Raw genomic sequence first — 72089 nt, 5'->3', positions numbered from 1 at the left:
TTGGTGGGGAGATATAATACTAAAAAATATCAAAAAGGTAGCCAGAACCCAGTTGGGAATTTGGAGAGTGGTAGCTGAAATAAACTAAAGTTCACCAGGTTGGAAAAGCCTAGTCTAGGGGTAAGGAGATGCAGGTTCAATTGTCCATTTGCTATATCTCTTTAAGAAAAAATTATCCTATACATAGGTCAGAAACTTGTAAAAGCCTCTCCCTATTACTGACTTCCCTCTAACTCTGGGGAATGCCTCATACATGAAATTTAAAGGAATTTTGGATTGGCCCAGCTGATGCAGGAACCTTGCTTCTTGATAAAGTTAAGTCATTACTATTTAAAACTCATAAATTACAAATTGCTTTTAGTTTCCTCCTTTCTGCCTGGCTTGTGACTTAAATTATAAGAAAATTCTGCTGGACAGGACTCGACTGCATTAGAAATATCTGTAATGATTGCCCTGATGTTCAAGAAGCATTAGAATCTTCTGTCATCTATCTTTAGTTCATTAAGCTACTCAACTAGAAACTATATTTATAAATAACTCACTGCAACAATACTCATTATGAATAAGAACATCAATCCTAGTGAAAAGGTACCTTCAAAACGTTCAAAGCAGTTTGGATATACTACATTGATGTATACTACTCCTCAGTTTACTTAGATGCCTCACAAAATTTTGCAGTTTGGAGTCAGGACTGAGCATGAGATGGAAACTGCATTGGCCACTCTCATGGATGATCTGTGGTGGGACTTGGATGGAGAGAGTATCCTTGTCCTACTAGACCTTTTGTCAGCCTTCATTATAGCTGACTACATAATATTAGATCATGTACAAAGGCTAGGAGTTGAAGGCTACATCACAGTAGTTCTGCTCCTCCCTGAGCAGGCAACTTCAAATGGGATTTGCTGGATTATAGATTCCTGGACAACCCAGGGTTCAGTTTTCCCCCCGTCCTGTTTAACACCTACATGAAGCTGCTGGAAGAGGTGTCATCAATATGGGAATAATATCCAGCTCTACATTTACACCATAGGTTAAAAGGGAGATGGAATAGAACTTCTCCTCTGGTACCTAGAGACTTTGCAGGTCAGATGAGAAGAAACAGGTCAGTTTCAACCCTAATATGATGGAGTGTCTGTTAATTCAGGAACCCACTCATGCTAGGATGACTCCAGCTTTAACAATTGATAGGACTGCTGTCCCAAAGAGAGAGGTCTCTCAGTCTGGAAGTCCTTTTGAACTCATGGCTTCTCCTTGAAGGACAAGGGGGAGCTATGACAGCCTTTGTCCAGCTGCAACTAGTATGTCAGGTTCGGTCAGCATGGGGCTTCGGGGAAGCTCGCAGCCAGACCACGCGAACTCCACCGGTGGCAGCTAGCGAGGGAAAGAGGAATTGAAAGCGCCGCTAATTAATGGGCCACCTGCGCCCAGCCAAACAGGAAAACCGCAGCGGAAGTTTTAACTCTACACTGATAACGGCGCGAGCCAACAATGAACGGGGCCGCAGGCAGCGAAACAAGATCGCCGCGCAATGCAGAACCCTCGGGCTTGCACGTAACGGGGGGGACCAACCCAAGCCGGGGGGGGACTCAATCAAGGACAATGGACCCTGACCGAACCTGCCATCATGGACAATTAAGAGGGATTATTGGGGGGCCGATAATCCGCAGCGGTAACGCGATTGCGGGGCGAAAAAAGCGCAGGAAGGGGGGAAATATAATGAGTGATGCATTGTACCAAGCCAGTCCTGGCTTTGCTTGTGACTGCTACGTTACGCATGAGTAAACCTCTTTTGTGAACCACACGTGTCACGGGAGTTTCTCTGTCAAACGGGGCAAACCTTACATAAAGCCAGGACTCACCGTTAGCGCTACCCGGTGCCACCGAGGAGCGTTTCCCTTTCTCATACAGGCATGACCAGTGACAAGGAATCCGTGGGTCAGCTGGAGCACGAGGAACCCGGACTCGAGGAGGGATGGTCAGAGCCACCCGGGAGTGACGGGGCAGCGGCCAGGGCCGGGGACCCTCCAACGGAGAGGTGGTTGATGTGCGTGAACCAAGGGCCAGACAGCTCAGGGGTCACGATGACCCGGGGTTCAGGGGCCCGGAACCGCGAGAGGGACGAAAAGTTCGCCCGACTAGAGGAAAGGATTGAGCGGCGCCTAGACGCCGTGGAGGCGATGCTCCAGACCTTGCTACAGAGGGCGGGGCCATCGGCGGTGAGCGATGGCACGAGCAACGGGTGGCAGCCCGGCACCCCAGCACCCCAGCTGGCATCACCCACGATGCCCCGGTCGGTGGACCGATGGGCGGCGGACACCCTGAGACTTCGAGGCATCACTGGGAAGTTCTCAGGGGATCCTGGACAGCTGCCGCACTTCTTGACGCATGTCAGGAGTTTCATGCAGAGGGGTGGTCACCTATTCGCTAGGGACGAGGATAGAGTATCCTACATGGCCGAGCTGTTAGACGGCCAAGCGGCTAGCTGGGTGATCGGACTGTACAACGCCAACGCGGCAGAACTGCGGAGTTTCCCGGACTTCATGCAGGCGCTCCGGGACAGATTCGAGGACACATTGAGCGCCAAGCGGGCTGAGGATGACATCCTGCAGTTCAGACAGTGGGACAAGTCGGTGTCGGAGTACGCCCTGGAGTTCCGGAAGTTAGTAGAGAAGCTCACAGACTGGCTGGAGTCCCTGAGGGTGAAGTATTTTAACAGGGGGCTCAATCCAGAGATCCTGGAGCAGGCACTGGGGCGGGATGACCCGTCCACAGTGAAAGATTGGATCTGGCTGGCCGGAACGGCGGAATCGGCGTGGTGGCAGATTCAACAAAGCGCGAGGCAACGGGACCAGACGAGGGACCGGCCGAGGGAGAGACCCCCAGAGGAAAGGTGGAGCTGTCGGCGGCAGTCCACCGGGGGGCGAGAGGCAACCAAAACCCCGAACCTGTGCTTCCAGTGCGGAGGCAGAGGCCACCGAGCGGCGCAGTGCCCGACCGAGTGGGAAGGAGCCTCACCACGGCCCGAAGTCAAGCCCCCGCGTCCTACCGGAAAAAGGGCCGGCGACCGACCGCGGAAGAATGCAGTGGCGGCGGTGACCGAAAGAGGAAGGATGGGGTGGTCGACCCCAGAGACGGCGTCCTCCGGAGAGGATTCGGAGCCGGCGGGAAACGAGGCGCGCTCGCACTGAACGGCGTCCCAGTGCGAGCAGGGGAACCGAGGCGCGCGGACCCAATCGGGGATGAGGACTGCCCTCCGTTCCGGGTGAGGATACACATCCGGGGGGTGAGATCCGGAGGGGAGGCACAGCTGCGGGCGCTGCTGGATTCAGGCTGCACCCACTGCTTGATGCACCCAGCTGTGGTCTCGGGACTCGGCCTACAGCTGAGGCGCCTCCGGGAACCCATTGCATTCAGCCAGCTAGACGGCTCGCTGGCGGGGGTGGGGGACCAGCTCAGTATTACACCGAGCCGGTCCAGATGACGATCGGGAGTCACCGGGAAGAACTAAGATTTGTGGTGGTCCCAGTGGCCGACTACGCGGTGGTACTCAGCTTGGCGTGGCTGCGGCGATGGAACCCATGGGTCGATTGGACGGCGGAGGCGGTGCGATTCGGGGCCGAGGGGCAGGCGGAGCGCGAGAGCAGGCGAGACCGGTCCGTGGCGACGGACACGACCGCAACCACAGACGGGCAAGTGGAGGATCCGAGGCACGGGGAGACGAGGCGAGAGCAGACGAAGCTCGAGACCCGGGCGGCGACAGCAGCAACAGCAGCGCCGGAGACCCGAAGATTCGCAACGAGGCGTGGGAAGGCAGCGTCGACTAGCGGGACAACTGCAAAACGAGGGCCAGAATCCGGGGAACCCACGATGAGCGGCGGAATCCCAAGGCAATATCGAGACCTGACGGCGGCGTTCGGGGAGAAGGAGTCCGACCAGCTCCCTCCACACCGACCCAGTGACTGTGCCATTGAGCTAGAGCCAGGGGCAAAGCTGCCCAAACCGAAAATGTACTCCCTGTCAATGAGGGAGATGGGGGCTCTGTGGGAGTCCATAGACAAGAACCTAGCGCGGGGATTCATCCAACCCGCGAAGTCACCATTAGCGGCCCCGGTACTATTCTGGGAGAAGAAGGATGGCTCGCTCCGGATGTGCGTGGACTACCGGGGGCTGAACGCAATCAGCACCGAATACAAATACCCCCTCCCCCTGATGAAGGACCTAATGCGAGGACCTAATGTCGCACCTATCCAAGGGGAGGGTGTTCACAAAACTGGACTCGCGCGAAGCTTACTTTAGGGTCAGGATCCGCGCAAAAGATGAGTGGAAGACGGCGTTCAACACGCCACTCGGAAGCTACCAATTTTCCGTGATGCCGTTCGGGTTAAAAGGGGCCCCGGGGGTGTTTATGCAGCTAATAAATGAGGTGCTGCACGACCTACTCTACCGGGGCGTCCTGGTCTACCTGGACGACATCCTCATCTACACCGAAACCCTGGCGGAGCACGTGAGCCTGGCACGCACGGTGCTCCAGAGACTGCTGAAGGCGCAGCTGTACGCGAAGCTATCAAAATGCGAGTTTCATCGGGAGCAGCTGGACTACCTCAGCTACCAGATATCCAGTCGGGGAATTGAGATGGACCCGGCAAAAGTAAAAGATGTTCTGGGCTAGGAAGCGCCGCGAACCCGGAGGCAACTTCAAAGCTTCTTGGGGTTTGCGAACTTCTACAGACAGTTCATCCCGAACTTCGCCCAAATCGCCCTTCCCCTGAGAGACTTACTAAAAACCAAGGGCAGCGGAAAGCCCCCCAAGCCCAGCATGGCACTTGCGTGGACTGCGGAATGCCAGGGGGCATTTGAGGAGCTAAAACGGCGGTTCACAGCGGAGCCGATCCTGCGCCATCCCGACCCAGATCGGCGGTTTATCATACAAGTAGATGCGTCAGACGTGGCAACGGGGGCGGTCCTGCTCCAGCCCAGCCCGGAGGAGGCCATCCACCCATGCGCCTACGTCTCCCGCAAATTCACGGAGACAGAGAGAAGGTGGATGGTGTGGGAGAAAGAGGCGTACGCCGTCAAGTGGGCGCTAGCCACGTGGAGGCATCTATTGGAGGGGGGAGCTGAACCATTTGAGGTGTGGACGGACCACAAGAACCTCGAGGCCCTGAAGGCCCTGCGTAAGCTATCACCCTAACAGGCGCGGTGGTCCCAATACTTCGGGAGGTTCAGGTTCACCCTAAAACACATCCCCGGGAAGCGCAACTTCCTAGCAGACGGGTTGTCTCGCATGCCCCAGCACGCCAGCCTACGAGAGGAGATCGTGGGCTCCATCATCCCTGCCAGCAGGCTGGCTGCAAAGGCGGTGACCCGGAGCCAGACCAAGGGGGAACGACGGGATGCGGGCCTGAGGTAAAGCAAGGGTTTGCGGAGGCGGTGGAGCGGGACGCTTGGCTCAAGCAAAACCGAGAAGTGCTAACCAGCCAAGAGGGTTTGTGGTGGCACGAAGGGAAGTTGTACGTGCCCGAGGGGTGCCAACGAGGGGTCATGGAAAGAGCCCACGACAGCCGGAATGCGGGGCATTACGGCTTCGTGAAGACGCTCCACTTAATTCGGCAGCAGTTCTGGTGGCCAACGCTCCGGAAGGACGTGGAGGCATACTCGGGGGGTTGCCCGGTGTGCGCGACGGCGAAAGGGGCCAAAGGCAAGCCTAGGGGGTTACTCCAGTCGGTAGTGGACCCCGACGGCCCATGGCAAGAGATCGCCATGGACTTCATAGTAGAGCTCCCGGAGAGTAAGGGGAAGACCGCCATTTGGGTGGTTACGGACTTATTCTCCAAACAAGCGCACTTTGTAGCGTGCCGGCGAGTCCCCAAGGCAGAGAGGTTGGCGAGGCTGTTCGTGCAGCATGTTTACCGGCTGCACGGCGCGCCCCGACGGGTCGTCAGCGATCGGGGCGGCAACTTCATCGCGCAGTTCTGGAGGGAGTTCCTGAAGTGGGTGGGGACGAAGCAAGCCCTTTCCTCCGCGGCGTACCCGCAGACGGACGGAGCCACAGAACGCCTGAACGGGGGGCTCGAACAGTACCTGCGCTGCTACGTGGGACACCAACAGGACGATTGGGTGGAGCTACTGCCATTCGCAGAAGTAGCATACAATAACGCCGTCCACAAAAGTACCGGCTTTTCTCCATTCAAAGTAGCCACCGGGAGAGACTTCATCCCCATGCCGGAGTTGCCTCAGCCGGAATCCCAAATCAACTCCCTGGACGCCTGGTTCACCCAAATCTACGCCACCCAGTGAGCGGCGCACGCGGCATTGCAAAGAGCCAAAGCCGACTACAAAAAACACGCGGACCGCAAGAGACTCCCCGAGGGGCAGTGGAAAGTGGGGGACCAGGTGTATTTGTCAACCAAAAACCTAAAGACACACCAGACATCGAAGAAACTCAGCCCGAGGTTTGTGGGGCCGTTCCCCATTGCAGAGGTCATCAATCCAGTAACCATCAGGCTGACACTCCCGAAAAGCCTCGGGAAGATCCACCCGGTATTCCACTGCAGCCTGCTAAAGCTGCACCAGCTGGGGAACGCCTGGCACAAGGCAGAGGGGGTGCCACCACCCATCATGGTCGGTGGGGAGCAGCATTTCGAGATCAACCAGATACTGGACGCCAGGAGGCACAAGGGGCAGGTCCAGCTCCTAGTGCAATGGAAACATTTTCCCAAGTCCCACAGCGAATGGGTAAGCAAAACCCACATAAGAGCACCGGACCTAGTGCGGGACTTTTATAACAAATACCCCGGGAAACCGAAATAAAGTCGGGGGGGGATTTGTTTTCAGGGGGGCGGTATGTCAGGTTCGGTCAGCACGGGGCTTCGGGGAAGCTCGCAGCCAGACCATGCGAACTCCACCGGCAGCAGCTAGCAAGGGAAAGAGGAACTGAAAGCGCCGCTAATTAATGGGCCACCTGCGCCCAGCCAAACAGGAAAACCACAGCGGAAGTTTTAACTCTACACTGATAACGGTGCGAGCCAACAATGAACGGGGCCGCAGGCAGCGAAACAAGATCGCCGCGCAACACAGAACCCTCGGGCTTGCATGTAACGGGGGGGGACCAACCCAAGCCGGGGGGGGACTGTCAATCAAGGACAATGGACCCTGACCGAACCTGCCATCGTGGACAATTAAGAGGGATTATTGGGGGGCCGATAATCCGCAGCGGTAACGCAATCGCGGGGCGAAAAAAGCGCAGGAAGGGGGGAATATAACGAGTGATGCATTGTACCAAGCCAGTCCTGGCTTTGCTTGTGACTGCTATGTTACGCATGAGTAAACCTCTTTTGTGAACCACACGTGTCACGGGAGTTTCTCTGTCAAACGGGGCAAACCTTACATAGTACACCAATTGCAGCTTTATCTAATATAGGATTCATGGAAGATGGTCATTTATGTACTTGTCAACCATTGGCTGAATTATTATAATTTACTTTAGGTGGGTTTGCCCTTGAATTCTAAATGGAAACTTCAGCTGATGCAGAACGCAGTAGCCCGTGTGCTTCCTGGCTAATCACAATACTGCTATATTACACTGTTGCTATAGTTCTGCTTTGGCTGCTAGTTTGTTTGCAGGTACAAATGACTACCTTCAAAGCCTTGTATGGCTCAGGGTCTGGCTATCTAAGAATTTGTTTTCCTCATCTGGATTCTGCTGAATATTCCTTCTTATCAGGAGGTGTCGTATAATTTTGGGCATTTTCTGCTGAAGCTCCTCTCCCGTGGCTCTCACTCTTATGGCTTTGCGAACAATATGGAACCATTACTGCTGTGGGTTTGTTTATTTGGGGTTTTTTTTTTTGGTATTGTTTTGTTTCTGAAATATCATTTGTTATTCCTGTTGCTATTATTTCATAATTGTTTTAACTATAGTATCTATATGCCTCCTAGGAGTCTGTTTGCATTAAGGTGGCAGATTAATTGCATAAGTAAACAGATAAAATTACAAGTGTCTGTGAAAATGTGGTTCTTCAGATAAACAGCAGACACAGTATCTCAGTAATATTGTTAGGCTATTTTATAAAATAGGTTTTCCATTCAGTGGTCCAAACCTAATCAATCAAGAAGGAAAAAAATGAATTTACTTGTGAGCAGAAACAAGCTCATATAAAATATGTTTATAAAACATACAAAGTTCAATATGGAAAATTGTAATTCTGAATAGCAACAGCAACAAAGGGACTATGAATATTGAGGTTGTAATCCTAGACATGTTTGCAAGGGTGGAATTAACTCCAAGTATGTATCTGTGCGCATGCCTGTGCATATGGACTATAAATGTATAATGGATAAATTATTTCACTTATTTTCACTTATTTTGGATTTGGAAATAAGTTTCACTTATTTGGATTCACTTTTTACTCACCACTCTCCTTTACGTACACACTTACCTATCGTACGCTAATGACTTAGTATCTACACTTCTTCCCTCTAACTTAAGATGATCTACCTTTGAAATGTTTTCCCATCAGATCTTTATCTGAGGCTTGCTCCTATGTTTTTTCAGTAACAATGAAAACTATTTATTTCCATCAGATTTTCTTTTGGAACAGCTTTTTTGAATTTGTTAAGTTCTTCCTTGAATTTGTTAAGTTATTTGGTTTCCTTATCATTCCACTCTTATTTATTGTTTATGTGTGATTCTATTGCCCATTTTGTGTTGTTGCTCAGTTTGGAAGTTCACATACTACTTGTAAAAGGTGGGACACCTATTTTTAAACAGTTTTTTAAAATCTCATAATGCAATTACAAAGTTATTACTGTTGTTTCCTCAACAAGAGGATAATAAGTATCACTGTGTATTGAAGTAAACAGCTGGTTTCTAGGATGACACAAATTAACCAAGACTTCAAGTTATACCCTTTCTAGTCCATAGCATCTGAATTATTGAATATCTGAATCCACTTTTGGGGGGGGGGGGTTCTGCCATTGTAATACACATTTCATGTATTACTTTTGTTACTTTCTGCATAGCTTAGAACAGTGTTTCTCAACTTTGGGAAGTTTAAGCTGTGTGGACTTCAACTCCCAGAATTCCTCAGCCAGCAAGGCTGGCTGGGGAATTCTGGGAGTTGAAGTCCATACAGCTTAAACTTCCCAAGGTTGAGAAACACTAGTTTAGAGATAAATTGAAACATCCATTGTAACTGTGTTACTATGTTTCTAGTATAGCAACCTCCCTCAGACTGAGGAGCTCCATATATATTGGGATAGCAGCCCCCAGAATTCCCAGCCAAACTGACTATGATTGGGAATTCGGGGTATTATAATCACAACATAAGTAAATAGCACCAGGTTTAAAGCTTCCTCATTTCTTCAAACTACTTTCTTTGATTTGCCTAGAGCATTCCTGCATTTTTCTCTGTACCACCACTGAAATAGTGATGCTGGAGTCATAATAACTGGGAATGTTTCTGCTATTTAAACAAGGAAAACAGTTAGGAAAACTGAGATCTACAAGAAGTGTGATGTTCCTAATTCACAGTGTGTACTGTCTTTGAAGTTTGGGATGCAAGTTTGCACAAAAGGGCAAAAACAGATGTGCAGGTTGTCCAGTTGAGCTTGACAGTGTTGTTTCCATAATATTTTACTGAGAATAAAAACATGTCAAATTTTAAAATTTATTTCCACTTGAGTCAAGCAACCTCTTGCTATATGCCAAGGGAAAACTTGTTAATTCCAAATTTAGACAGTGGCTTGTTGTGCAATGTTGAAAAAAGGAATCAATGCTGCATGTTCATTTTTTAAATCTATAGTTTAAACAGAAACTCTTCAGGAAGCAATATGACTATCATATTTTGACATAATGTGCAAAGGAAAGCAGGACATTTGTGCTATAGATATTTGTTGCAACAGTACTTTCCATTTTCATTTTATTCATGTATGTAATGAGTTTTGACAGTTCAACATCTTAATACAACTGAAGGTCACATTGAGAGAAACATTAATTATAATACCTGTTTATAATGCTGTATTACATATATAGCAATAACCTAACATTTTACTACCAAAAATAATATATTTCCCTGTAATTACTCTAATTTTTAAATGTTTTTAAATTTTTGTTTAATTAAAGCACCATTATGAACAAGATATTGTACTGAAAACTTCCATATTTGAGGAAGTGACTGAAAGTAAACAACAAGCTCATAATATTAAAGCATTTAAGATTTTCATTCTAATTCTAATATGTTTTTAAATTAAAAGTTTGAAATACTTTTTTTTTGTATTTGAAATGCCCATTGTGTATAATTCACATGTTTAAATAGTAGGAATCTGCAAAATTATTCAAATATATTTGTTCTGTCAAGTTATAATGGACTCCTTGTGCATTGGCTTTATGTCTACAAACATATTTTCCACAACCTATTTATAGTACAATCAGAGGTGTCCACAGCAATCTGAAATTATGTCAGAATGATGGCATGCATGTGTAATGTTATTATGCAAATCCGGTCTTACATACTTGTATCCCAGCATCTGTTCACAATTAGTTATTATATAACTTGTCCCCCCTTTCCTCCCCTGTAAACACTGATGGAAATAATACATTTTCTAGATGGAAAAGCTATATTGGAGACTGACAACAATGAATTCTTGTATGTCCTAAGTATTCACTGTTACATGGTCGGTATTTGTTCTAGCTGTTATATCTCCATTACTGTTTGTAGGACTGCTGATTTTCCCACGAATACCATACTTGTTGGCTCCTCCTTAAAGAAGCTGCATATTTTCCTGGACTCACGTGATGCACAAACCCAAGGAAGCGTACATTTGAGTTAAGAAGGCACTGAAGCTTGCCCACACCTGCTCTGAAGTGCCTTTTTCATTCAGATCTGACAAGCAGCACACCCCTACTCTTCTCATATTCTTTGCACATCCCTATTGGGAAATCAGAGTTGATGGAGGGAGAATATTCAGTGATAATCCTATGTTTTGCAAGGAACTAGAACAACGTAAAAATAAATCAACCCAAGATTTTTTTTTAATAAAGTAAAATAAAACAAAAATTAATATCTCAAATTTGTTACAGGAACACATGTGGGTGTGCTGCTGTCTTGCTTCTCCTATTGAATCCCTATAACTCTATATACCTGATAATGTATTTACATGTGATATGATGTCATTGTCAGTGCCAGATTTAGACTTGGTGAGGCCCTAAGCTATATAAAGCTTGGAGGCCCCTTGTTCAAAAGTTAGCACCAAAAGGTCTCACTAAGGTGCATACCAAAAAAGGACCTTACATCATCATAAAAAAATTGAAAACACATATATGCCTTTTAATTATTTAATAGCAAGGTATTTAAAGTGAAAAATACAAATTATTCTTAAATGAATGCAATGCTGATTACATATCTATCACTTGGCTGGCTTGATTTCTCTCATAGATTATAATATAGCATACCCTTGAAACAATACTTGCAGGTAATTTTTAAAATAAAATTATTTTTAAGATACATTAATATATATACAAAATGCTGACAAAATAAGTAATCAGGATAACCTTTATTAACATAAGAAGTAATGCATTCATTTGCAAAAACAGAAAACTGATACTCTGAAACTTTGTGAGGCCCTGTGGATTGTGAGGCCCTAAACTGTAGCTTGTTTAGCTTATGTACTGATATCCTAATACTTCGCATAGATTCACTGGCTGCCTCATGAAAAGGATGGGGAAACTTCAGAGAAATGTCACTTTTAACAACTGTATAAGTTGATAGGCAGGTATGGAAAAGACAGTTCAGCAGCATGTAACTAACATATTTCCCCATAATATGTTATTTGGACCTTATTTTTGAAGTTTAGGAAGCAGCTGGAGTTTCAGTATGACAGTATAGGAGAAAAAGAAATTGCATAAGAGATTATCTTGTTTTGTTACCGTTGTGTTGCTTCAAGTTTTAGAATTTTGGAAAACTTTAAAAAAATGTGTAAAGAAAAGACTTCAACACACACACACACACATACCACCGAAGACCATTTACCACGTCTGACTGCTGCAGGCTGTGCAAGAAAAGAACTTTTCCAAGTTTCTATACAGCAGCAGTAAATATAATGCAAAGCACACTGATTTATCAAATGTTTACAACTGTGTTTTGCTGGGTGAACTGGAATACAGTGCTTTTCTTGATGATCCTTGAGAGTTCTCATTTACTGAACATATTACTGCATGTTTGATAAAACTGGCTACTGTGCATATTACTATATTTTGCTAGACACTGAGGACTGCACGTTCCATATTTGAGAGTTCAGTTAATTCCTTAGGACACCAGAGTGCTCTTATTACAATAGGAGATTTGATAATTCGGAGATGATGTATGAAGCAGTAAAGTTAAAATCCAAGGAATAGATACTCTAATTTAGATCAACCAATCCTGGCATAAAGAACCTTCAAAACTTTAGTCCTAGACTATAGTGGGGTTAAGGAAGGACTTCTTAGCCATTAAGAAAACTTCTTGGATGGATGGATGGGTATCATGATTCATATGTACTTTTTTACTCTTAATATACTACTTAGTTATACTCAATTTCCGTACAAAATTTGCTAAGAAGTTAGAAACTTTCAAATATTCCTAAGGTTAATATGAATATCAGTTAATAAGAAGAATGGACATGTGCCCCCTGTTGATAGGATTCTTAACAGTAACTTCAATGAAGAATATAAGCACAAGTGAGCAAACTGCGTAAAGCTAGTGAAGAAGGAGACCTTGGCTGTCTATCAATCTGTCCATCTTCATACCTGTCCACCCATCCATCTTAGTAGGTTAATCCAGGTGGAAATTTTATGTCCTGATAAAATGCCTTTTCTCTAAGGCATGTTTAGGTGTTCCTAAATATGGTAGTATCATCATCTATTTCTTTATGATGATTGTGTCACCTAGAAATCTGTTGGCTGTTATCTTCCTAATAAAAATACTTTCAACCTTGTAAAGATTTTTGCCTCTATATCATGTTTCTGACATTTCTTTTGGCATTTCTTCCCCTAGCCAATTGTTCTGTGATATCTTGACTTTTAATTTATCTCAGTAGTGGTTAAAAAATTAAGTATAACTGAGCGGGGACACCTTGTTCTAAATAACTGTTTCAGCAAATTACTAGAAATAGTCCTGAATACGTCAGTGTAGTTTTCTTCTATGATTTGCTTAAAAAATGAAATTGTAAAAAACTGTCACATGTGAAAGATATGTAGGAAAGCTCACATCTTAAAATACAGATCTGTTTCCTCTAATGGAATTTGAGGAGTTTTTAAAATCAGACTTTCTTTCATTTATTACAAACAAGCCAAGAAGAAAGAAGAAACTACATTTTGATGAAATGTGGTATAAAGTCCTGGAAATTTCTTTGATGAAAACCATGTTGAGAAGGTTATTGTATCTTTTCTTTGGCCTGTTGGATGATCTCATCAGATGATCAAGACAGCACAGAGTTAAATAACTAGGTAATAAAAAGGAAGTTTGTACCTCATGGATGAGTCCATTTGGATCCCTCCAGATGTTCTGGGACTACAATTTCCAGCATTTCTAGCCAAGACAGCATAATAAAAACCACCTTTCCCATCTCCTGGACCAATGTACATATCAGAGCATGGATAACAATTGGATGTGAAATTTAAAGATGTTGCAATTATTATTCTAAACTAAACAAACAAAAAATGCAGATGTGTTCAAAATACCTTATTTCAAGAAATGTATCAAAATATATGTTTAAATACAACTTAGGTATGGATTAAAATAAACAGGTTATTGCTGCTGGAATTAAAGTGAAAATTTCACAGACTATAAATAGCTTGGTTTCTCTATCCTAAAATACATAGGAAATTTTATAACAGATTAAACTGTCAGTTTAGCCACGTACTGTCCACTCTGTCATGATTTGGGGCTGATGTCATTCCTAGCGCTTGTTACTTGACCCTTTTAAATTGAGGTGCCAGGACTATGAGCATTATGATGATTTAATTCATGGCAATGTCTTCTAACAACTCTCCCAAATAAAGATGTGTGTTTTGAGAAAAAAGATGCATGGGAGCATGGACAATCTCAAATACGCAATGAAGCAACTCTTTAGGCAAATTCCTTCAAGGCGAAACTATAGAAATCTATCATGTATCATAACTAGCAGCATGAATAGGGTCTATGAACATCTCAAGTTCAGCAGTGGATGTCAGTACAACTTCTGATGGGTCCATAATTTCTCCTTTTCTTCACAACAAAGATTTCTTCTGTTTCCCTTCCCTCCCATGTATATGGTTTTGCAGAAACTTATGTGTGCATGGTCACACAGCAGCATAAGATTCCTAATATAATAACCCATTTTTGCTTATGTCTTGATAGAATTTTCCTAGTCAATTCTCCTAGTCTTATACAAGCTTTTAATATGACAACTATAAAGAGACTCAGTATCCATATATCACATAGCAAGAACATACCTTCAAGGAAATGTAATTTTCCTTCTTAGTTTAAACAATGGGCATGCAGAAATGAACATCTATGTTTGGTATCATCACTACATAATTTTCTGAAACCATGGAATATTCTGGGTATCCTCCACAGCTGAGAAGGAAACAGCCACATTCACAGTGTATTACACTTAGACTTGGGAGGGTGGGAGGGAGGAAGTTTATGCAGAATTGTCTGAAGTACAGAATTGTTAAATGACAGATATTTTCTGATATCACAAAGCTGACAGGAAGAATGTTGTGTTATGGACATTAAATCTATTGTTCAGCATATTAAGAGGTCGCATTCTACAAATAGCTGGATTTCAAAATACTGAAATGAGATTCTAAAAGTTTATGAAAGGGGCGGAGCTGGCGTCGCGGCGATACGGCGGGCGATCCTGGGCTCCTAGGATCGCAGCTGATATCTCCTCCCCCGGACGGTCCCGATGGACCTAAGCCGTCCCGTAGAGATGGCGAACGCAAAGGGCGCGTCCCGCGGATCTCAGGGACGCCGCAAGTCCCAGATCGATCCCAGGAGAAGCTCTTGAAGCCGGCGGAGAAGAGGCAGCCAAAAATGGCTGCGAAAGCCGGGACAGCTCCAAAGGAAGATGGAAGAGAGGGGTGTCAACTGGGTGAGATGGACTTTTACCATTCAACTATTCTTAGAGAACACCTTAAGTAACTTAAAGAGATTTTTAAAAGTGAAGAAAAGTGGATTAAGCGGCGAGATTGAACCTTATTAAAAAAAAAAGAAGGGGGAGAAAATTTTTCTTTTCAACTTTCCCTTTTTAGTGGAATTGACAAGATGTTTTTCTTTTAAAAAAAATATATTTTTAACTGGATTGGCTTTCTCTTTTTAATACTCAATAACTCTTTATTTTAAGCCTTTTTTTTTACTAAGATTTCTTTATTGTTATAAGAAATTTATATCTTTTTGACTTTGAAATGGGGAAAGTGGAGTTAAGAGAAAGTAAATGAAAGAAAGTTGCACTGCCATCTGGAGGCTCGATTTAGTGCTTTCTTTTTTCATTGTGACGCACGCTCAAGGACTCTGTGCTTTCTAAAAAGATAGTGGGATGTGCATGTTTATACAGGTGCCATCCGTAACTATAAACAAGAAAGTGGAGTTGAAAGCGATTTTGAAAACATTAAGATGGAAAGTTTGAGCTAGTCACAAGAGCCTTGATTAGTGGCAGTAGCTCTTTTTTCTGCTAGAAGCTCTGCTTTGCTCTCTATTCCCCCCCCAGATGGATTTTTTTTTTAAAGAGGCTTAGCCTTTCCCTTCTTTTCCTTTTCTTTTTATTTTTCCTTTTTTTTTTTTTCTCCTTTTGCTTCTTTTTTTCTCTTATTTTTGGCAAGAACAAAGATAAAGAATCCTTTGACTCAATGAAGGTTTATCAAGATAATAGACTATACGAGAAACACAATGCAGAAAAAGATCTTTAAACTATTGAGGATGACTATAAAAAATTGGAAGAAGAGCTGCAGAAATTCTCAAAAAAAAAAAAGAAAAAGAAAGATATTAAAGCTAAAATGGACTTAATTAAACATAAAACGGGATCATTGGAAAAGGAAGAAATAGTACAAGAAATCAGAAACATTAAACAGAATTATTGTGAGGCCTATAAACTGAGAATTAAAAGGGTTAATCAACTGATAAATGAAGAGAGACAGATTTGTTCTTGGCACTGAGGGTGAGAAAAAGATTATACAAGATCATAATGGAAAATTGTACTAAGAGAATGCACAAAAAGAAGAAGTAAAACAATATTGAAAGAAATTATTGCAGATGTTTAAAGAAAAAATCAGGGGAATACAACAATGATGGAACTGACAGAAGCTTCCAAAAGCAGAATGTTTAAAAGGACATTTACTATTGCTTTCTCTTATCCAATAATATAGAAAAAAGGAATGAACAGCCAGATATTTTGGGATATTGAATGAAAAGGGTGAACTCAAAATTATGCAAGCGCTGGAATAAAGTATAAATCTGAGATATATAGTTAAAAATTGTATAACATGTAGTGAAGAATCTGGTTAGAACTGTAACCTGGTTAGAACTGTAATTGATACTGTAACTGATATTGGTTAGAACTGTAACTCTTAAGAATTGGAAAAATTAAAAAGTACTTATGCAGGAGGAAGTTATTCAAAATTATGGAATGTGCAGAGATGAGTTAAATTGAGATTTGAAATTAGAGTAAGAAGATAAGTAATTTTATATGACACGGGATCTGCTTTTATTAATGATTAGATGAGAAAATATAGTAATGTAATAGATTAGGAAATTTTATAATAGAAATTTGATATTAATTATTATATATATACACATATAATAGATAGACGGAAATGTACTACTAATCCTATTGAAAGTTAAAATTTTTTGTAATATATGATTTTATAGATTAGCTATGAATGATTAATAATTGTTAATTGATAAGTATACAAGTATATTTTGAATAGATGATATGAGAATTTAAGATTATGAAAGGGGCACCAACGAGTTTAACTGGTTGACACACGGTATAAAATGGAAGATGCTTTTTTATGCCTTTTTATGTTTTTGTTTGTTCATGTTTGTTTTGTGTTTGTTGTAAAAATAAAAAAAACATTTAAAAAAAAATAAATAAATAAAAGTTTATGAAAGAAATTTGAGTATGGGTGTAGTAAGTGTTAGGAAACTTTAGAGAATTACAAGTAGAACAAGCATAGTTACCCATCATTGGTTCACAGAGTCTGTGAATTCTATGAAATGGAGGATTTTCTTTTTAGAAACCCAGCGTGCTGTCTCTGTTAGCAATTGGACTAAAACTGCTAACTACAATAAAGCTTTTTTCTAAATATTTCCAAACTAAGGCATGGCACTTTAAGATAGGTCAAATAAGGGAATAGAAGTAGACATAGAAGGCAACAGAGGCAGAAATATACTAGGTGTAACTCAATACTGAATGATGATTGATTAAGTCTGCATGTGACTCATGGTGGCTTCTACAATCAAGGCACCACAATATAGCTATTTATATTTGCTGGGACAGCAGTCCCAAGGTTGTCTGCTAATGGTGGAGAAACAACTAAATACCAAGAAGCACCTGAATAGATTGGGTTAATGTCCCTGAACTCAGTCAATTTTCTTAAAGTATTGGAAACAAGGATAGATTTTTCATTTTCCTAGAAAATCAATCCAGAAAACACAGAACATTTATTCCATAATTAGAAGCATTTGATATCTTTTTTGCTTTAAAAGAGCCAACTTTTTTTCCTGTGATGTAAGCATTTGATAAAATGAATACTCTCTTGGTAAAACGCAATCTCTTCTGTTGCACTTACATTAGTAAATAAAGATTAACATATAAGACTGAATAGAACTCAGTGTATAACTTTTTTTTCTAGTTTGGGCTGTATTTAATTTTGGAAGAGAAAATGATTTTAAAATCGAATGTAATTTTGAAAGCTTGCTTTAATAAAATTACTGTATATGCTGAGGCTGTACTTCTCATAATACCCACCCCCTGCAAGAACATTGTAACGTTATCAAGTAAAATGATAAGAAATTGGGTTTTAGGTAAGAGTTCAGTATTACAACGCTTCCATGGTTTTAATATACAAACTTTGGAAATCTAAAACACTTCATGGAAGCTGCAGAAATCTTTCTCTGTGCCAGACATGCGGAGGAATTTTTGAAGATATTATTTCTATAGGATCCATTCAGCAGGGGTGTGTTAATTTATTTGAGAGTTAGTCTAAAAACCTCAGAGGCAAAGTGGAACAAAGAAGAATTTATTTTTTTAAAAAAAGTCCCCAACAGACAGAGCAGTCATTTCTGTGCTGAAACAGCCTGAATTAAAAAAGAGTAGATATTCAACAAGCTATGCTTTATTATTCTAGCAATAACAGATTTTTCTCCCTTGGATTATAAAGAGAGAAGTGTGCCAAGGGTTCAGCAAAGTTTCTTGCCCTTTTGTCATATTCTTCCTAGCCACAGAAAACTACTCACTGGTTACCAAAGAGCATTCCTGCTGCGTAGACCCTTTTTTATGAGTCAAATGTCTTCTTTCCCTTTTGTTTAGAGAAAGGAAAATGCATTGTGGGCCAGGATTTATTTTAATCACACTAATCATGATTCGTGATTATTCAAAAGAGTGTCACAAAGAGTTATCAGTTCTTTTCTATTGTCAGTTCTTCTAACATCAGCAGCTGTCACAGAGTCAGAAAATGACTGTAGAGGACACCGTTTATCAGAAACTTTTCCTATGCAACCACCCTTAAAATGAATGGACGTGGTTCATTTCACTGGTGACTGAGAATTCCCATGTGGTTATATCTATGGGCTAAAGCAAAAACTATCTTTAAAGCAGAAAAGATAGCTTGCATATATCACTGTGATCATACTGCAAGTCACTGAGAAACAATAATTGGTGCTCTAATAAGCTCAATAAATAAAATGAAATAATGCAATCTTCTGAATTATTGCAATGTTTCTGATTTGCCTCTGATGAATGAACAATCACCTAAGCATAATTAAAATAGTTGTTACTATGCCTTTGGAGCGCTCTGTCTGGATATTTTGTACTTAAAACAAGGGTTACAGTTTTGTTGTAAAGTAAGAACAAGGGCTACAGGTTTTGTTAGAGTTTGGACAGATTATTCTGAGAGTATTCATTTTTATTACTTCCCTACGTCCACACCCCATAGCCAGTGGGAAAAAAGCAAGTGAAGTCTACAGTGCATGTCTGAAGGAAACATAAAGAGAGATTGCTGCTTTTAAATAAGAGAAATCAAGACAGTTGTCTCTGGGACTTTGAAGCTGCCAGATCTTCCTTTGGAAAAGCTGATGTGGGAGCAATGGATATGGTATCTGTGCAGGTGGCCACATGTCCCAATTTTTACAAGACAGTCCACTATTTCATTAGCAATTCAGTCCATGTTCACTTTAGAGTTAAAACAAAAAACAAAGTCGGATCCCTTCAGTTACTGATCATATACTGGATAGAATCTTCTCCACAAGTAGGGCCCAGGACAATTGTTCTCAGTACTCCCTTCAAATCTCTGACAGTATTGTGAATGTATTGTTTGTAAATATTCCAATAAAATACATAATTGCTGGAACTATTCACTGGTCAGAAAACTGGGATGAATGTAGAAGTCACAGGAAAAGAAAGTATACGTGAACAGCATACTGATCATTTTGAAACAGGAACTCATCTGTATTTTGTACTTTCCTCAGTTAAGCTGTTCTATGCAAGAGTTTAATACTCTTTAACTTAGAAATAGCTATTGTATGATTTAGGTCTATCAGTTCCAAGAAATGATTAAGTAAGCTATCTCTTTCCTTCCTGTAAATCAAAGATGCAATAAGGAATTCTTGGTACATAGTTTGAAACTTGATAAAGAAGGCTTGCAATAAATATTATTTAAAATATTTGACCACATAGATTTCCCAATTACAGGAAACAAAGGCTTTTGCATAACAGCAGAAGTAAGACCTGTGGTTATGGAAATCAACAAGGTATATTGATAAGTTTTAAGCAGGAAAGTGAAATACCAGTTAGGATGTGGTGACAAGGCAGATACGGACTTTGGTTAAATTATTTAATATGATTGACTTGCAAAGTAAACATTTCTCAACATTCCTTTTTGCTATCCTATAAAAACAACAGCTTTGCAAATCACCAGAATAAAAGATATGCTTTGAAATGGCACTTTGTATTTTTCTATTATAATTCTGAAACAAATATATGATGCTAATACAAGGATTACAGATATGGAATGTAATATAAGAAGCAGCATCAGGATAAACAATGGCTTCTGTCAGAGTTGCAAACTAAGACTCCTTTACCATTAGATTTCCAAGACCTGCTTTCCAAACACTTGGATTGTTCAACACAAGCAAACAACAATTATTTGTCATCTGCCATCTTAATAAGATCTGATTTGAAAATTAGCCTAAACCGTATTTCCACCCTTAAAATATCTTGGATTACAACTATCATTATCCCTTGCCAGGATAATTGTATCTTGGATGATGGGATTTGAGATAAAAAAAAATTGGAAGGCATCATGTTGTTACATCATGTTACATCATGTTGTAAGTCTTTCTGAATTTAGCAGGTAAGAAAAAAATGCCACAAAGACAGCTAGTGAAGTGTGTTTTTAATGTTCTGTCAGTGAGGGTTCTTATGCAACCGATTTTGTGAGCAGTGGGTGGTTGCTGAAAAAAATTAAAATTTGGTCAGTGTGTGTGGGTTTGTAGCATGCCAGTAGTCCAGGAAGGAAACAAACAAACCAGGAGTCATTTACAATGTACAGTGTAAGGACTGTAACAGCCACTACGTAGGACAGACAGAAGACTAGCAGAGTGCATCCATGAACACCAACTAGCAGTCAGAAGACACAATGAAGACTTCTTAATCTCACAACACACGGACAGACTCAACTATAGTTGACATAATTGACTGGGAAATTGTGAGCATCCTAGACCAAGATAAATCCAAAAACACTAGGGAATTCCTGGAAGCTTGGCATTCAGATAAATCAGCCATCAATAGACACATCATATTTACATACCATTCAAAAGAGACAATAAAAAAGCTAAGAAGAAAACAAAAAGACCAGAACTCATCCTCTCCAGCACCCGACATGCAGATAAGCAGGGATTAACACCCCACAACAATCAAGTAGGAAACAATAACCTAATCAAGGAACTACTAAGGAAAAAAACCCCATACCCTTCACTCACACTGATGATGGTACCTACTTGGATAATGAAATGTTTGCAGACAAACAACCAAGTTCAGAGAGCACTCCACAGTTCAACCTTGAGCTACATGCATTCTCTTCTATTGGAGATTTATAGTACTAGCATAGTACTACTATAGTAGTAGTATATTATACTACTATCATATACTATACTATATAGTAGTATATAGCACATAGTAGTATAGTAATATACTGTGTATATACTATAGTATAATACTATAAACAATCATTTATGTTCAGAATAAGCAAAGGGCTAGTAACATCTTCCTTGATTAGTAGAAGCAAAGGTAGAATTGGATGTAGAATACATTTGAATTGCTGGGAATAATGATGACATTCACAATAACAGGCAGACTGGCTTTGCTTGGGTGAGGGGCATCTGCAGGGGTTAAAAAAGTCAAGATAGTAGCTGCATCTGCATGATTGAAGACCCACCCCCTTTTCACATGCATTGACAGACCTAAAAAGGGGTGGGGCTTTGTGTGGTTGCTGTTGCTATATTGACTTTTTAAATTGTCATCCCCCACACACACCTGATGCACATACTCACTTTCCTGCTATATACCCTTCCTTCCCTTGGAACTCGATTTAAAGTATCATAGCGCAGGTGTCTTTTCAGAAAACTATTCACTGAAATTCTAGAGCAGCATGATTTAAAATGCCTTTTCTTCACTAGTATTCAAAAAATAAGGGGGTATAAAATAATTCCTTATCAGTCCTCTAGCTTTTGTCTCTCCTTTGTCCTCACATCTAATGGACAAGATAAAATGCATACAATCATGTCTGGAGATTATCTTGAAAAATAAATTTTACTTATCATCGCTAGAGGTTATTGGTTCTCTAAGCTGGAGGCAACCCTAGCAAATTAAAGCAATTTCTGAAGGCAGCCAGGCAGCTTTCTTCTCAATATTCATGTCTGACCTTACTCCTACAATTCTTGTCACCGGTCTTAACAACTTTTATATAATAACTATTGCCAACTTCACTAGAGGATAATTAAAATATAATCAAGTTCACAGTGCAAACAAAGGTCTGGTATTCCTTAAATGTCAAGCTGCTTAGAAACATAACAAAGGTTTGGATCTCTAATGGCCTTTCTGAAAATTTGTTTTGCATTCTATAGCAAAAACAGACCAGGAACAGGTAAGATCACGTTAATATATACATTTTTAATATATGTCTGCTGAAATAGTAATGCTTTTCATCACCGTTTGTGCTGCAGTCTTGTCGGTATAATGCAGATGATACTAACTGAATCTAGTTAGAAGAAGGCAGGATGGAGCCAGTCCGTCCTCTGCAGCCACATGGCTTGGTCATCTAACGAAACAGCACCTGCAGGCACAACAATAACAGAGCAATTTCATTGGATACTTCTCTGCCCTAAAATATGAGCCTGTTTTAGTTTTTCTTATCATACTGGCTTTTTTGTTATCTGTACCAAGACAGTAATCCAAGAAAATTTAGGAACGTGCCAGAAAATCAGAATTTATCTTTTTCTAATTAGAAAATTTTCCATTAAAAGTTGAAAGAAGAGGAGGAGGAGGACACAACATGGATGGAACTGATGATACCAGTGAACCACAAGACTGGACCTCAGCCATGGAACAGCCTACAAAAGCAGGGCTACCCAAAGGATGGGATATGTGTTTTGAGCAAGAGACTATTTCTATGAGCAACTGAATATTTTCTGCTTGGGTATGGATACCAAGGTACATAATAGATGTACCTTAGGTAAATTCCAACTGGCACCTGCACCATTTAGTTTTTTTTATAGCTTTTTATACCTAAATCAGCCTGCAGTGAAATCTGATGTAGGCTGGGGTTATTAAGGCAACGCTGCTTTTTCTACAACTAATTTTTGCCTTCTATTGGTTCACTAGAACTAGGAGGCAAATAACATTCTTTCATACACTGGAGTGAATCATGAAAGTGATGCTTCCTCTAATCAAACTAGTTACTAGCTAGGGAAGTGTTTTCTTGGCTTCACTTGAAATAGCTATTGGCTTCATAACACTATCACACTAAGCCATAATGTGGTTTTGTTGGCTTTGACTAAACCAGCAACTAGGATAGGTAAACCATGGCTTATGGCTTAGTACACATTTGAACAATTTTGGGGAGGGGGGCTGAGAGTACCTTGGTCTTTGAGTGGCGTGTTAAGGACCAGTTTCCAAAAGATAGTGAATAGAGACAACACCAGACCAAACCAAACAAAATCCACCTTTCGTTTCAAATATGATTAGTAGGGGCTCATATATTTATTAATTTTCCCTTTCCGTCATATTGGAAATAGTAATTTGGCAATCACTTTTGAAGATTTCTGAACTCTCATGGCTTTTTGCATTTGTTCTGAGAGCTTAGTTCGTGCATGAATTAAGTAATTTGTTGACATTTGATAAACAATGATTAAACAATCTATGCTTTAGATCATTATGCAGATCAGCCTATGGTGTTTGCCATATGGTTCTCCTGTTGAAATCTGTTGAGATTTCTTGGATTCATTTTTATCTTAAAGTTTATACTCTATTAACAGACATATAGCTTTTCTCCCAATAATAAATGTAATAATAAATTAAATACACAAGATTTTGGAATTGTTATCACACATTTACCTTTTTCTATTTTGAAATATTCTGTTTTACAAAAAATATTTTGTGTATGTTTCCTCAACCTTTTCCTATCTTCTGTCAAAGTTATGAAAGCCAATAAACTGAAGCTGTTTCCCGGTAAGGTGTTGCCAGGCGCTTTGACAATTGTCTAACCGAAAATAATGCTTTTCCAAGCTTAATTCCCACAGAGTTCTTTTTAACAAGATTTATTGAGATGGATGGGATGGTGTTGCAAGAATTCCAGCAGTTGAGATATTCCCATATAGAACCAATATATCCCTATGCACTTTAAGACAGAGACTTCCTCATTTTTTTTCTTTCACGTGATCTGGTGGGAAGATATTTCTTTTCATTGATAATGGAAAAGCTTGCAGCAGGTTGTTCATATAACAGTCTTCTGAACATTTATCAGTCTCAAAACTAGCTATTACAAATGAGAATGCTGCGGATTGATGCTTTTCATGCTTAGGAATTAGAAAAGCGATCTCTTCTAGATTAGATAGCATTGCCTTTGAAGGAATACAGTACATGCAAAGCATGGGGGTCTCTTAATGTTAAGTTGTTACAAGTGGTGTCAATGGCATGGGGAGCTCATGTCTATTTTGACGGGCATACCTGTTACAAATGAGATAACTTAGCTTCAATTATTGTTCATACTGAGCCTGCATTTGAATGTGCTTTTAAATGATTATGCCTGAGATATATTGAACTTGCTTTGACTAAAAGGTATTTGTATTTGAACTCTTTATTTCACCCGTTTTCAATGCTTTACTCTGCAAGGTACTGGTATGAAACAGTGATTTATAGAGACTGTCTAATTATTGCTATAATTGAAAACTCTTAACTCCCAGGGGTTATTAGGTAGTTTGGTATTGTTATAGTTACCTTAGAAAGTAATTAGTTATAATCTAATTTAAATGTTCATTTTGATTTCATGGAATAAGTATCTTGGGAGATAAATAATTTGTGTTAAAAGTTGCTGCTATTTTGCTTTTATTTCTTGACTTTCTTGCATTGGCTATAGTACAAGCTCGGTGGAATGTTATCTCTCTGGAAGCAAGGCATGATAAGAAACACTGGAAAATGTCAACAACAGTCTAATGGGACAGTAATGAGAGTTGAGAATGGCACAGACTTTCACAAATCATTGCTATGTGTCAGGTACAAAAAGATGCAGGATTTGTCCTGCTGATTGTGATGACCCAAAGCTGAAAAGTTGCCCTGAAGGATGCAATCCCCAGCACTATTGAGAAGTCCAATCCAAAGTATCAGGGAGCCAGATGGCTGATACTGACTGAAGCCAATGGGAGTCATACAGCCAAGCATCTTTGAAACAACTAAGTTGTTGAAAAAATAAAGGGGTTCTACTCTACCTACTTGAGATAGACTTAACCATCTATTTCTGGACATGTGTCTTGATCTTTCACTGCACTTTAGCTTTTTCTTCAAGTTCCAGTTCCAGTGAACTCAAGCTTCCTTACTTTTTTTAGCCAAGGCTTCCAAATCATTGGATGCAGAGCAGATTATTCCTGCCTCTCATTGTTTATGTTTCTTGTAAGTCTTACGCTTTCTATGTAATTTTTGCAGATTTGACAACTCAAATGAAAGATACTCAAATGTGGGGTTTGCTTGTGTTTTGTCAATGGCTGCAACAAGGAACTTATAAAAATACTGCCTTCTGAATTATGCATGCATGGATGGTTGTCCTGGGGATAGTGTGATTTAATAAAATGAGCTCTGGACCCTAGAAATCAAAGCTTTAGGTGCTGGTTGGTATAAATTAGTTGGTTTGGATGAGCTGGTGACTTGAATGTTGTTCAATAATTTAATGCAATTCTCATCAGATATTAAGCTGTGGCTTGACCTCTCCCGGATCTACAATATAAAGATCCTGGGATAAGTGTTGTCTAAAAGCCTGTCTTTCCAGTAATGAATTATGTTCAAGATAAGCTTTGTTTATAGTATGAACACACTGTCAAGTGCAGTAGATGAGGAAATTTTCAGTAAACACATTATGCCTGCTTCAGTGTGTTGGCAGTACACTGTGAATCCTCTCAGACTTAACATGATCCATGCCCTAAAAACATCATGACTGGATTAAGACAAGATGAAGCTCCTGAAAGATATCCAGTGTCTGCAGATGATGCAGAATATGGATGCACAATTGTTAAGTGGGGTGGCATCACACTGTTTTTTGTTGGCTATCTGTGAACCACAAGCTCTAATTCAAGATGCTATCACAAGTCTATAAAGGCCTAAACAGTTCACGGCATTCCATTCTCACTGTTTTGTTAGGTGTTTTTAACAGAGTTTGCTTTTATCACAGTGTTTGTATGGAAGATTTGTTTTATCATTGTGCATTGCTCTGTCTTCTTTCAGGAGGAAGAGCAGATAAAAATAATCATCTGCTGTGAAAGCACTTTTCATTGTTCTTAAGAGCAATATGAATGTTACCTTATCTTAGAATATTACAATCCTACCATCACAGCACACACTTTTTATAGAACTATCATCCTTCTTCTTTTAAAATGAGTAAGCTTTCATGATCATTGGAGTAGAGCAGTGTTCGTATCCAAAGCAAGCCAAGGTACTTTGAATCTGGCATGGCCATTCTCATTCTACCTGCCTGAAGCTGCTTAAAGAACATGTGCCTTTTCCTGGCCTTGCAGAGGAGTCTCACCACTTCAGGAAAATACAGTATCCAAATTAAGGAGCTAGTGACACGACAGCAACAAAATATTTATTCCTGAGGTCCTTTAAGGAGCTATAGACTGGTACAGGGAGGGTGCCTACCCCAGATCTGAAAGCCCCTTTGCTTGCTTCAGATCTGAATATTGTCCAGCTTTGATGATTATACATTCAAGTACCTAGCTGTCTTCTTTCCTATGATCAATAGATTTTGGGGTGCTTTCAGGAGCAAAGTGTTTGTAAGTGTTAGCACATTATATGGCACTGCAAACAAAATGTATGTTAAAACAACGATATAGACTTTTCCTGCCATTTCAGGAGTGGACACTGATCAAATAGCTATATCTAACACACTCCACAAGGGTGCCTATTCAAGATACCGTGCCTGATTCAGAGCAATAACTGTTGCTATTGAGATGAGAAGTTAGGTAGACTGATACTCGTGTGAGCCATTTGAGCTGCTTGACAGATTAGGGTCAAGCAGGAGGTCCCAGCCATACTATAGGTAAACTGTAAATTCACCTCATATTTTGTTTACGGCACAATCCTATAACTCAGAGGTTACTGGTTAAATTGCCAGTGAGCCTAACAGAAAATGTGTCTCTGGGTCTTTGCTACTACTTAGAAATACTCAGTCACCTAGTGAGTGAGAATAAACAACCATGGTGGTAACAATACAATTTAGTTCATGACAGTATGAAAACCAAAGGATATATCCAATACCTTAATTAGATATACCATTTCTGGGTTACTTTTTCCCCCCCAAAAAAATTCTACAGTAAAAGAGGTTTCAGGAAATACACTAACTACAAAAGAACTTGTCATTACATGCCTACCTATGTCTACTCAGAAGTAAACTTTATTGTTCAATGGAATTATTCTTAGAAAAGCATTTAGAAATATAGTCTTAAGCACTTTGAGCTAAACTATGAGATAACTTTTTATCAAAATGTGGTTCGCACAGCACAATCATATATGTTACACCAAGTAGGGCAATAGTGCTTTCAAACATTTCCCTAGGGAATAATTAGCTCAGGCAGTCATCCAAATTCAACAAGTGTATAAGTTTATTTTAAACACACAAAGAAGAAGTAATCATTTACATTACAGAAGCTTGGTAAGTATAACTACCCCTTGGCACTTGGACCTGTATACTAATTTTAATAAACTTAATTTCAAGGAGAAAAGTATTAAAACGGCAGGCCTGGAAACTATGTGACCCAGGGAAGCCTGTTGTTGTTGTTGTTTAGTCGTTAAGTTGTGTCCGACTCTTCGTGACCCCATGAACCATATTGTGCCAGGCCTTCCTGTCCTTCACTGCCTCCCTGAGTTTGCTCAGTTTCATGCTCATTGCTTCAGTGATGCTATCTAACCATCTCATCCTCTGCCGTCCTCTTCTCCTTTTGCCTTCAATCTTTCCCAGCATCAGGGTTTTCTCCAAAGAGATCTCTCTTCGCATTAGGTGACCAAGGGAAGCCTAGTGACTGGGAAAAAAATGGCAGGCCACAGAGGAAAAACAGTGCAGAGAAAAAAAGAAATGGAACATGATTTGCTGCAATAACCTGTTTCAGAGAAAGAAGAACCAAGAAAGACTTCATATCTAGGTTGGTCATGGAGCTTTAAACAGATATGAGGCTGCGCAAATCCTTTGAAAGAGGTGATTCAGAATACTGTACACAGAAACGTGTGTGTGTGTATGGAGCATATCTTTTAATTGGTTAAAGCAGCCTCAACTTTTTGAAGGCTTGCTGGCTGCTTTAGAAGCTGTTCCCAACACCCCAGGCTGTGTTTAGGCACAACTGAGAACAACATTGTCCAGAAAGATAGAACAGATGAATATTTTGAACAATATGCACTTGTGAAGATAATGGGGATACCAAATGGAGGCTTAGCTGTTGTTAGAGATCTGGGAGCCAGAGCAATTTGGTATAAAAGAAGATTTAAAAGTGACTAAATGCTTATGCTTGGCTCAAGATCTTAAATAACTGCTATATTCAAGTTCTTGAATCTCGGACCACCACAGGAATTGATCTCAAAGCTAATATTGTGCACAGAAATTGTGGTTTTCAGCAAGTATCAGAAAAACGTAGAAAAACAATCTTTAGACTAAGCAGAAGGTTTCATTGAGATAAAGCATTTTCTGAATGTGTAAGTTAAATTGCTCCCTCTAGCTGAATGAGAACAAGGGAAGAATCAGAGGACTTTGACAACAATAACATTCAAGTGATACTCTAAACTATTTCAGTTTTTAGACGGTAGGTGGGTATTTTTCCCACTACCAAAGCCCACTAGGGTTCCTGCTTGCTTGGTTCAAAGTTTTCACTTAAAACATTATTGGGTGGTGTCACTGGCAATTATGCAGGCATTGTCAGGTACTAAGTTTTCTCTAAAGCTTTAATAGGATTGGTGGAGTATATTTAATTAAATCAGTGGTAGGAATGCAGAAACAGTAAGGTTCTGTCCTTGCTGCAATTTCCCATGGCTCTGTTCTCATCTGTAGCAGTTTCTCAACTGACTTGGTTGGGTTCTCTGGAGCAGTATGAAAGTTTTGGTCAAGGCATCTGGGAAATGTCAAGAGAAATCACATGGGAAAACATCACAGAGGCAGAAAGCCAGCAAACCTGAGCAGCACTGTGACACCATGATTAGGACAGTTGTCTAGAATAACAGTTACAACAGACAGTCCTCTCAGCTTGTGTGGATAATTCAAAAAAGGCATAGTGTTTTTCTAAAACATGTGATTTCTTATTTAAAATGGAAACTAATAACAAAAAAGGTGAAATGAATTTGTGTATTGATACTGTACTCAGCAAATGCTGAAGAGTAAGAGATTTAATAATAATGACATGATGCAAATGAAAAAAAAAAAAAAGGATTCCACACACACACACACACACGCATCCCGTCCGAAACATTACGATTGGGGCAACCCAACAGCTGATCATGGCCTACCCCCAAGAGTTACTTTGATTTGAGGCTAGACCTATCAATGCCTAAGTCCAATATTCCCTCCCCTCCAGGCATTTTATATAAATAGCAAGAGCTCTTTTGTCTTTCTTGGCATGGCTGCTGTAGTGCTGTCATTTGCAGCATGCCAGAGGCTTGGAGAAACAGACGGGGACTGGAGCTTCACAAAGGCCCAGGTCCAGAATGGAGGAAGTTCAGCCCCATCTGGTAAATGAAAAGCTGTTCCAAATTACCCTCATCTGCCTTGGAATTTGGACTTTTGCCACATCTGATGCATACTTTTAAGGCTCAGTCAAAAATGCTGAGGGATAAAAAACATAAGACCTTAAAACCGAACATTTTGCACAGTGCACCAGACCAATTAAAAAGAACTCTGCCTATGGATGTAGCAAAATGTTTTGGGATTGTGCTGGTGAGTTGAATGGACCACCATCTCCTTTTAATACCAGCTCTTGATTCATAGTTTCAGCACTCGATAAACATTCACATTATACACAGTGTCCCAATGGCAATCCAGCCACAATCTGTTCCATTTACGTTTGCTTTACTCAGGGTTTCCAGTTTGCCAGGCTGGCAATCCCAAAATCCTGCATTGCTCTGAAAACAAACCAAGTTACATTGGGGTCCCTGCTGGCAACAGTATTACATAAGGATATGGTAATTATTAGCTATGTTTCCTTCCTGTCTTATAGGAAGATAATGTTTTCTATAAGGAACTGATTTCTATTTTCTACCAGTCTCCTTCTTTCAGGCCAGTGAATGGCTTGTTATTTGGTACCCGCCAAGGCCAGAGAACCCATTTAACAATCTGACATTTATTGTACTATAATCCATTTGAAAGGGACGCTAAAGGAAAATGCACATCACCAGACAATGAGACCTATTAAACAAAATGAAAGGTATAGCAAGCTGCCAAATTTGCTGGAGGATTGCCTTTATCCAGGACTCTATTTACACAATAGATGTGATGTAATGTTCAGCTGCAGTTTACAAGGATGCTGACACTTTAGAGAGGGTCCTGAACCTCTGCAATTACTTTTCCTGTCCTTTGAAGACCACCTGGTTTTGCTTAACAGATTTTCAAGTGCAGTAGTAAGACTTGGCTGAAACAAACCATGTCCTATGTTTATGGGACTGAACTAAAAATGCGGTCAATTAGTATATGCAGATATAGTCTTCTAAGATAACTGCAATGCTATTTTAGTATACTAGTTGGAAAATACCATCCAGATGGATAAATTATGCAATAGGTGCCTGACACAACCATAAGCAAATGAAACCACAGGATCAAAGCTGGAATTATTGTTAAAAGAATTACAGATATGAAGGATCTGTGTTGAACTGAAGAGAAACTAGGATGGCAAATACCTTGGTGGATGAGACTTCTGGAAACTAACCAAGAAGATAAGGGTCAATGAAAGTGGAATAGAAAGGAGTGTGTGAAAAGTCCAGATCCAGAATATAAAAAATGTTTGCCAAGTGAAAGGGAAACAGAGAAGAAAAACAAGATGTGTGTGAAAGAGGAAAAAGTGGAAAGTACAAGAGTTGGTCCTTTTCCAAGAATTGAAATTCTTGACTGAGGTGTGTCGAAGAAACTGCCAATTGGGCTCAATAGCTGTTGGTGGAGTACATCTGCACAGGCAGAATGAGACGAAGATGGAGGAAATAAAGTACAGTATCATACAAAATTCTGCAGGCCCTGCAAGGACACAGATACTGAGAGCTAGAAGATGGGCAAGTTAAGTGGAGTGAAGTTAACTCCCATGCCAGAAACCTCTTGAAGAATGAACACTTTTTAAAAAATTATTATAACAAAAATCATGTGCGCTGCCTAGTGAAAAGAAACTGAAGCCAGATAGCAACAATAAACTGTTGATGTGACAAGGAAAATCTATCATCAGGTTTACCTGATTTTCAACTTTTTAAAAAAAAACTAGAACTAGTACTTGACAGGACTAGCCTGAGATATATCCATGCCCAGTACTTCTTTTCCACTCTGTTCAAAGGTCAGCTGGGCCTTTGACAATAAATCTTACATTAGCAGTGATGATGGGACCATTTCCCCACAAATTGAAGTAGCAGTTAAGTTTAGAGGGGACAGACCAGGCCAGGCTTGTTTGCTTGTTTTCAGCCAAGACAATCAGTGGGCTTGTATAGACAAAACATAGGAAGTGTGAGCTTTAGTATTTGTTCAAAATCCATTTCATCTTTGCCTGCACAGCTCACTGGCTTGTTCAGGCAAAGAGAGAGAGAGAGCTGGGACATACGTTTAACTGCGTGTTCCGCCTTTTATGGGCTTGTACAGCCCTACTTTATGCTAAACCAACTGTGATGCCCAGACTGGAATACAAAACTGGGATAATCCTGGATGATAGCTAGTGTTATCACCAGTATCTGCAAATGAAGATGGCCTCATGCTGCTTAATACTGCAGTACAGTGTTTCTCAACTTTGGCAACTTTAAGATGTGTGGACTTCAACTCCCAGAATTCCCCAGCCAGCATGCTGGCTGGGGAATTCTGGGAATTGAAGTCCACACATCTTAAAGTTGCCAAGGTTGAGAAAACCGCTGTAGTAGGACTGACCATGAGAGCTCTACTGCTGCTTGACGACTTAGGACACAAGGAGTGTAATGATAAAAGGATCTTTGTTTCCATGCTGTTTCCTACCTCTATGGGAAAATAAAGGTATCTACAGATATTTAAATAGGAATAAGTCACACAGAATCATATCATGGCTTGATTCTCTCAGTCTCTGGCCTTGTCATGCTGGGTAGCAAAGTAGGTTCTATTTCTGTTTCCCTTCAGTATGAGTACAATTACCTCTACAGCTGAGGAGCTTAATAGGACAGGAATCCAGACTGACCACAAATGTCTAATTGCAAATGGGAGAGGAATCTCCATTTAGACTTTGCTGGGATCAGATGCAAAGAGGCCAAGGCAGACACAGATGTTCTGTAGGTGATAGCATCTAGGAAGTTATAGGACACTTTTTTTTTTGCATTCTTTTGGATAGGAAAGCTTTTGTGATATTTTAAATGTGTTTATCCTTTTTTTCCATCTTTCCTCCATGAAGCTCAAGGCACTATATATATCCTTTCAAGTATTTCTCTCTTCAACAACTCTCTAGAGCTGTCATATGGTACCCAGTGAGTTTTGTAACTGAGCAGGAAAATGAATCCATTTTCTGTGGTCCAAGTCCAACATTCTGTCCATTATACAGTAATGGCTCAAATCTATTTTAGCAGGAATAGATTTTTCTTCCCCTGCAGAAATCAAGAGGCTTTAAACTCTACTGTGGGTCAGGCCACCTAACAGTAAGACCTGAAATGTACCGTATTTCAAAGCAAATTTGAAAAGCCTTGTGCAGATATGAAATTTAGAAGTTTCCATAATTCTGTCCATTGAATTGTTTTCCACATTTTTTCTGTATTTTTAATGTTTATAATTTATTAGTTGTGTTGGATACGTTTTGAGCTTTAAATAACTAAATTTGAATGGAAACATTTGCAGTATCTAAACATGTAGCCTTCTATCTGGAAGAAAATTCTATATCTTCAGTTATAGAGGAAGTTGGTTCAGCCAGTATTGTTTATTTTGAAAAAGATGTTAAAAATCCCAGTATGATTATAATCTATATTGTGCAAATATGAGCCTAGAGAAACAGTTAAATAACTTCTCATTTGTTATGGAAAAACTGAGAAAATTGCCTCAAACCAGAACAGTTGACAAGTATGTTTTAGCTTTCTTTCCAAGTGGTCTACAAAACGTTTAAGTTAATGTAATTATAGATAGGTCTTGATTAGTGTGGCTAATGAATCCCAGAAAATGGCTGTATTATTCAAATTCGCACTATTCGAAGTGATATTTCTATGGAAAATATGGTAATTGGTTCCAACTCAACAGAAATAGGCAAAGAAAAATTTTAAACATGATTTTTAATATGTATATTGATGAAATATTACAGTAAAGAATAAAGAGAATATACTTATAATTTAAATTTGTGGTTAACAAAGTCACAGAGTAGTTACAGAAAGCAAAATAAAAACAAACAAAAATCTACTGTAGGTTCAGGCATTCCAACATCTCATGCTATTTTAGCATTGCTATGGTCACCTTCATGACATTCCATTACATCAGATTTTTGCTCCAATGTAATAATGAGCCTGTTCTTTTTCAAACTTCTACTGTTTTACTCTGACAGAATCTTCCTTTTCTCCATTTTGCACACAGGAAGATGAGCAGTGTCTAAAACCCCAGCTGCAACTATGCAGGTGCTAGCCTCAATTGCACACGTGCTGGCCTCACATTAACTGAATTTTGGATCCCACTAAACATGAAGTGGTATCAATTTACAATTTGCACTAAATTTAATATTTTATTATTCGAACTCACACTAATCGTGACCTACCTGCACCTCATTACAAATCTATGAATAGAGAATGCTTAAAGTACTTGGTTGAATTCCACTGCTATTCAATAGCAATCTCGTTTTTGCTGCATTCTGAAGTGGCAGTGGGCATACGTGTTTCATCAAGACTCAACGGGGGGGGGGGGCGATAAGTGACATCACATATATCATAGTGGTTAAATAGAAATTATTTATTTGGTGATATCATGATACATATGATGTCATTAAAGGGACAAATGACAAAGCAAGCATTGTGATATTGTGAAGCAAGATTTCCCCCTTTTGTATTTGTGTCATGACATCACTCAAATGTGTGCAAGGTGCCAAACTTATATTACACTTCATGACATTGTTTTGTCATTCTGAGGAAACTATTGGATTCTGAGGATGGCTGTAGCTGTGGCATAAAAACAAAAATCTTCGGTATTGAGTTACATATTTCTGTTATATCAATAGAGGGTTCACAATATTTAAAAACTACATTAACCTTCAAATAATCTAATAAAGGAGGAACAGGAGAAATTTATAGTACTTTCATGTCAACCAGAATCATTTATTTCAGTCTATTTAATTGAACAGTTAGATCTAAGCAGAATGAATATAAGTATGTTAATAAGTTTGATTTGAATATAGCATGTGTGTCCTACCCATTTAATCAAGTTCTCTGGGTGATGACAGAGATTTAAAATCTACAAGCATAGAAGGAAGACATAAAATATCTAAAATCAATACAGAAACCAGCATTTAAATGAATCAACATTTAAAAAGGCCCAAATCTCTGTGGAGATTAAAGAGTACATTCTAAATTGCAAATAAGCACTGAAACACAACTTTGAAGACTTAGACAAATAGAAATGTGTTTAATTGAGTCTGAAATATAGGCAGAATAATATGAGATAATCTCAGAAAGGACATTTGATTATCAGGAGTATCACCACTTGAAAGGCACTTTTATTAGCATCCACCCATTTGATTCAACTAGGTAGGAGGACCTGGAAAGTTTCTGATGAAGATGTTATATGGTACAGCATATGGGGTGTATGCGGTGGCTCTGCTATACATGTTCAGCATTTCTGAAAAAGCCTATACTTATGTAAACTGAGACCATTATTTCTGAAGTTTCAGTTCACACAGAAGATTGCATCCTATAGACACAGGATGTTTGGAACCATGTATAGTCTTTAAGAAGTGACACCAAATGGGTATGACTTAGAGCTTATTTATATTGCTTGGCTGCCCTGTCACCAGAACAGCAAGCAATGTAGAGAGTAAGGAAAATGACCTTAACAGAGATATGAGAGCTGCAATACCAAAACAATGAGAGGAAAACATAGCTTAAGAGCACAACATTTGTATGAGGCCCAGACAGACACCTCTGTATCTCATGAAGTATAAGATTGCTACCAGCCCCACTAGGAAACCAGACCAAGAAATCAGCTTCACAGGAAATCTAAAACTACTTTTACTGAGCTAGGTTATAAGAACAGAATCTTGCAAGTCTGTGCTGTATGACCTCCTCCTCCTTCTACTTGAACCAGCTGTTTCTAGAAGGGATAAACAAATGACCTTGCCTTCTATTACTCCCCCACTCATGTCAAAGCAGGGCATGTATTTCTGTTCCACTCCTGAAATATACTTTTCTATGTTATCTTCTTGCCTCGAGAGCTTCTATCCAATTCAGATGGTGCATTTCAGTTTGTTGCAAGATAATCCCAGCAGTTCTCTGGCTACTTTGCAGAGGCAGGAATCCCCCCTTCAGTTGAGTCAGTTCTTACTATGCTCCCTATTAACTTTTATCATACATTTTCTAATAGCACAATGATTATAATGCTTGCCTTGTAAATAGAAGGTTGTTATCAGAAACCTGGTAGATTTTTTTTTTAATTGCTCTTTTTCTTTTTTGAGTTTGCTACTTTTTTCTGTGCTTTTCTCTCCCCAGCTGTACATTGTTTTACCATTTTTCCACAGTAAGTGTGGATATGCCATTAATCTGTTATTTAGTTCCCCCCCTCTATATGAAGGCTATGATATTTATTTATCCCAATTTTTATAGACTCTATTGTAGAACCTTTCCCAGTCTGATGACTTACAGATGTACTGGACTTCAAGTCATATAATCAGTTATCATCTGCTTTTGTTCCTCTTTTCTTACCAACCTGTACACCTCCTAGTTTTCCTTCCTTTGCTCTGCTTGCTTTTTTCTTATGCTTCATGTCAGAACCTCCAGCAATCAATTTATCGGCTTTGTAGTTGCTTGCTTTGTTTCTGCCATTTGTTTAATAAGGGGGAAGGGGGAGTAAGGAAGGTGAGAACGTTCACACAGATGGACTGTTATCTAGGGCCAGGAATGTGCAAGGTCGCAGCAACATGAGAACCCAGCAATGGCCAATGAGGAGGGGTGAACAAGGGGGTGAAAGTAGAGTGGAATGCGTGGGCTTTTTAGTTTCAGCAATGCTTTGAGGTTGCATGTACATCTCAATAAATAAATTTCTTTTTGAACCTAACCCGGATTTCAAGAGATCTTTCTTCGTTGGGATTTGAACATTGTAGACCTGACATTTTACTGAACTACTTCAATCAGATTTTTCCTGAGGAGAAGACTCACTGAGGAAAATCCCATTTGTCACCATGCCCGAGGAAGGGAAGGAGATCCTAGAGGAGATCCTGGAGACAGAGAACGATGTCGTGGAAACCAAAATGATGGCTGCGGGCGGGATCGAGAAAGAATGGTTACCACCGCTGGAGGTCGAGGAAATCATCCCAACTTGTGTCAGCCAAGGTGGTAGTGAAAAGGAAGGACCACCAGCGCAGACAATTATGGGACATGCAAAGCCCCTTGGCGTTTTGGGAGGCAGCCTAGGAACCGCACCTGCCACCACCGAAGCCGACCAGACCCAGATGGTCAGCAGCAATTGGGGACTTGACTGGGGTGGTCAAAGCAGCCACCAACTCATGGGGCCAAGAGCAAAAATTCCAGGCGCTGGAGGGAGAGGTATACGCACTCCGGGTGACATGCGAGCGGTGAGGGAAGAACTTAAGCCCTTAACTGCTATGCTGGGAAGGCTGTTGGCACCAGAGGGACAAAGTCGATCTCTTGTCGGGCAGGACCTGGGACCAGCCCCCCAGCAGGGACCCCACATGGTGATGGGAGAGAGGACCTTAGGGGCCCAGGCTGGTTGGCTCGGGGAGTGGGTGATTGACCAGTAGCCCATGACCACCTGGCTGAAGGAGGAGGGGACTTACTAAAATGATGGGGGCTCGACAGGCCATACGAAGGAGACCTGCACAAGCTTGCCATCTTCCTGAACCAAGTCCGAATTTGCATGGGGAGTTGTGGACATCTATTCCCGAACGATACCTGGAGAGTCACCTACATGTCGCGCTACCTGGTGGCGGCTGAGTAGGTAATCGATTTACAAGAAGCTGAGGTTCTGGAGCTAGATGACTTCGATGGGTTCATGATGGCGTTACGGGAGTGGTTTGAAGACCCTTGTGCCCGCACCCAAGCGCAAGATGCTATCACGGAACTCAAACAAGGTACATGATCAGTGACCAAATACACCTTAGAGTTTAGACGCCTTGCAGCTAAACTCCATGATTGGCCAGAATCTTTTAAAGTGAGGCAATTCCAGAGGGGGCTGAACACCAAACTATGGGAAATGGCATTGGTGAAAGGATGCCCAACAACCCTGCAAGGGTGGATAGCTCACGTATTGGTGATGGAGTCCCAGTGGCAAGTTGTTTGTGGGTTGAGTATGGCTACCCCCCTGAAGACAGTGACCATGGCCTGGCAACCCACCCCAAAGGGGAGTGTAAGAGCCATGGGAACGGGACCTAACTCCCAGCCAGCGCAAAAGTCGTGTTTCAACTGTGAGGAAGAAGGGCATTTTGCCTCTGCCTGCCCAAAAAATCAGCCCAGAAGCTGGGTGGGAAACCTAAGCAGACTGGCAAGTCCTCGAAGTTGGGAAAACCTGAGAAGAAAGGAACCACCACGGCAGGAGAGGAAAAGCAGCTTCCAATCCAGCTAACGACCAAAAGTGACCAGGAAGATGAGCGGCTGGTGGAAAACTCCAGCTGCCTGCTTTAAAAAGAAAGCAGGTGGAAGACCCGAGGTGTGAGGAGTTGGAAGCAGACTCAGATGACGAAGACATACAGGTGAGTCCCATGACTGTCAGGGTGGAAATAAGGGCACTAAGGACTAAGCTGAAAGCAAGTTGACAGTCCAATAGACTCTGGGTACTCCTGATGTTTAATTAACCCCATCGTGGTGAATGGTCTGGGACTATGAGTGCAGAAGTTAAAAACCCCTATCATATTTAGACAATTGGATGGATCAGCCACGGGAGGGGGACCTGTGGAATATTACACAGAGACTTTTGAATTAAGAATTGGCTCTCAATAAGAGACGTTGAAATGTCTAGTAGGGCTGATTGGGGATCACCCATTGATTTTGGGAATGTCTTGGCTAGAGCTATGGAGACCTTATGTGGAATGGGGCACCAAGAGCATGATTGTTCCAGATGGAACAGGAACGAGAACCCAGGAACCCATCACTAAGGACCCTGGGCTGAAGGGAGAGGCACTCAGCGCACAAGTTGTGACCCAAGAGGGGGAGGGTAATCCATCGATCCCCAGTGAATACAAGGACTTAGCTAAAGTTTTTAGCAAGATTGAGTCGGATCAGCTACCACCTCACCGTGCAATCGACTATGCAATTGAGCTGGATGCAGGGGTGAAATGCCCCACCCAAAAATGTATTCTATGACTCCAAAAGAAATGGCGGCTCTATGAGAGTTCATTGACAAAAATTTGCAAAGAAGATTTATAGAACCCACCAAGTCCCCCCAGAACAGCCCGTACTGTTCTGCGAAAAGAAAGATAGGATGCTAAGACTGTGCACAGATTATAGGGGACTGAACGCCATTTGTAAGGAGAACAAATACCCCCTCCCATTAATGAAGGACTCGCTAGTTCACTTGGCTAAGGGGAGGATCTTTACAAAATTGGACTTGAGAGATACCTACTTTAGAGTGAGAATTAGGGAGGGAGATGAATGGAAGACAGCGTTCTGCTGCCCCTCTGGGCTGTTTCCAATATCGAGTCATGCTGTTCAGACTGCAGGAGGCACTGGGGGTCTTTATGCAACTGATAAATGAGGTGTTACATGAATATTTATACAAAGGTGTGTTGGTGTATTTGTATGATATTTTGATATACACGGAAATGGAAGCTGAGCATGTAAAGTTGGTGAGAAAAGTCCTGGAGAAGCTGTTGGAAATGCAATTGTATGCAAACCTTTCAAAATGCGAATTCCACCAAGAGCAGATTGACTATCTGGGATATTGGATTTCCAGCAGAGGGGTAGATATGGACCCAAGCACAGTCTGGGATGTGGTAGGCTGGGAGGTGCCAAAAACAAGGTACCAACTGCAAAGCTTCCTAGGGTTTGCTAATTTTTACCGCCAATTTATTCCTAACTTTGCTCTGCCCCTTACTGACTGGCTAAAAACTAAGGCGAAAGATAAAAGCGAAGCCCAGAAGCCCGGGGCACCGTTAAATTGGACAGAGGAATGCCAGGAGGCATTCGAGAATTTGAAAAGACTGTTCATGGCGGAGCCAATCCTAAAACACCCAGACCCAGATAAGCCCTTTGTAATTCAAGCAGACATCTCTGATGTGGCAATCGGGGCAGTGTTATTACAAAAAACTGATGAGAGGGTATTGCACCCTTGTGCCTAAATTTCCCAGAAGTTTACTGAAATGGAGAGGAGATGGTTAGTGTGGGAAAAGGAAGCCTTCGCTGTTAAGTCAGCATTAATAAGCTGGAGACACCTCTTAGAGGAGCTGAAACACCCTTTGAAGTTTGGACTGATCACAAGAATCTAGAGACTTCTTTTCAGTCGATTTAAATTTACTTTGAAGTACCTACCGGGAGGAAGAAATTTTCTGGCTGATGCTCTCTCCTGACTACCACAACATAATAGTCAAAGGGAGAAAGTTGTGGTGCCGGTGATCCCGATGTACCAAGACGCCATGACAGCAGTCACCAGGGGGCACGGTAAAGGAGAAACCCCAGAACTCGAACTATTAAGAGTTAAATCTGCACCTGCATAAGGATGAATGCTTCCTACAAAATAAAGACTCCCTAGTTGAAAGGGAGGGGGCTTGGTGGATGGGGAACAGATTGGATGTACCAAAGGAAGTTAGGAAGTTAATATTAGAACGGGGTCATGATAACAAAACGGCTGGACATTTTGGGTTTGTGAAGACCCTACACCTCCTCTGGAGGCAGTTTTGGTGGCCAGCAATTAGGAAAGACGTGGCTGAGTACATGGCTAGCTGCCCAATGTGTGCTATGGCGAAAAATCGTAGGGGGAAACCTATGGAGTTGTTGCAACCAGTAGCGACCCCCACCAAGCCCTGGAAAGAGATCGCCACAGACTTTACTGTAGAACTTTCTGAAAGCAAAAAGCAGACTGTGAATTGGACGGTCACGGACCTATTTTCAAAACAAACCCATTTCATAGTGTGCGCAGCAGTTCCATCAGCAACCCAATTAGCGAGAATGTTTATTCAGCATATCTATCATTTACACAGCACTGACCAAATAATCAGTGACTGTGGAATTCAGTTCACCTCGAAATTCTGGTAGGCTTTCATGAAACTCATCGGAGCCAAACAAGGTCTGAGTTCAAGTTACCACCCCCAGATGGACGGGGCGTCTGAATGATGGAATGCAGGGTTAGAGCAATATTTGAGATGTTTTGTGAATCATCAACAAGATAATTGGGTCGATTTGTTGCCATTTGCTGAAGTGGCCTACAATAACATTGTGCATGATAGTACTGGATTTACCCCATTTAAAATAGCAACAGGACAGGACTTTGTACCAATTCCTGAACTCCTGAGTGAAAAAACTGGTGTTGTATCAGCGGACAAATGGGTTAAGCAGATGAAAGACTTGTGGCCAATTATAGAGCAAGCACTTGAAAAGGCGAGAGAAAGTTACAAAAATATGCAGACCAAAAGAGGGTGACTGAAAAGAAATGGAAAGTTGAAGACAAAGTATTTCTGTCAACACAGAACCTGAAATCATCCCAACCATCAAAGAAGCTCAGGCTGAAATACCTCAGTCCTTTTGAAATTGAAACAGTAATTAATCCAGTGACCATTTGCCTTAAATTGCCTAAATCATTGAGGAAAATAAACCCCGTATTTCATTGTAACCTATTGAAGCCTTATGTGGAATCAAAGCGGTGGCATGTGGCACCACCAACTCCAGAGCTTTTATTGGTCGAGGGGGAGCAGCATTTTGAAATAAAAGAAATATTAGATGTTAGAAAATATAAGGGGGAAGTACAATTTCTTGTTCAATGGAACCATTTCCCAAAATCTTTTTCGGAATGGGTAGCTAGGAAGCATATGAAGGTTCCTAAATTAATCAAAGACTTTTACTAAAGATATCCTGATAAGTTAAAATAATACAGAGTACCATTGTAATGCAATATGTCTGTGTACATTCATATCTAGTTGTTTTGTCTATCTTATTTCAGGTCTTCAAGCACAAGTTTTGGAGTATGTCTTCTTCTTTGGAGGGGCAGCATGTCAGAACCTCCAGCAATCAATTTATCAGCTTTGTAGTTTCAGCAATGCTTTGAGGCTGCATGTACATCTCAATAAATGAATTTCTTTTTGAACCTAACCCGGATTTCAAGAGATCTTTCTTCATTGGGATTTGAACATCGTAGACCTGACACTTCATTTCCATGTATTCACCATATTCACTCCTCCTGATCTTCCCCAATTGATCTTGTTAATCTCATCAAACCTGGTTCTGAAGATCTCATTTCCAAAGCAGCTTGAGAGTGCTAATTTAAGAAAGGAAAGGCTAGTGTAGAGGTTTTTCAGGGTTTATTTCATCTTGCATGATAACCTCTTTTCCTATCTTAAAATATGACATACTGGTTTTTTGGGGGTGGGGGAATATCCAAGGGAATTGATAATGGGATGAGATTCTCTTTCTTTTTTACTTTCTCATCAGGCCCTTTCATCTTCCATTATCTCTAACTGGGAGGGAAGTTGTAGAGTAAGCAGAAAATGGATCTGCTTTTAGATCAATAAGAAAAGATTCTTCTAAGATTTCCTTGGGAGATAGTCTTTCTGTAAAAAATTAATTAGATGAGATTTAATACACTTTAATCAGAGATATATTAGCTTATGGTTCAAATGACAAATGATGTTCATTCAATAATGCTCACCAAATTTGGTTTTTAAAAAAGGAGATTAATGCCAATTTCTATAAAAGAGAATGAACCAATATACATTTATGAGAAGATTCATTTTACTCCCTTCACCTCTATTTTACATATTATATTTGGCTATGTAGAAAGGTGATCTTGTTAGGCTGACTGTTTTCAGAATTACAATTCAGAATATTTTATTGCAAAGGAATATATGTCTCAGAAATCTTGTCCAAAACAAGTTTCAAGGTTATGATGGAGATATTAAGAAAATGTGAGCTAGATTCTAATTTGTATACTGGCCATGACCCCAGCTGATATGTGATTGAATCATGTAATCAGAGTGAGAAGGGGCATTTAGGCCACCCAGAACAGCACGCTGCTTAATGTAGGAATTTCGATTAAGCATCCCATAGAGGATTGTGAGCCTGTGATGAATGAATCCAGTGAAGAGGAACCCACCACTTTCTGGGTAATTGGTCACATTGTTGAATTGCTCTTACTATTATAAAGTTTGTTCTAAAATTCAATCAGAACCTGCCTTCCTGTAACTCAGATCTATTATTCCATGTCCCACAGAAGTGAATGTGTGTAGCTCAGGGTTGAACTGTGGAGTCCTTGGGGTTCTCTGAGCTTGGCTCTTTTCTTCCAAATGTTTTGTTACTCAGCTAGGTAACATCTTCAGTGCTAGAAAGGAATGGGGTTTTCTCTCTGTTTATATACAGTGGCATGCCCTGCCAGTGTTGGTGGGGGTGGGGGTTTTGTTTTCTTTTGTTTTTTCCTCTGGTAGTTCCTTGATTAGGGTATTGTTTATTGTATGTCTGGTGATAATCTTGGTGCTAATCTCTGCTTATCCAGGTGATAATTGCTGGTGAGGAGATGTTCTGGTCTTTTGATTTCCTTTCTATTGTCTCTTTTGAATAATGTGTAGATGTTATTTATCTCTATATGCCTGTTGATGGCTGTCTTGACTGAATACCAAGCTTCCAGGAATTCTGTCACATTTTTGGTTTTAGCTTGGTCTAAGATGCTAACAGTTTCCCAGTTGAAACTATGGTCTGTCCATGTGTTGTGAGATTAAGGAGTTTCATCATGTCTTCTGACTGCTAGTTGGTGTTCATGGATGCACTCTGCTAGCCTTCTGCCTCTGTCCTACATAGTGGTTGTTACAGTCCTTACACTGTATGTTGTAGATGACTCCTGTTTTTTTTTCTTCTTGGGCTACTGGGTCTTTTGGTTTGCTTAAGATGTTTTGGAGGGATTTAGTTGGTTTGTGTGCTACGGAGATGCCATGTGATTGTAATAGTCTGTTGGTAGTTTCTGAGATGTTTCTGATGTATGGCAGTGTTATCCTTTTAATAGCTTGTGTTGGTTGTGTTGTAGTAGGTTGAGTGGCCGAGCACTTTTTGATAAAGTTGCGTGGATATCCATTTTGTTGGAAGATATTGTATAGGTGGTCTGTTTCCTTTTTCTGCTGTTCTGGGTTCCTGCACTGCATTTGTGCTCATTTGAATAATGTTCTTACACAGTTCCTCTTGTGGGAGGTTGGGTTGCTACCTTGGTAATAGAGCACTTGATTAGTGTGGGTTATCTTCCGATAGATTTGGGTTTCTAATTTGCTGTTGTTTCCTCTGCTGATGATGAATGAGAAAGGGTAGTGTGTTGTTGTTGTTTTCCTCTCTGGTGAATTTTATTTCTTTGAAGATGTTGATAGTTCCATGTGTCTTCTCTAGTTGTTCCTTTTTTATTATAATAAAGGTGTCATCTACATACCAGATCCATACTTTAGGTTGTATGTGTGGAAGTGCTATAGTTTCTAGGCATTGCATTACAATCTCTGCTATGAGTCCTGAGAGTGGTGATCCCATAGGTGTGCCTCTGATTTGTTGGTATATTTGTCCAATAAACTGATGGACAAATATTCCATGTCCACTGTTAAACGTTTGTACCAAGTACAATGGTCAGATTCTCTCCTAGTTCCATATTCCCGAAGCAGATTCAAGGAATAAATTTATTACTGAATGGAATCTTCTCCCACAGCACTGGCTAAAGGTCTTCTAAATTGGGTAGCTCTGGTGCACTCTGCAGGCATTCCCATGCCTTCTTCATTATGTTCCAGGTGTTTACAGATCTAGCTCTTTGTTTTTTTCTACTCACTAAAGGAGTAAGTTGTAAGACGAGTAAGGAAATTCCTCAAAGGACCATGCTGCATCTATAACCCCAGTCAGTTTTGGCACATTTTGGCCTATATACCACATATGCAAACAAAGTCCAGTTTTACCCCAAGCATGCTGGTCATACTACTCTGTGCAAGCCACAGAGTTCTAATGTACTCTCTTGCAAGCTAACGTAGTGTTACATTCCACAACTTTGAGTCTATGCAATGTACTGATAAGGGGACGCGGTGGTGCAGCAGCTTAATGACGCTGAAAGTTGCTGGCCAGAAATGGTCGACGCTTCAGTGGTTCGAGTCCAGCCTTCGCGTTAACAGGGTGAGCTCCTGTTTCCTCCCCAGTTCCTGTCAACCCAACAGTTCTAAAACTCATGTGAGTAGATAAATGGGTACTCTCACTCTGGTGGGAGGAAAAATGCTGGCGGCGCCTTGCAAAAAGGAGTCAGGAGCAGTTGCTGGTAAGCGCGAAAAACCGTGCGCACCTGAAAAGGGCGCGAAGCAATGGAAACCCCGCCTCCTGCGCTCACCAGCTGGGCTCTGCTCTAGGAAGGAGGCTCTGGCAAACCACTTCCGAAACACTTGCCTTGAAAACTGCAAGGACTCGTCCAAGCAGTCACTGCAGAGTCGGTAACTACTGAGCGCAGATTAAAAAAAATAAATGTACTGATATATTCAAGATAACTTTCAGGTATCAGAATATGAGAAATGAAATTAGAAACAAAAACCCCTCCATATTGTATCACCAATATAATTTCTTGTTAGTGCTATATTCTCCCACTTGTGTATGCACACGTACACACATGCAGAGCGAGAGAGAGATCTGTAAGGTTTCCATATTTGATGCTTGACTAGACAGTTGCAGAAAAGTTTGATGATTGCTGGACTTCTGTGCTAACTAGTCTCTTATTCTTGATCTTAAAGTGTCAGTCTACAATTGTAACATCCAATTCATTTCCATGAAAACAAATTGCTATTTCATAACGTTAAGTTGATGGTTTCATAGCCAGATAAAAACAAGCATTGATGAGGAGGAATGCATTTGTATTCAAACATACGAATTAAAAAAGTTCCAAGATACAATTAAAGACATATATTATCATGATGAAATTTATTTTATGCCAGTTTTTTAAACTGCAGTATGAAAATTTTCAGTTAAATTTCAGTTGTGATGATGGAAATGAGTTACAGAATTTTAGTTCAACAGTCAGTACTGTGTGATTCATTTCTTCTAAAGCCTTGTATCAAGGCTTCTTTATAGTTCCTTCTTTCTATTTCTTTTGCTATACCCATTTCAGCATCTATTATCTTCCAGTACTAGTGCCTATATTTAAGAAATGCAGCACATCATAGTAATTCATATCTTCTTGGATAAATGTGTACATTTTTAAAAATGCTATTTTCACTTGGCTCTTTTAATTTCCAAGGAGGTATCTTGAAGCAAAGCAGTCTTGGCTAAGTGAAATGTAGGTATTTAAAAAATATTTAAATGTTTTTGCTCTCCAGTTATACAATTAGGTACATTATTCTTGTCAGCCTTCACCCAAACTGTTACCTGAACTTGAAGGCTAGCAAGCTGAGATTCAAGGACACAGTTCTTTGATAAACTATTTTTATTACAAATTCTATTAAAGCTGTTATTAGAGCAGAAAATCAGCAACTGTCAACTGTAAGCCTCAAGCAACGTCTTTTCTGTCTCTCATTTTTTTCTCTCTTTCTCCCTCCATACACCTTCAGGTTCAAATCTTGCATCTTTCCCACCTGGGCATTGAATTGAAGTAGGCTTGCTTCTCTGTATGGATGTTGTTTGTGTGTGTGCCTTCAAGTCCCTACAGTTTTCTTGGCAAGATTTCAGAAGTGGTTTGCCATTTTCTTCTTCCTAGGGCTGAGAGAGAAGGACTGACCCAAAGTCACCCAGCTGGCTTCATGCCTTAAGGTCAGCGCTAGAACTTCATGCCTTCGTGCATGGCTGGCTCGGGAATTCTGAGAGTTGAAGTCCACACATCTTAAAGTTCCCAAGGTTGAGAAACACTGGCCCAAGGACTAGAACTTTGTGTCTAAGGTCAGGACTAGAACTCACAGTCTCCTGGTTTCTAGCCTGGTGCGATAACCACTGCATCAAACTGGCTCCTCTATGATGGTAACAATGTGTTATGATTGCAATAGATCTGTCTGGTCTCAGGCTCTTTATATCTGACCATGGTCTTTCTAATCCTCAAAGTGTTTGCACCCATTGACTATAACAGAGATTACTACTCTAACTGTCAGTTCTATGAATATGTATAGTCCAGCTCAAACTATTAGTTTTTATTTTTAAAACCTTAGACCTAGAGATGCCTGTTTTGCTCGCACCTATTCAAAGCTTAGGAGCTTCATCAGAGGCCTCATAAGAGTTCCTATGCATCTGAGCTATGATATGTGATTATTGTCCCCATTTAGAAACGAAACCCTGGCTTAGAATGCTCTCCCCAGATTGGCTTACCAGCTGTGAACTGTCTTGCCCTTCTAAACTGTGATAAAATAAACATAGTTGATTGTGCTCCAAATCATTAGCTTTTTACAAAACACATTAAGATGGCAATCTACATTGTTACTTTGAAGTAAGCCTCATTAATTAAAAGTTGATTTTGGAATAGAATTACATGGGATTGTGTTAGTACAATGCTTTATAGTTTCTGATGTCTTATGGTACAAGAACAGTATTGCCCTGAAGAAACCTATTAGTCTTCCCCAAACTGGTATCCTAAAAATATGCTGGACTACAATTTCCATAATTCTCAAACACTATAGTCAGTTTAAGCCCTGCAGCTATGAGTACAGTTAAGAAGAGTGTTCTTTTATTAGTTTAGCACAATGACATTATTAAAAAAAAATTATTAATACAACATTTTCACACAAACATTGAATAACAGTTGTACCTAAAATTAAGAAAAGATGTTCTTTTTGGCAATGTAATACCTATAGCTAAATTACTTGAAATAAGAACATTTGATTCAAGGTAATTGGCAATCTATTTGGACTAAAGGTACACATTGGTTCAACAATGACCTAAAACACAGAGTACTTTCTCTATTTGTTAAATTGTTTATAGTTTGTTAGTCAAAATTAGTGTACCATGCTTTCTGTGACCTGTTTCAGAATGGGAAGAAAAAAGTCTATCCACCAGAAAGTTATTAGAATAACTGCCTTCCTCCTGTTACTCTGAATGTAAAACAAGGAATAAATGGAAGAGCCATGATTGCTTATGTTCTTTTAAGCAATGTATGCAATAAAATATATTTTGATATTTGTCTACAGAAATAGTTTCCACTATTAGCAACAAAACACCTGAAAAACAATGAAAAGGGATAGAAAATGAAGCATAATAAAAATGCAAACAAACTCAGGGGTGTTATGAAGAAAATCCCTCAACTATATTAGCAATAATTCTTTTATTTTGTAATGTGACTTGTGATTTTTTTCCCTGAGCCCTGAAGAGATATTTTGATATCTTTTATACACTTGGCAGTAGATCAGTTGAGACTTTTTGGCATCATTATAGGTATAGATCAATTCTCCATTGGTGGGAATGAAGCAGGGTCTTGTTTGTATAAAGTGGTTGTCCAGGGGATGAATTAAACCAAAAAAACAGTGAATGTTCCTTAGGATTAATGCCTCAGCAACAAAGCTACAGTTAGTCTGAATCCAGAGCAGCTTAATTTCTTTCACATAAGGGTTTTTATTACTGGATACACTGAGTTTATGAGGATAGAAAATAGTAAAACTTAATACTTCCTTTAAATAAAGCCTTTATGATCCCATTTTTAACAACATATTCATGTTTAGTTTTTGCCTTCAAAATTCTTTTCTGGAGTCCCAGCCACTGGAAAAAAAATGGTACTATATTCATAATACAGTAAACTGTTACTGTATAATGGAAAACATATCGGGCTGTGTTCTAATCATATTCTAAGCCCAAAGTCTGGTTCATGACAAATGTACCATCACCATCTTATCATGCACACTCCAATCACACAATACCCATTAATCAAAGACTTAGGTTTACAGTGTTACTCAAAGTTGGAGCAGACATCATTTTAAGTATTTGTATCTGCATGTGTATGTACGTATGGTGGGAGGTAAGTGGCACATGAATTCTTGTTAACCAGATATTTTGGCTGAGTGAGTTATATGAATAGCAGACAATAACTAATATATATGCATATTTACTTTGCTTGATTTTTGTATACATGTGACATGTAATACATTCCTGAAATTGGCAATAGGGCTGTTCACTGCTTTCATTCCATTCATCAAAAAGCATTCAGTATTTAAGTGAAAAGTTCTATATGGTCCACGCCTTGTTGTGGATTTTCATAAATTTCTAGGAAAAGGGACAAGGGTCAAACTGACCCTAACATTCATTCCAAATATGTACCATATTATTTTTTCAAATATTTGATTCACACTGGAGTCCTATTGTAGCTGACATGTCCTCCCTTACCTAAAAAAAAATGGGAAGTTTCATTATCTAAGCCTTGGAAGGATCGATAATGAAGCTCAAGCTCAGATACTTTGGTCACCTAATGCGAAGAGAGATCTCTTTGGAGAAGACCCTGATGCTGGGAAAGATTGAAGGCAAAAGGAGAAGAGGACGGCAGAGGATGAGATGGTTAGATAGCATCACTGAAGCAATGAGCATGAAACTGAGCAAACTCAGGGAGGCAGTGAAGGACAGGAAGGCCTGGCGCAATATGGTTCATGGGGTCACGAAGAGTCGGACACGACTTAACGACTAAACAATTATCTAAGCCAGATAAGCTTTGCTCACAGAAACCTTTATTACTTTAACTACCATTTCAGGAATGTATGTATGTAATTTTCCTATGATTTAGTTGAAAGCTCATGCAGATGTAGAGCTATTTGTTCAGATGTTATTAAAGCTTAATAATATTGGCCATGCAAGTGATTACAGAAGAAGGTGAAATAGATTTATCCTGATGGATGTGTGGAAAATTCAGCATGAAGACATGACTGACCACCCCCACGCCACAGATCTTATTGTGTGATACATATGCTCCACCAGCACAACAGGAGGAATTATTAGAAAGTTCTCACACACTTTAACCCCCAGCTGAAAGGAGGAGCTCCATTCCAGTTGGAAAAAGGGTATGGGAGAAGCTTTTCCATCACTGAAATTCAGACAAGATATTTCCAAGCAATATCTATGAACTTCTGCAAAGATTCTGGATTAACTTTATTAATGCTTCCACTCCTCAATTAACACTTATGAAACTTCAGACATTGCCTAAGGGCAAAAGCTATAGTCATAGATACTAAGTAAGTTTTATGCTGATTTGCACTTTCTTATTCAAGCTAAAAGGGAAAGGTAGGCTATGCTGTTTGTGTGTGACAATCCCTAGACTTTTCTTATTTTTTGGATGCTGAATGTGAAAGAAATAGACTAATATTTTGGGTATCAGAATCATCCATAATTCCACTTTTAAAGTTTATCATGTGTTCCTAAATCCAACAACTTAAGTAAAGCCTTTTCTTCAGATAATAATTAAGATATCCTGTCTACAGAATTTCCTCATTCTTTTTCCCTATCCTCAGGAAGGAGAAGGAACATTTCTTTCCTTGTTTCTATATGACATCTTACTGATGATTTCCCAACTCCTGAAGACAGAACTTTTATTTTTGTTTTTTAATTTGTTAAATTCCCCAAGATAAGGATAAAAATGCCTTTTGATCCAGCTAGTCAGAAAAGAACAAGGATTATTGCTCAACTGAGCAACTCTCCTTTCTCTCTACGTCTTTTGTTTTTATTCCAAAGGAGCTAAGCCAGAGGCCATCACATACAAACTACCAGACAAGGACAGGTAACTTTTCTTATTTTCCCTTGCTTTTCTTTATGTCCTTTTTTCCCATGAACTCAACCTGCAAAGTCCTTCTTTCTCTTTAGCTTTCTTTACTTTCTTGCTATTTGTTTTCTGTAGATACCTTTAGCCTAAAATCTCGGTATTAATGTGAAAACTGTAGTTTGACTGCACTTACCTAATACCAAGTGATTATTTTATTGCTCTGTATATCATTAGCTCTAATATTATTTAATACATATAACTAATAAACAATCTCCTTTGGAATTATTTGGACTTCCAGAAAACATAGGCGTGTTTCATAATGTTTAGTCCTGAAAGAATTGGTGCTATGGGAAACCCCAGTTCATTTTAAATGTGTAAGAGTTAGAACATTTCAAGTCATAATATTTCTGTAGATCTGAGGATCTATACTTGCTAGGATCTCTTTAAACACTCAATCTTGTACTAAGCTGGAATTGATGAAGTGCAAAACGTGTACATCTCAGTTGCTTTTAATTAACCTGATAATTATATGCATGATTGCATAGATGCAATTAACATAAGTGTGTCCCATCTGTCCTCAGTACACTTGGCAGTTTTAAGGACTGGATGGTTTGAATGTTCCCCACCCCCCAAACACTTTCTGTGTTAAAGCCAAAAAAATTCAAAATGCATGAATATACTATAAATTTAAATAGAAACCTTTTTTGGGGGGGGTCTTTTCTTGAGGTGTGGGTATATGCTTATTTCCCTTTCTATTACACAATGCTGTCTTCAAACCAACACTTATTTCTACAACCAGACTCCTTTCCATTCATGGAAAGCCTGTTTATATTTCCCCACTCTCACTTCAGAGTCACATGAGACCTGCCTTCTAAACAAGTTCATGTTCATTTGTAGCTATTTGTTTTCTCATTGGAGGCATCCTGGTCTACAATTACTAGCTAGTTTTTTATTCAGCCCTCAAATACTATTTTGCTGGCATGCTACTCTCACAGGTTTTTGCTATCATGCAACACTCTGAGGATTTGATGAGGTAACATACTTCACAAGGCTTACTGAAACACCCTAGCCACAAAGTTCACTCTGCAGTGGTGAATACAGTCCAACACAATACTGTGAAGAAGCCTTTTGAGGTTTCCTTATACATAAAACAGTTTCAAAAATCAATCTTTCTTTGCAACTATTCCCATAGCAGCATATCAAGAGGAATGATTTGCAAATCACTAGACAAATATACATAAATACATTTGGACAAATACATGATGTCTCTATGTGTGGAATGCTACAAATTTGTTTTCTTTTGAGCAAAGAGGCTGTTTTTTCATTCATGAAGTACTGGAAGTTTTGGGAAGGATAGACTGAATGAATGATCAGGTTGAAATAGAAAAAGTGAGCACTGGTTGAAATGTCTGCTGTTCCTAGCTTCATCTGAGCAATTACCTGAAGAAATTCTCTGCAAGCTTCAGTCTTGTAAGAATACTGTATAGATAACAGCACGTTGAAAATGATTGAGACTGTGCATAGTGAGGACAATGTGGAGAAACAGCAGGTTGGTTTTAAAGTTTATTGGGAATGATTAGTCAAAGAAAAGGCTGGTGATGATGTGGTAGATCTGACTTATGATGACCCCATTCCAACTCACCAGATAATTTTAGCATACTATTCTGATTCAGAGTACATCTCTGTGATTTTCAAAAGTATTTTTGAATCAAAATCATTTAATAACTGAATTCATTTTTTAAAAAACACAGGTTCAACTACATTCTAGAAGATGATATTGCACAGATATTACACTTTTTAGTATTTTATATATGATAAAACACACCTCTCAAATACCTTAAGACTTAAGAATAGGGGATATTAATGTGATAAAGATGTGTGATTAAATTTTATAGTGTAAAGGTGCACCTCAAATAAGACATGTAGTAAAATCCTATTTGTGTTTATTTAGAAGTTCCACTGCTATTATTAGTGCATATTTAATCACTTAAATATACTAGAACACTACTGTATCAGTCCAAGGATGCATGTAACCTAGCACCACATTTTTAGGAGTGTTTAAAAGCCTTGGCTAATATTTTCTACTTGTAAATATTCACCAGGACACAAGAAAAATAACATCTAGAATATGCTGTGGGAAAGCTTGATAAACTAAATCACTTGTCAATCTCTTTAGATTTCAAACCTTTAATTAAGAAAATAAAATAAAACATAGTAAGATACAAAGATGTTAACTGAAAGTTTTCTACCTGATTGCTTGACCTATGATTTTTCAGAGATATGAGTGAATCAACAAATGGGAACTTTATCTGATTTAAAAGATTGCCAGGAATACCCCACCCCACCTCTGACATAGCTCAGAAACAGAATCTGAGAAGTGTGCAATGAAATGACACAAGCGTATCCTTTGCAGATGCAGTTCTAGCATTTCTACTGACAGTGAAAAATAGATCAGATAGCTATTGCTCTGAACAACATCTATGCTGATGGGAATACTACTGACCATCAGACAATAACACAATATGAATATTACTAATTTCACAGCCATGGCAAAATTTGGTTTGCTTGATCATGATTTGTTTAATAAGCCACATTTGTCTGATTCACATTGTGCTAAGCTATGAATCATGGTTTACAAAGCACAATGGCTGGATTCAAATTACACACACATTAAGCTAAAGTCAAAGAGATGATATTGTGATTCAGTGACATGCATGAATCCACCGCTTGACCATGAGGTTAGTTTCTATAAGCTTTCCCTTTCAAACAATTTGCCATTTGGGGAAAAAAAATCGTACATTTTTGTTTATGCAACTGCTACAGTCACAAAAATATGTACCTTTCCCACCCCCATGTAATATAACATTGCAAAAATATAAACAACATTGCAGAATATAAACAACATTGCAAAATTATTTTATAGTCATATGTCCATCAATAAATGTCATTTCATCCAATTGCTTTTTTGTTTTTCCACCATTTGCTATGTTTTAAAGGGAGATCTGTTGTATTCAGGAGCATTCCATCCCTCTGCCAGATATTCCAACTCATACCTTAGAGCTATTTAGAGCCAAGTTTGCTAAATGTCGCTTTCATTTAGCTGAAAACATGGCCAAAATTACATAAATGAGATGGTGAAATAGCACTGCTTTATTGTTATTTTGTTCCTGAAAGTGATTCTAGAGGTATAAGAATTAGAATAAGAAAGGAAAATGAAGCACCATTGACAGAGCATTGAATTGTTTGTCTGGACATGCATTAAGTAACTATTATTACCTGAGGCAAACGATAAATAGGGATGTGAAAACGCAACCAAGAATTGTGTATTACTATCATTCTCTGTTCGTAGTATTCTACAATAATTGCATTGTTACTCTTTCTATTGCATTTTTCTTTCCAGAACAGAAGATGTGCCTGTTTGTTTTATTATCCAAGGCCTCAAAAATAATTAGTCAGGCCTCGGCATTAGGGGGGAAGCACAATTTGTTACCAATTTATCTTTCCGTTTTCCAATCGCTTGTCATCACTGACTTTACTAGCCAGCAATAATACATTGTTTTTATTTTTATTTTTTTATAAAAAAGGAAATTGTTTCATTCTAGACATGTTTTGAAAGAAATACTTTTCCACATAGTACATCACCAAGTTGAATCTGTTACAGAAGGAGAGTTGGTAAATTTGGCACATTTTTCTGCTATGGTTTTAAAGAACTCTTTTCCCTTTATGCACTCATCTTGGCTGGTGCATTTTACTTCATTTTAGCTGAACAGTCACAGTGCAATGTCTACTTCACCAAGGCAGGAACTCACCCTCAAAGGAGTGAATAGTTACCATGGTTTCTGATATCTTCTGCAACTATTTTTTACCTAGGAATGCTGTAAGACCACAATGGTTATAATAGTTCTGTTCTTGTAAACAGAAGGTTTGAAACTTGGCAGAATATTTCTAATTACAATTTTTCTTTCCTTGAGCTTCCTACTTTTATCTGTGCTTTTTAAAAAAGTAAGTCCAACAGTGTATCATTTCATCATTTTCTGCAGGGTGCTTGGGTGGTGAGGGTGATATTCTCCTACATTAAGTGACTGGAAAAATGATGAAAACAGTGCACTGTTGGACTTACTTTAAAAAAAGCACAGGGAAAAGTAGAAAACTCATGGAAAATAAAAATTAATTTTTAATATCAGTTGGAGTACAACAAAGGGAAAGTTAGAAACTTAATATTTACCTGTAATATTTAAGTAGTTGTTTCTCTCTCTCTCTCTCTTTTTAAATGGTATCTTTAAATAACAAAATAGTGGAGACTTTGGCATTAAGCTCAGAGATTCAGAAAGATCTTTGAAATCCTTTTCCTTGTTGCTAAAATAATTTAATGCATTGCATTTTTTATGGTTAATTTCTCATCAGTGCTATACTTAGCACCAGCTGTACAGCTTTTTTAACTGATATTATATCTTTGTGTCAATTGTTTTTTTTCTTCTTCATTTTTTTACTTGTTCATTTTCTCTTTTTTTTACATTTTGCCAGGTTTCAACTTACCAACGTTCTATTTGTAAGGCAATTGTTGTAGACCTTATGCTATTACAGCATTCCTAGTAAAGAGAGCCCTGGAAGTCAAGGACCAACAGGGCAGTAAGAAAAGTAACTTTTTTGGGAAATGAGCGGCTATATAAATATGATCAATCAATCAATAAAAATAAATAATGTATTCTTACTTTAATGGTGCTTATTGTGCCTACATGTATGTGCATTTTGTTTTTCAATAGTAATTTTATTGAACATTACAATTAAAATAAGAACTACTACAAACTAAAAAAAATAAATGAATAAAAAGAAAAAATAGAAAGTGCATAAAAGAAGGAAAAAAATAGAAAATAGAAAAAAAAAATAAGAATATAGTAAAGAAAAAAAAGAAAAAATAAAGAAATGACTTCCCCCTTCATAACAACAAGTATAAATAATTTTAGTAACTTATCACCTTCTCTTAAAATACAATAAATGATTGTATCTTCTTCTCATATTTCATCTCTTATCTATAAATAAATCTTTAAAGCTTCGTCATTCAGTCCTGGTCAACAAAAGTCCATTAAGGGTTACCAGAGATAACAACATATCTATTTTAACCTTGATAAAATAAACCAACTTTATATTCCTTTTTTTTGGTTTACTTTTAACAATCTTAATCTTTTTATATTTCTTTACTTTTAAGAATCTTGACCTTAATTCCTTCAAATAATGTTCTAGAACTTTATTTTTTCTCATTTTTTTCTTTGTCATTTCTCACAAAATTCTTCAAAACTTTAACAAGTCTTTTTTTAAAATCCAATATAAGAAAGTTATGCAGGTCACTCTTGGTTTTTTAAGACATCAACCAGTTTCATTTGTATATCTAGTGCATCTCCTTCCACATCATTCCCATAGCCCATCATTTTAAAATCCACTTTCAAATCAGTCTCAGTCCTATCTGGTAAAACTTGCTTCTCTTCTATATCATCTTCCTAACACAGTCTATCTATAATGGCAGAAACTCTTAAAATTAACTTCTGGATCCCTTGTTCACAAATATTCTTCACTACATCCAATGTTAAAGTATATTGCTCCATTCTGTATTAGTAACTCAGATTTAAGTGTTCTTCTCCTTTAATTGTAATCTTTAGTTCCTTCTGGTTCCCTCTAGACTCCAACCTTCAAAATTCCATCTTATCATAATTTTTTTTGAGTATTCAAAACAACAGCATTTTCCCATGGAAAGGATTCTTATAATTTGTTTTCAAAATCTTATTTCAAATCCATCTGGGCCCTTAGTCTGTTTGTAACTTTCCAAAATGTTCTAATCACCCTTTTGCTGTTTATTAAAAAAATATATATCTTTTTAAGTCCTTAAACTCATATTTAAAATTTCTTTCACTAAGGATTGAAGGAAGCTCACTCAGTGCAGTAAAACTTGCCATTATGAAGGTTTCTAATATAAGAAAAGCAATTAACCAACAATTTTCAAAAGTGATTAAGAAAGGAAGTATGTGAACCCTATGTTCATAAAGGTGCTGACCACGGTTAGGGCAAAGATGATGATCCCTCATCTCCCAGAGCTCTAAACCCACTGGAGACAACTGTCTTGCAGTCTCCTCAGAAGAAGCAACTGTCAGGAGGACTTGTGGGTGATCCCAAATCCTCTCTTTGTCCAGAGAGGAATCCTGAAGAGCTGGTCCATTCACCAGCTCTTCATTCTGCTGCGGTTGTTGGTTCTGTGCTCAGCAGAGCTGTCTTGTCTTTACCATTTTTTCCCCAGAAGTCCCCATGTATGTGCATTTTGATGCTTTAACTTTATATATATATATATGTATGTATGTATGTGTATATATATATATATATATATATATATATATATATATATGTATATGTACATATACATTCAATTTAATGTTGTATGTATATGGATGAACTTGCACATACACATAAACATTCACACATAATTATTTATATATCCAGTAAGACCTGTCCACAGGAAGGAAAATGATTGGTCATTGAATTACTAGAACACAATGGTTGGAGGGTACAGCAGCTGGGGAACTGTCCAATAGGAGAACATGGTAGCCTGCTCTTGACTGAAGCTGTGGTCAAAATGTCTCAATCCAGGCAGGATTCTCTTAAATTGGCTTAGAATCAAGCCAGCATGAGTGTAGAACAGGAGTAGCTTAAACAGTAAGTGTGGATATTCCCTGAGACTCTGAAAGGAAATACTTTATCCTTTTTATGGCCAGTCTATGGCCTGGCACATGTTAATGGGAAGGAGAGAATATTAGAAACCAAACAGTAGTTTCTAATACTTCGCTTAACCACAAGTGACTTTGAGAGATGTACTTTGGAAAACCTCTCATCTGGATTTGTAATTAAGTCCATCTCCTATAAACACTGACTGACGCTCTCTAACTAATGGCAAATGCTGGAATCAGTAGTAGGAATGGGAGCCAAACATTATTTTGCAAAATATAAAATGACATATTGACTCTGTGTTGAAGGAGTGGCCTACAGGGATTTCCAGATACAAACTTCACAGGAAAACTGTCTCTTTGCTGTACTGGGAAGAAAGTTCCTTTTAGGAAATATATGATTTACATTTTAAAAACGGCATTTATATTTAACATTTTTATTTATTTAATTAAGATTAATTTATGTCTACAACTGGATTGAATTATACTTTTCTTTAGAATGCATTGCAATTTTATTTAATTATTTCATGTATGTATGCATATATGTATATGCATGTATGTGTATGTATGTGTATGTGTGTGTGTATGTATGTATGTGTGTGTGTGTGTGTGTGTGTGTATATATATATATATATATATCACACACACATACACATACACACCCAAAGACACACAAAACAACATCTGGTGAATATTTTGTATTGCTTTTGCCAGCAGGGCTCTCTTTTTTTAGATACACTAAAGCAGCCAGTCCTTGAGAATAATTTCCACTGAATTAAGTCCAGCTTACAGACAGGGATAGGATTGTATATGAAGCCCTACATTATTCTAGTGGCATGACTTACTTGTTCTGCCTGGAGCAGTTCTTCAGTTAATACAAAATGGACAAGTATAACACATATTCAGATATTGAATTTTACACTGCATGAAGACTCACATTTCTCAAGAATAGTATAATTGGAAAATGAGTATGTAGCATGCTAGCATCCTGAGAGAATTGGTGCCTTCACTGCACCTTATCACTGCACTCAGTGGGGTGAGCTAGTGGGGTGATGATGGAAAGCTTAGAAGCAATTAGTATGTTTTCTTCAGGAATTGCTTCACTCTAAATGGGGATCAGCAATTAGGGTGGTGTAATGCTTCCAATTTAATTCTAAAAAAGATGCCTTTGAGTACACATTCTAAACAGTTCTTACACAAAGGCAGATTAGACTATTTATGGCCTAATTCCTATTCTCAGCATACTCTTTATGCATCCTATTCATAGGAATGTCCCATTCATAGGACCTCACATTTCTATGATCTACCTTCTGCAGAGAATCTCCACAAGTAGAAGAAACTTCCATAAGTACAAATGAGGAGGGGCGGAATTACAATATGTCATACCCAATACATAAAAGTTAGTACCAAGTTTATTACTGAAAACCAGTTTATGTGGTCAAACAAATGGGAAAGACCATAACCATCTCAGCACTTGAAGTTAGTGGCCAGCAATCTTAAAGCAAACTGATTGTGTTATGAGTCAGCCAAAAGTACATATCAGTCTCCTTGAGTATTCTGATCCAAACTCTCCCATGTAAGGGTATTTTCTATGCCTTTCAATGTTAGTTCCATATTTAACTTCATTTTTAATTTTCTATTTGCTGCTCCAGGCTAGAAAAGAATCTGTTTTAGCATGTAAAAGTAGAGCTCTAGTACAATTCTCTTTGTCCTGGTATACAAACTTATATGTCTTCTAACCATTCTTAATGATCAAATTTTTCTTTTCAGAGTTTATAAAACACTGTGTTATTTGAATCCACAGAGTGGGTGACACATCATTTTAGGCTTAGCTCACAACAAATAAACAAGCAAAATCATTCATTATGGCTTAGTGATATGTATAAATCCACCAACTGAAAACTCATTTGAAAAAGCCAAAGTAATTAATTTTCTACCTGACCTTTCAGTAATTAGTGATAATTGTTTGTCTGCCATTTTAACAAAAAAGGATTGAAAGAATTGTAAATTGAATGAAATGTAAATTATGGGGCAACTTCCATTCAAAATAGCAGACTTCTATATTTATGCCTTAAAAAATGGTTGAATTCCCTTGACTCCTAGCCGCTTAACTCACAAGCCAACTGCAAAAACCTAAGTTCCTGCTGTCTACTCATGAGAAGCAGCTATCTGGAGCGCAAGTGGGTGATCTCATGATCTCTCCTTCTTCCGGAGAGACTTTGCCAGCCAGAATTCACCATCTGGCCACCGATCTCCACTGCAATGCCATCCCTGCTCCTCTGGGGATATCTAGTTTGCAATGAATCCTTGCTGGAATAGGCATAATGTAGCCTATGTGGACACAAAGTTTGTAAGAGCCTCATTTCTTAACCACTTTGGATGTAATTAATTTATAACTAAAGAGAGATTTTCTGATTGGCAGGGTAACATTCTGCTTGGTGAGTTATTATTTTTTCTGGATTACAAAGGAATAAAGAAAAAAAGGGAATACAACCATTTTTAAGGCATAAATATAGAAGTCTACATTGACTCCTTGTTAACCCTTTTGACTCAAAAAGTCTTTAAAACCTTGGCTGGTGTGGGTCTTCCGGGCTGTGTGGCTGTGTTCTGGAAGTTTGTTTCCTAACGTTTCGCCAGCATCTGTGACCAGCATCTTCAGAGGGCAGGAGTACAGACAGGAGCAGTTCTCTCTGTGCCCAGGATGATGTGACCCTGTTGTGGGTATAAAACCTTTTTTTTTTTTTTACTTCAAAAAGGTTAACAAGGAGTCAATGGAAGAAAGTCTAAAACTCATAAAGGGGACATTTATTTTGAAAGATTATTTTTTGGTGAAAGTGCTGTTGAACAAATTGGAATTAAATTAGACAAACAAACTGGAACTTCGTGAGAATGTTTTTGTTTATTATTAAAGAGTGCAGACAATTGGTGGATTTTACAAGACAAAAGGTAACATGAGCCAAACTGTGATGCTATTTTAACTATGGAGATGTTGACTGTGATGCTGACTGTAACTATGGAGCACCATTAGAGACAAAAGTATTAAAGGCACAGGAAGACAAAAGAGAAAGAAGTGGGGGCTTTTTCTTTTTGCCTTTTCTTTTTCCCTTGTTTGAGGCACTTTCATTTTTGGATTATAATATCATAATGGCAACCACCAGAAAAGCGGCAAGAATGGAGGGGTGGGGAGGATCGCTAGAGCAACCTGCAGAGAGGGGAATTACACCAGTTTTGCTTCAGAAATTATTTGAACAACTGGGCAGTTAGAATTATTTGATACTAAATTGAAAGCTTTGGAAAAAAGAATGGATCAAAGACTTGTAAAGATGAAAGAGGAGATGTAAGAAGAAGTTAAGAAGATGGAAAGCTCTGTAAAACAAGTGTCTGAAGAGCTAAAACAAATTGATGACAAAGTGGAAATTTTAGAGAGTAAGACAGAAGTTATAGACAGAGAATTGGAATAACAACTAGATAATCTGGCTCTGCTGGAATTTTCTTTTTTTTTTTCTTTTACTTTTTTTCCTTTCTTGCATTTTTAGCTTATTCTTTGATTTCTTTCTTCTTCTTTTCTTTTTCTCACTTTATATTCATTTGCATTAGTTTTTATCTTCATTTAAAAAAATCTTTAATGAAATTATACCAAACAATTGTTGAGATGGACCAACTGTGGCAAAGGGAATATGGGTAATGCTTAAGAAATAGGAATTGTAAATTCATAGGTTTCTTTCCTGTCTCAAGAGTCTCTAAAACATTCAAGACAGAGACTGTTACCCTATGAATATTGCTGTTGCATTCGGAAGAGCAAACTGTTTGACTTTTTTACTGTCAGAAGATAATGTAAATGTTATAATTGAAATGGAATAAACATTGTTTTCCTGTAAATTGCCTGACTGATTGAAATGCAATTGTTGAAGAGATGAGTAGAATCATTCTTTGAGTCCTCTCATAGCTGAGTCCTAAATAAGTAGAGATGCTATCAAATGTTGTGTTTCCTGGCTCAGGCATATCCATTTCAGCAGCCTAAAACACTTGCATTAATTTGAGGACAGCATTATGGTTTCTAAATGTCTTCTCCAGCTTGAATTAAATTTCAGTGGAGTTATGCTAACTTACTTTAACAAGGTGCTTTACAGTATGTAAAGAGTGCTAAGAAACTTAGTTTTCTATTAAGTCAAAACTACGCTAACGCTTCCATTATTTCTTTACTGTTCTCTGCATTTTTTCCAGCAATATCATTTTTGAAATAGGGTGATCTTTACTGCAGACCATTTTTAAATGCCATTACATAATACATTTATTTTTAGCTGTGAGCATAAAATTTGCCTTTTTCATTGCTATCACTGATATTTTCATTGACTTATACAATGTATAGTATCTGGGGGTCTTTCCTGGCTCATCGTCACTCGGGCAATCCTTATTAAAGATATGAGATGTGGGGATTTTATTTTAAAAGCAGGTTTATTCTTTCTGTTGGCAAATTTCTGCTTGACTTTTTGTTATTCTGAATATATTGCTATGATCCATTGATCTGGCAATCTCACTGCTCATTCCTAATCCCATCACATTTATGAACCAGTTTAGCACCACTACCCTTGATGTAAATCCTTAGGGAACATAAGTATTTATTTTCCTCTTTCCTAAGAACTGCCAAATTACCCTACTTACTTGGTTTCCCTGATTTTTGATTAAACGTGTGTATGAGAACCTCTCTGTGCAGCACAAATACTGTTGAGAGCATCGCACATGTCCTTTTACATTGCCCCTATAACCAGTGTAATTGAGAAACTTTCATTCTTCCTTTACTGACACTGTTTTGGTCATAATGAAAGTTTTCTTCCTGATGTTCTTCTTTCACATAAGGAACCATTTATTACATACAAATTTGCTAGATTTTGCCTGCCAACAATTAAAATTTGTAAACAAATAATTAAGGGTACTGGGTATGAGTAAACTTACTGAGAATCTCTCTTATTTTTACCTTCTTTACCTTCATCTGTCTTTACATCCTTTTTGTGGCCTTCAGGGGCTCCCCTTTAGTCCATAGTCTATAATAATATCAGTTCTAATATTATTAGTATCTTAGGAGATCTTAAGTATTTTAATATTATAGTATTGTGTTAAAAATGCTAGCTTTTAGTGATCTTTTATCTCTTATAAGTTTCAGTGTTATTATGGAAATGGACATAATTTCCTGATTGTATTTTATGCTGGTATATGACCAAAATAAATATTTGGTTGAAGATAAAGAGGCCCTTGAATCAAACTGATGCAATTTTCTTGGCAGCACTACATAAATGGTTTGCTATTTTCAGGAAGTTTCTTCCTCTGCCCAGTATAGCCTACAACCTTGCAATTTTCTGGTTACCATTCCATAAAAGAACCCATGATCAATAAGTTCATTCACACCTTAAAGCCTAAGCCAGTGTTCTTCAACCTGGCAATTTTAAGAGGTGTGGACTTCAACTCCCAGAATTCCCTGGGGCTGGGAATACTTCATGCTGGCTGGGGGATTCTGGGAACTGAAGTAACTCAGTTACTGAACTCTTAAAGTTGCCACATTTGAAAAACACTGGTCTAAGTCTTCTAAGGTTCACCAAATCACTTCTATTTACCTCTGCCTGTATTTTAGTTTTTGTTTTCTTCATTTTATCTTTGGGTTTCTTGGGGGGAGGGGGAGGGATAGGAGAGAAATAAGACATACATTTTATCTTTCCTGTATTATTTATATTAGTACTGTGCCAAATCCTGTTTCCTAACCTCTATGTAAGAAGGCCTGGCTTTTTCTTTTACAGAGAATGAATCTGCTTAACACTTGGGAATGGCAGCACTTGGCTGACTTCACTGGGCTGGATATCTAAGTAGGGTTCAGCTAGGTTAATATTAGGATGAGAGGATCCAGGAAATACTGCAATGTAGGCTAGATAGGGAATTTTTAAAAAGTCCTTAAAGAAAGCAATGACAAACCCATGTTATTATGTTGCCAAGAAAACAATGTGGATGTGTAAAGATCTAAGGGCAACTCAAAGATATGTTACCTTTTTGTCCATTCCAATAAGTGCAGCTCTAAGAAAAGAAACTTGGGTAGCTGTGAGTGTATGGACATGATGCATTTTACATGCAAAATGAAGTACAAAGAAATAAAATAATAAATAAATAGACTCCCTCGCCTCAGCCACCACCTACATGTAATAAGATCAGGTATCCTTTCTTGCATCCCTACACCGTGAGCATTTTAGAAATTCCCAGTCCTCTCCATTTGCTTTACTTTAATTTTTCTTATCACCACTAACAGGGCAAAATAATGAAGAACAGAAATTTTGTCAGCACTAAATGTGGTCTCAAACAGCCTAGAGATGTTCCAGGGCATGGTGCAGGAATATTGCATAACATTTTATTTCTCTTTACATTCATTTGGAGTTCCATTATGTTAACAAGGTGATTTATAAATGTACCACATGGACAGTGAAGGAGGATATTTTTAAATCCGCTAAATGCCATGTGCTTTTATAAATACTCTTGCCCAAAAATCTCCATTTGATCAAAGAGAGAGACACGTACACAGCAGGGCTCAAAAAGAGGGGGTGACTATGGTAAAATAATTGGTAAGAAACACTCCAAAGAGTTGTAAAAATGGTAGTAGTGTGCTCATGCATGTAAACGTGTATAAAAAGTGACCAAACTCTGTCTGATATCCATTCCTATTTGGGAACTATGTCTGCTTAGCTGACCATAATACACTCTTCTTGGAAGCTGACTCAAAGTTGATTCCTCAGAGAAATCTGGACCAAAATTTCCTTCCAACAACACATAAACAGAAAGTGCTAACTTCACTTAGTGATTCAATGGGATTTAAGAGTTTGGCCTGACATACAGCACAGTGCTGCCTAAGGCTGTTTCCATTCCATATACAAAACTGGCCATAAGACAATGGACAGGGCTTTCCATGGCCCAGTATTTCTTCTCACCTTTCAGGTCCACCAGCTGTCCTGGCTGCTCAGCCATACTCTCTCACCCTTTTCCACTGCCAACAGCGTCTGCTGCTGGCTGAGACTGGTGCTTCACTCTGTTAAATAGTAAGGCCAGCCCTGGGCTTTTTCCCACTTGGCTCTAAGTTTATTTTAAATCAGTAGATTCGCAAATTAACCTCTAAGCTAATTTGTATCTGTACATGTGCACATTCCAATCCTCCAGAGTAATGATGGCAGGAGTTCTTGGTAGATTGGTTTTGAAATATTTGCTCTTTTTTATGATTATATCCCTTTATAAATCGTCCTGTTTTATTTCAGTAATTGAGCATATTGAATGCCATAGAAATAATCACACACTGAGCAGCTAGCATGTTAAAAACTCTAAATTATGTTTCTTTAAATGCAAATGAACTCTGTGAAAAAAAAGGAGGGTTTTTTTTGTTGTTGTTGCTGCAAGTTAAGCAAGTTATTAATTTAATTCTAACACATGGTTTTGAAGTTGTTCTTGGCTATCTACTACCAACTGGATGTTAAATGACTAGGTTTTGTCAAGAGCACTAATGGATAAGTTCCATGTGTTCTTATTCTGTAAAATCCAAGTGAAATTCTAACCTCAGGATCTCAACAGTCAAGCTCATTTCCTATTATATTCCATTCTGCTTGTATAGTTCTCAGAGATGCCAATAATAATAATGGAATACATAAATATATAAGGAGTAAAAATTATTCTTTGCCTAAATTGTTCTACACATATCATTTATGAAAGACTATGAATTTTGGAAGAGATCAAGTGCAAAATTTAGGATATATGTTTAAATAAGTGTTCCATATATTTAATCACTGTAATTGAGAAATGAGGAGCTCATTCTGGCATACAGAGAGAATTCAAGATCTAAGGTAATGAATACTTTAAAGAAAATGATGGCAGGTTTGACACACTGGAAAGCAGATTGATGATGTATATTTGTTATTGATGATGTATATTTCAAGCAAAATGTTGAAATAAATAGCTCTATCTACATGTGTGTACCAGGATGGTAATGGCTGGACTTGCACATTGTTTTAACTATAGTTTATTCATGATTTGTTAATAAACCGCAGTTGGCTGAGTTCACCCAATAGGCTAAACTATAATTCATGGTTCATAAACCACAATGATTGGATTAATGCAACACATATACCCCAAAGCAAATAAACTATGTTATAGCTTAAGTGTGATGCTTCATCAAATTTTTAATCATAATAGTAAACATGTTCATCATAGTATATGTTAAACTGAAAACAAATTCCCTGCTGTTGGCTCTATTATTTACAGTAAAGCTAATGACCAAATTACATTTTCATTTTCCTCTGTTAGTTAACAGCAATAACTGTAGACATTCAAAGCAAGCTTTACCATTCAATCATTTCAAAACCATCTAAGGGTTAAATGACCCAGCTTCATTTTCCTAATTTCCAAAAATATCAGCAAATACAAAAATCAGCAAGATGACGAGCAAATAATTTTAAAATGTTGTCATACACTTTCAGAGATCAAGGGAAGCCCAAACTACTTCTAATTTTTGAGGGTCTTAGCCATAACAATATATTTACAAATGACATCTAAAAAATAAATATAATTTGCTTTTTTCAAAAAAAATCATTTTAAAAAAGCAAAGGCTGAAACTTGAATCCATTCCATTTGCACTTGATTCAAGGCCAAATGACCATTCTGACAGGTTCTTCAAAAATATAATTAAATTCCTCAAATATGGAAAAAAGAAAAAAGAAAAAAGATCAGGCTGAGAGCTGTAAAGCCCAAGATCAAACCTCTGCATAGGTATGAAAACTGTGGGGAAAAATCATGATGATGAAATTTTGTTGCTCATCTATATTAGCCAAAAACATTTTACTTCTGACCCCATAACTGGCATCGGCATTAACAATGCAGGTATTTGGCACCAATGAACAGTGGATCTAAGAGCAAATGAAGCAGCTGCTATCCAATGGTGTTTACCATAGACCAGTGTTTCTCAACCTTGACAAGTGTAAGATGGGTGGACTTCCACTCCCAGAATTCCCCAGCCAGCATGGCTGGCTGGGGATTTCTGGGAGTGGAAGTCCACTCATTATATAGTTGCCAAGATTGAGAAACACTGCCATAGATTAAGCAAGCAAGCAGCTGCAGTCCATGTTCAACAAAATGCTGAAAAGACAGGGAATGCAGGACTCCACTAAACATGTGTGCTAATCCTGTTGATTGCTTCACTATTTGTTATATTTAGACATTAAAACTCCATTTGGAACTTTTTGGACAAAAAGCAAGATGAGTCCTTTTTTATTCTGTCAAGAATAACGTATCTTTGTACAACAAAGTAGAAATGTTCAGAATTATTACTAAATACTGAGATAGCTTCTATTACATATCTCATGCAGATTTTCTTGGTAGCTTTATAACATTTGTATTCAATTTTTCATATAAAAAATTATAAAGCTGCTCTTAAGATCTAAACAAATGAGTGGAACAGAACTAACTCATTCTGAAAAGCAAATGAGTTATCAGGTAATTAAAGGAAATTACACAGTCACTGGTTCTGGGAAAAATGGACATGAGTTGTCGCAGATGAGGTCACAGTGGTTTAGGCAGCTGAGAATGCAAGCAAAATATTCAGATGAACCAATACCGCAAAATTCCACTTTTTTTTTTTACTATCAAGGTGAAGATTGTATTAAATAAAGCAGAAATGTCCCAAAACAATAGGCCCCTTAAGAGTAGTGCATGAAACATTTCAAAGGGGTTTGCAGTAACATCACATAAAATTAAACACTCAAGAATATTAAAAGGTGGTATGAAGAGAAGATGATTTATATCCAAATGTTCAGAAAGAACTTGGAGATTAATGGAAGACATTTGACAATGGAACTGTACAAGTTAATAAAAACCCACATCACATCAGAAGACTTGTGGGCAAGAGACTTGCTTATCAGGAATATTGATAATGGCTTACGTTTGTCTTAGAAATATTGGATGCAATATTTTACAGTCACTCTGTCCATGCTTCATGGGGAAAAATAAAGTAAAATAAAATAAAAAGTTTAGGAAGCATAATTAGCATTAATTTGGTTTAATATTGTGGCTGTACATTTTTCCTTGGATTACTTTTATGGTCATGAAATGAGGTAATTATTTGATTTTATCAGTGCTTGAGTTCAAATATCATGTTAAGTCAAAATGTGATTTACTTGCTTTTGGTTTAGCATGTTAGGTGAATCCAACTTACTGTGGTTTAGCCACAGAACTATGGTTCAATAAACCACAGCTTAGTCTTATGCATGAATCCAGTCAATGAGAAAAGGGGGTTGGCCATACTCAAATATACAAAACTCGCTTTTCTATTTTCCACTTAGGTTATACTTTCAGACCCAACCACTGGACATAGAATCTGCCTTGAGAAACTAAATGTAGTATTTTCCAAGACATATGCAACACTGCCCTCATCTTTTTATTTTCCCTCTCTGCTCATATGGACGACACAAACTAACCTGATTCTCCATGCCTACCCACTTGTTGTTTTCTCCTGGGTTTCAGTATTACCTAACTGTGATGTCTTCCCTCTGGATTCCTTAACACTGCTGCCCATGACTTTATCTTCGCAAATTAGTTCTGTTGCTTCCAATACACTTTCGCTGCCATTTCAGAAACATGCATAAAGGGCTTGCCTTGAATCCCCACAAGCAAGTACTTTGATTAAGACACAGGAGATTTTGTGTTGTTCTTTCTCAAATGAAGTCTGAAGGCCGTGCTATATTGATTGCTGTAATAACCTTGCCAACATGTCTTATAGCATCAGGTTATGCCGAACAATGTGGCGTTGTTCATTTTTCCTTTGTTTACAATAAGACAGAAAGTACTGTAAATAGCGCTGCAGATAACTTTGAAATTGCATTTGGTTATGAGGCACACGTAACCAAAAGACAACAAAACAAAGCTCAGATCAAAGATAATAATCTTTAAAGAATGCACATATTCATTAGGATTATATCGGTGCCACTCTAGCAGTAGATCAAAGTGATTTATTATACTTATTATTACTCTCATTATGAAGATGATTTCCGCTGAACATTTTACTATAGCTAGAATTGCTAATATATATGTATGTATGTACAGTATGTGTGTATATAGGTAGTCCTCAACTTATGACCACAATTGGGACCAGAATTTCCATCACTAAGTGATGCGGTCATAAAGTGAGATGCTACATGACCACATTGTTTAGTGACCACAATCCCTGCAGTCCTGGTTGCCATAGTTAACTGAGAATTGCAGGTCGTTAAGCGAGTATCCACCCCAATTCAAGCCATTCTGGGCTTCTTCCCTCCCAGCCCCAAGCCTTAACAAGGTAAGGGACTGCCTCCAAGTTCCCCCACCCACCTATTTCCCTGCCCATATCTGCCCTTCTGCTGCCTTGCACCCTGCCTTATCGGGCTGCAAGCAGCCCCAGAATCACATGGCTCTGGGGCTGCTTGCTACACCCCAGGAAGTTGCAGCTGCCCCAGCCCAGTCCCAGCTGCAGTTCCCTCAGCACCCTGCACTCTGAGACTCCTGCCACCGTGTGCTCTGCCACCCAGAAGCTTTGGTGCACTCTGCACCAAAAGCACCACTGGGCTTTTCACTGTGGAAAAAAAAAGGAACGTGAATTCCAGCCCAGCCTAGGACCTTTTTGCAAAGAGGCTTCTGCAAAGTGAGGCTTGAGGCCCAGAATGGCTTGGATTGGCATGGGTACTCACTTAATGATCCACAATTCTCAGTTAATGATGGCAACTGGGGCTGCTGGGTTTGCCATCGCTAAGTGATGTAGTCATATGACATCTCGCTTTCTGACAGCACTGCTTAGCAACAGAAATTCCAATCCCAATTCTGGTCATAAATCGAGGACTACCTGTATTTTCAGAAAATAAGTACTCTCTTAATTCATTCAAATGGAAACTACACGGATGAATTCATGCCATACTGACCTGCCCCCAATGCAATTCCAAGGACTGTTTTTTAATGCCTTCAAGCCAATGTTGACTCCTGGCAACTGCCTGGACTAGTCCCTGCAGTTTTCTTGGCAAACTTTTAGAATTGGTTTGCCACTACCTGCTTCCTAGGGCTGAGAGAGAGTAACTGGCCCAAGGTCACCCAGATGGGTTTGTGCCTAAGGTAGGACTAGAACTTCCAGTCTCCTGGTTTCTAGCCCGATGCCTCAATCACTACACCAAATTTGCTCTTCATGACTTTCTTGAAATCTCTTTAATCCTATTCTTCTACACCCTTAACCTTGCCAAGTGTAATCATTTCTATTCCATCAACTACTCACATCATGCATGAATTTGTACTTGCCAGTACTTGCAAGTGAAAAACCAGTCTTTTTTTTTTTTTTAGTCTAGTACTAATCATTTGGTTCTTCTTGCAATCTATATGTTTTCAGTAATCATCTCCAAATATTTCTTCTTTCTCTTACTCTTTCTCAAATATCTAGTTTTTGCAATCACACATTAACACTTGAAGGACTATTTAATTATTCTGATTTTTGCTGTCAGTGAAATGTCTTGATCATGATCTTTACCAAGCTTATTGTAGCCTTCCTCCCTAGGATTGATCTCTTCTTTACTTCTCCAGCATTCTGTCCATCTAAGTGCTTTTAATTTTGATTAGTTTGTATTTTTTATCATTTAATTTTCACATGTAAAAGGTACTTGCTTCTTTTTTCCTTTTTTCCCCAGATGTTACAATTTCACACAATTCATTTCAATCAATAAAAGTAAGTTCGGTATTTATGAAGTTAATTCACCATAGATTTATTTTTTATGGTGCAAGAAATTAGTAGCAGATTTGCTACTGATCATTGGAGAATTGTACACTTGCTTCTGTCATTAAGATTAATATAAATTATCTATGGTTTTTGGTGTATATCCTCCCCAAGTCCTACCGCACTGCCTCATCATGGTGGGGAGATGTTCCTGGGAGGGATAAGCGAAGAATGCCAGGAGTATATGCCAAGATAATATATTCCCAGCAGGCATGAGGGTTATCCCAACTGCCCAGCTAAAGCAAGCAGGCACGTATATTGGACAGCAGTGATATAGGAAGATGCTAGAAGTAGATGATCATGATGATTTAGTGACAATGGCAAAGTCATCAATTCATACTGCACAGGAGAAGGCAATGGTAAACCATTCCTATATTTTTACTAAGAAAACCTCATGGACGGAAAATATAAAATGACTGATTATATAGTGCCGGATGATGGGCCCCTCAGGTCAGATGGCACTCAACATGCTACTGAGGAACAGCTTTTGGATCTTTTGGAATATTGATGGTGTTTATGATGTATGGCTAGATTAAAGCCTTTGGGACGTCTAGTTGCTGATGTTCCCATACAGGAAAAGAAAATACGAAGCTGCAAAGACAGAATTACAGTGGCAACATGGAACGTAAGAAATGTGAAAGACGAAATGAAACTATCACAAACTGACATCTTAGGCATCACTGAATTGAGATGGACTGGGATTGTATAATTTCAGTCAGAAGATCACACTGTTTATTACTCAGGACATGAAAAACAAAAAAGAAATTGTGTTGCTTTTATAGTTAGGAAGGGTATAGCAAGAAAAGCACTTGGCTACAGTGCAATCAACGACTGAATAATATCAGTTAGACTTTGTGAACAACCCTTTAATATGACAATTATACAAGTTTATGCTCCAACCACTGATTCAAAAGAAGAGGAGGTTGATGAGTTTATGGTCAGGTTCAACTTAAAATTGATAGAACATGGAAGCAAGATGTGCTGCTTGTGACTGGAGACTGGAATGCCAACACTGGAAATATTAAGGAAGAAAATGTAGCTGGATTGTATGGCTTAGGAAACCAAAATGAAGCAGGACAACAGCTTATCAATCTCTGCCACTCCATTACTGCTGATGCACACTGGATAATTGAGGAAGCCAAAGAATATCAAAAAGAAGTCAGTATGGTGTTTCATCATCATAATGGATCATCAAACAAATCAATCCAGAGTTCTTTTTTGAGGCACAAATGACCAGGCTCAAATTCTCCTACTTTGGACACATACAAAGAACTAGCTCTCTGAATAAGGCTTTAGTGTTGGGAAAGGTGGAAGGAAAGAAAAGAGGATGAGCAACAGCAAGGTGGGTGGACTCAGTTATAGTGGTGGTGGGTGCAAGACTAAAGTACAGTGGAACCTTGGGTTACGAACGCTTTTGTTAATGAACTGTTCGGGTTATGACCAGCTCTGGCCGCAAAATTTTGCTTCGGTTTGCGAACTCCGCCTCAGGGTACGAACAGGATCCGCGGCCATTTTCCCTCCTGTGACATGGTCCGCGGCCATTTTTCCACTCCTGACATGTAGTCCGCGGCCATTTTCCGCCCCTGAAACGTGGTCCGTGGCCATTTTTCCGCCCCTGACACGTGGTCTGTGGCCATTTTTCCGCCCCTGACACGTGGTCCGTGGCCATTTTCCTGTCCCTGATACGTGGTCTGCGGCCATTTTCTGCCCCTGACATGTGGTCGTAGGGAGGGGGACTCTCCCTCCAAGCAATAGCCGCTTCCCTGTCCTTCACAGCAGAATGGATTAACGGTAATTACATTGAACCTTATGGGGAAATTTGCTTCGGGTTGCGACCAATTCGGGGTGCGACCAGAGTCACGGAAGGAATTAAGTTCGTAAACCAAGGTTCCACTGTAGTAGGTTAGGGTCAGATCATCATGGAAAAAATCTATTTGGTCCCTAAGAGTCAACACCAACTAGATGGTATGTAATCAATTTGGTATGTATAGTACCTCATAGAAGCAGGCAGATTACATTTAGAAGATCCATAGTAGGATTTCGTATCCTAAGAAAAACAATTCAGATAAAGATTATCTTATTAACTCCTTGTCCACTTTTTCCCAGTCTTCCACCCTCTAAGAAGCCACTTCTTGCTTCAGCATATGAAGGTAAGGGAGAAAGGAATAGAAGCAAAGCAAAACTACACACACACACACACACACACACACACACACACACACACTACTCTAAACTAAAATGGTGATGTAATCCATTAAAAAGTGAAGTACTTTCAAGCTAAAAGTAGCATGGAAAAAGTTACCATCTCAGAAATATAACTGTTGAAAAGTTTTATAGTTCTATATATTTGTAATGATGGAGTAGAAAGAGGTCAAATATATGAATATCATTTAAGCCACAGAGAATTCAAAGGGGTATTTTT

Source organism: Python bivittatus, unplaced genomic scaffold, assembly GCF_059951505.1.
Source record: "Python bivittatus isolate LINGU-HERP-01145 unplaced genomic scaffold, Pbiv_v1 ctg000840_np1212, whole genome shotgun sequence".
NCBI classification, from domain to species: Eukaryota; Metazoa; Chordata; class Lepidosauria; order Squamata; family Pythonidae; genus Python; species Python bivittatus.
This window is presented reverse-complemented; position numbering follows the sequence as displayed.